Genomic DNA, 72,089 nt, shown 5'->3' with positions numbered 1-72,089 from the left:
GCAGTGTGCTGTTGATTTCATTAAGTATCCTCTCATCTTGTGAAGTTCATGTTCAATTCCTTCCATTTACAGTCGGAGTGCTGTCCAAATTATATCATTCTTATTCTTTTTTATCTTGTTTTCACCGGAGTGTTGTGTCTATCATTCTTATTTTAATTAGAGTCTCATCCAAGTGCTTTCATTTTGCCAAGTTCATATTCTATCCCTTCCATTTTCCAACCGGAGCGTAATCGTAATTGATCCTTATCGTTCCTTGTACATCTCGTTTCAACCGGAGTGCTTGCATGTACTTCTCGTCCATTGTTCTCGTCATTCATAGCTTTGCAAACTCCAAGGTTCACATGGTGTTCCTTATTTCTCTTTTCTACCGGAGTTTTCTCAGTTTTGTTCAACTCTGTCGTATTCTTCTTTCAAGTTTGCAACCTCTCAAGGGTCATTGGTTTCACTCGTTTGTCAAAGAAGCAACTTTGTTTTACCTCTTCCTCTTCCGCTTTTCTCCGGTGCCATCCTAGATCTCGGCACGAGATCCTCTTGTAGTGATGGAGTGTTGTAACGCCCCGAGACCGGCGCTCCAGAAGATTTCCACATATTTCGTGGTCACCGTGTGTTTCTTTTGTGCTTGCTCTTTTATTTTTGCATTGCATCATGTCATTAATCTTTGCATCTCAACTCAACTAAATAAATTGCATAGATTTTTGATCTATTTAAATCGAGGGAATTCATATGATGACTTCTCTTTATAACATATCCTCCCAATATTAGGGAGCTATAATAAACATTCCATTCTTTTGGAAATCACCATAACACACTTGCAGATAATTCCAATGCCTTTGTTATCTCAATTCTTGGTCTCCGACTTGTCCTCATATTCTTTTATCGTTTTATCGAGGCTCTTCCTAAATGTTCAACATTTTGGAAACTTCGGATTCACACTCCTTGTTCTAACCAATTGAATTTATATCTTTCAATCATGCCACTTCTATTTTTTTCGGGATCAAGCGCATTTTTATGATCCCGGGAAAATTACCCCCATGCGCAAAATCTTTCCCTAACCCCTCTCTTTCTTTTTTTCTCTCTAATTCTTTTCTGTTAAATAAAGTATGAGAGAGAGAGAGAGGAGAGAGACAGCCCAGGCCGGCCTGCTTCCCCGCAGCCCATTTGGCCCAAGGCCCAGCTCCAGCGCCCTTAACCCTAGCCGATCCCCTCGCGCAACCCTCCTCTTGATCTCTCCCTCCACTCTCTCCCTCGCGCCGCCACTCACAGGGACGAGCCCCTCCATCCTCATCCCGATCAGGAGAAGCTCCCGACCTCAACCTCCTCCCTCTCGCCCTCTGCAGCCTCCCTGCGCGCCTGGGCCTCCTACGCCGTCTCGCTGCTTGCCATGACCGCCGCTGCGGAGCTCCCAGCCTCCGGCAGCCGTTGCTGCAGTCCGGCGCCCCTGCTTCCTCCTCGTCACCGGCGAGCGCCGCGCCGTCTCCCTGCCTCGCCTGCGTCGTCGGCGTCAACAACAACAGCAGACCGGAGACCCTGCCTTAGCCATCGTCCACTTCGTTCGTCTGCTCCGCCCCCTCCTCAGCTCGGCCTCCTGCCCGAGTCCAGGCCGCCGCCGCGCCTTCTTCCTCCTCCGGCAGCCACGATTTTTCCTTCAACCCGCGTCGCCTCTGCCAGCCCTGTGCTGCTGCTTGCATCCGCCAAGCTCCTCTGTCCCGAGTCGCCGCCTCTGCCTACATGCACCTGCGATGCTTGTTGCTGTTCGACCCGAAGTCCGCCAAGTCCAAGACCACGCCAAGTTCGACTATGTTTTGCCGCCCCGATCGAAACCACAAGTACGACGACGAACCGTGAAGTCCCACAAAGATACCAAGTACCGCGACGACCCCGGACACTGGATTCGTCAAGTTCCTCTTCGACACTGTGTACCACTACCGCCGCCCGAACATCTACAGAACGTGTACCACAACCAGCGCTGAAGAACCGTGAACGACTACCGATGACCCTCCATGTTCGTCCACGATTGCCATGTACAACTACCGTCGACCCGCGAAGACCCCGTGGACGTCAAGTTCCTTGTCGTGACCCCGAGCATCTACGGAACATGAACGACTACTTCCTCTCCGACTTGTGAACCACTACTCCCACTACGAACCCGATCTGCTTCGGAAAGGCACGCTTCGAAGGTATATCCCCGAGTCGACGTCCATGGACCGAATGCATGTGTTGTATGAGATGCACCCTATGTTTGGACCGTGTCCGAATTGTTCCTTGCACGTTCGCCGTAAGCCATGCCACCGACATGTGGGACACCCGGTATCCGGGATCACTCCCCGTCACTCTTGCACGTTTCGCGCACCCACACTTGTTCCTTTGCACCAGCATCTCAATCGAGTTGCCGGAACCGGGATGTTGTCGTGGCACCATTTCCGTTTCACCGCCGTGGCACCCCTTTCTTTCCGCCACGGTGACAAATGCCTCGTGTCTTGCTCATTTCAACATTTTCATAAAAATTGCTTAAAACTTGCATATGTCATCTGCATCATGATAACAACATATAAATGTTTATATTTGTTGTTTCCATTAAATTGCTATTTATGCTTATGGGGATTTTCCGGAATTGTTGTTTCTTATTTCCTGCCTCATTTAAACTTGCCTAGATAGGTTGTTTAATTATGCTTCACCCCTTGCCATGTTTAATAACATTTAATATTGTTGGGTACATAAACGAGAGAGAACTAAATAATTGATGTGGTGTTTCTTAAATATGCAACTTGTTGCGTATTTAGCTACACTTAATTTGTAGTATTGTTTGTGCACTTTGCCATGCCATGCCTCATTAAGTCGGACATGCATCATATACTTGATTTTGCATCATGCCATGCTTATGTGATTGTGTGTTTACTATGTTGTTTGTTTCTTTCCGGGTTGCTTCTCTCGTTAGCTTCGGTTTTGTTCCGGAGTTGTGAGGATTCGTTCGACTACGTCCGTTTGTCTTCTTCATGGACTCATTCTTCTTCCTTGCGGGATCTCAGGCAAGATGACCATACCCTCGAAATCACTTCTATCTTTGCTTGCTAGTTGTTCGCTCTATCGCTATGCCGCGCTACCTACCACTTGTTATATCATGCCTCCCATATTGCCATGTCAAGCCTCTAATCCACTCTTCCTAGCAAACCATTGTTTGGCTATGTTACCGCTTTTGCTCAGCCCCTCTTATAGCGTTGCTAGTTGCAGGTGAAGATGAAGTTTGTTCCATGTTGGAACATGGATATGTTGGGATATCACAATACCTCTTATTTTAATTAATGCATCTATATACTTGGTAAAGGTTGGAAGGCTCGGCCTTATGCCTGGTGTTTTGTTCCACTCTTGCCGCCCTAGTTTCCGTCATACCGGTGTTATGTTCCTTGATTTTGCGTTCCTTACGCGGTTGGGTGATTTATGGGACCCCCTTGACAGTTCGCTTTGAATAAAACTCCTCCAGCAAGGCCCAACCTTGGTTTACCATTTGCTACCACATATCCCCTTTTCCCATGGGTTCTGCAGACTCAAGGGTCATCTTATTTTAACCCCCCCCGGGCCAGTGCTCCTTCGAGTGTTGGTCCGAACTGAGTAGACTGAGGGGCCCCCTCGTGGAAACTCGAGGTCTGGTTTTACTCGTAGGATGTCTCATCCGGTGTTGCCCTGAGAACGAGATATGTGCAGCTCCTATCGGGATTTGTCGGCACATCGGGCAGCTTTGCTGGTCTTGTTTTACCATTGTCGAAATGTCTTGTAAACCGGGATTCCGAGACTGATCGGGTCTTCCCGGGAGAAGGAATATCCTTCGTTGACCGTGAGAGCTTATAATGGGCTAAGTTGGGACACCCCTGCAGGGTATTATCTTTCGAAAGTCGTGCTCGCGGTTATGTGGCAGATGGGAATTTGTTAATATCCGGTTGTAGAGAACTTGACACTCGACTTAATTAGAATACATCAACCGCATGTATAGCCGTCATGGTCTCTTTTCGGCGGAGTCCGGGAAGTGAACACGACTTTTGAGTTATGTCTGACGTAAGTAGGAGTTCAGGATCACTTCTTGATCACTACTAGTTGACGACCGTTCCGTTGCTTCTCTTCTCGCTCTTATTTGCGTATGTTAGCCACCATATATGCTTAGTGTTTGCTGCAGCTCCACCTCACTACCTTCTCCTACCCATAAACTTAAATAGTCTTGATCTCGCGGGTGTGAGATTGCTGAGTCCTCGTGACTCACAGATTCTTCCAAACAGTTGCAGGTGTCGATGGTACCAGTGCATGTGACGCAGCTGAGCTCAAGTGGGAGTTCGACGAGGACCTTGGTTGTTACTATGTTTTCGTTTCTTGATGATCAGTAGTGGAGCCCAGTTGGAACGATCGGGGATCTAGCAGTTGGGTTATCTTCTTTTCTTTTGGCTTTGACCGTAGTCAGTCTATGTGTGTACTCTGATTGATGTATGATTTATTTATGTATTGTGTGAAGTGGCGATTGTAAGCCAACTCTTTATCCCATTCTTGTTCATTACATGGGATTGTGTGAAGATGACCCTTCTTGCGACAAAACCACAATGCGGTTATGCCTCTAAGTCGTGCCTCGACACGTGAGAGATATAGCCGCATCGTGGGCGTTACAAGTTGGTAATCAGAGCCATCCCCGACTTAGGAGCCCCTGCTTGATCGAATCGCTGGCGTTGTTGAGTCTAGAACAAAAATGTTTTGAGTCTTAGGATTATATATATCGGAGAGTAGGATTCTTTTTACTCCTCAGTCCCTTCGTCGCTTTGGTGAGGCCTCCTGACGTAGAAGTTTTGACTTTTCTCTCCTCAAATTTCATTAAAAAAAATTTAGAATCACGCGGGTATCTTGGAATCGTTCCGATGGTTTTATGACGAGAACATTGTTCTTGGTGCCTCCTGACATTTAGGGGTTGTGGCAGTGTCCCGGGGAGTTGAGCTCCGAGGTGTTGTCGTCACAATTTTATCGTTGCAGTTCTGGAATACCTGAGTTTCGCCGACATCGAAAATCTCTTTTATGTAGTTGTTGGTGAGATCACCTCGACGCCACCCAGTACTGGGGCGGGAGTTCGGGATTATTGCCATAACTCGTATAATGGATGCTTTTCGAAGATTGAGGTAAATGATTTCCGAAGGTTTCTTGGTTATGTGTTGAAGGATGGATACAGCTGGATCTAGGTATTGTTAGTTTGGGTGAGATATATTGTGTCCCCTGTATCCCCAACACCTTATTGCATAACCAGAAAGTTTCAGGAGTTTATAAGTGGGAATTCAAGTAGCTCCTAGGATATCTTTCCGACAGATGCATGATATGAGATTGGGTTTCGACGTCTAGTGGTCCGCCTTTCCACGGTTGGTTTTACAGTGGTCTCGTAGTGTCTTAAAGAGTCCTTGGCTATGCCGACTCGGGGACGCTTCGTATGTCATGTGCACTGCCTTGTACATGATGGTGATGTACGATTGAGCCCGTGTGGGCCCCACCATGAAAACTTCGGACGAAATATCTATCATATGTTTGTTCCGGCTTATTTTGCAAGCCAATCCTTTGTTTTGTTTTATTTGTGGTATTCGAGTTGCTTCGAAGTCAAATGTTGAATCCGTACCTTTCCTAAACGGTGTTCTCATATTGCTATGTGAATACTAATCCTTCTTGATCATCGAGGTCGTCATGTTAATTCTTTCCAACCGGCGTGTTTCTCTTCAAGTGCATCCAATCATTCCAACATTCGCAAGATCAATTCTAAGCTTTTTCTCAACGGTGTTCGTTTCATCCGACCCAAGTTGCCTTTGTTTTCCCACCCTCCCACCCTTTTATTCAAGGACTCATATATTTTAATCAAGCATCCATTTTATTGTTGTGAAGTCTCTTCATTATTTTGCTTCAATGTTCTTATTCGGTGATTCTCATGAAGATACTAAGGGAGCTTCAAGTTCATCAACTTGGGTTTTTTTTTCTTCTCCGGTGGACTAAAATTCAAGCCTTCAATGTTGGTCATATTCCTTTCCTTGTTTCAAATGCTTTCTCATGCCGGTGTACCTCTCAATCATCCACTTCTCGCCATTCATTTGTTCTGGAGTGCCGAAGATATCTCAGAAGATTTGTGTCTCCATTATCAATCCGTTCAAACTATTTCGAGGTTGTTATCACATTCAAGCCATGTAATTCAACTGGCGCGATCTCTCTTCCAAGCGAATTTTTTTAATGGTATATCTTTTGAGTGGGCCCTGACCCACAGGTCTTTTTCCAGGATCTTACCTGACTCTTCTAATTCTTTTCGGAGTTATTCTCAAATTGATTGCAAAGTTTGACGTAAGAATGAATTATCATCAGTCAAAGGTCTTTCTCCAAGATCTTTCAAATTCTTTTATCGTTGGTTCAACCTTCTATTCTTCATTCCGGAGTGCCAACAATTCATGGTGGTGTTTCTCATCTATTCTTCATTCCGGAGTGCCAACAATTCATGGTGGTGTTTCTCATTGTCATTCTCAACATTTGAAGACCGAAGAAGAGTTTCTCTCAAATCTTGCTCCATTCTCTTCAAGATTCATGGTTCTAGCTTGATGCCATCCTCTCATAATTGTTTTGATTGTGAGAACTTTTCACCCATCTGGAGCATTTCAGGAGTCTTTTCAGTTTGATTCTCCGAAGGCCATCATTTCAGAAGATTTCTTCGTTCTATGTTTTCAGCCTCGTTCTCCAATTATTCTAAATTGATGTCTCTTCGTTCATCTCCATATTCTTCCGGTGCATTGTTCAAATATCCTTTAATCAGTTCATGATCTTTTCGTTCTCATGTGTCTAAATTCTGTCAAGTATCTTTATTCGTTTTTCTAATTCTTCCCGATGAATTGCGCCTTTGCTACTTTCATTTCCAATTCTTACGGTGGTTCGTTCAAGAGTTCTCTTCCTTGGTTATCATATAAATTTATTCGTTGTTTCAATCCTACTGGTGGTTCGTTGAAGACTTTTCTCAAGTTTGAGCAATATCTATCTTAATCCTTTCTACCAGAATAAGTAGTATGCAAAAATCCGTTGCTTGTCATCAATCTAAATTGGTGAAGGCTAAGCACAATGTAATTCTTATTCTTGTTTCATCCAAGTGAGTAATTCCTTATTCCGGAGATTCATCAAAATTCTTGATCTCATGTGTTCATCTTCTTCTGGAGCTCCAAGTTTTCCGCATTATCTTGTCGCGAAGCTTCATCTTATCACTGCAAGGCTTCACCTTGTGTTTTCAACTTCTCTTTCTTTTTATCATCCTGTTATTACCGGAGTTCTCACGAAGGCTCTACATGGTGGTTCGTCAAGGATTCCTTTCATTCTTCAATTGTTCGTCAAGATTTCTCACGGAGTTAAGATCCGCCAAGCTATACTCTAAAATAAACATGGCGTTCAACACACGTTTTGTTTTGGGGAGTTCAAGTATTCTTCATCTTGCATTCCGAAGTGCAATTCTTTCTACCTTATCTTTTGAGGTGGTGCTATGTCATTCTGGATAATTTCCCTTCGGGTTCATGATTTACAAAGTTTTCAAGAGTGACATATTTAAATCCATCATTTTATCTTCGTTCAAGAGATCTTTTCAACCAATCAATCTTTTTGTTGGAGTTGTATTGGGTTATATTTCACCTATAGCCTTCCCTAAGGAATGTAGCTATTTGTGGTGGTTATCAATGATCAAATTTTCTCCTTCTCATCTTGGTGAAGAAGTTTTCTTCTCCTTGTTGATCTCAATCCAATCAACTGTTTCCGTAGTGGCAGAATTTCGCCTCTATCTTGAGAAGTTTTCTATAAGCCCACTACAAGCTTATTCGTTTCGTTGTTGGTTTTTTTCCAACAACTCTGTTCTAACCTTCTTGGAAGGGTGCTTTCCAAGATCATTGGTGGAAGAAGTTGGCATTTTCTTCTCCGTTCTTTATTCCAATGATCTATCTTCTATTTTTTTTCTTCCGGAGGCATGGTGATGTTGCTCTCTTCACTCATCATCTCGAGTTGTGAGGACCGTGTTCTTTTCGTGCTTATCCATTTCCAACCGAAGTGTCGTGCCCTCTTTTCAAGTTCTTCCCATTCTGTCAAGTTTTGCGTCCCTTCTCAACCGGAGTGCTGTCTGAAATCTTTCTGACCCATTGTGCCATTCTTTCAATAGTTCCGGAGGCAGTGTGCTGTTGATTTCATTAAGTATCCTCTCATCTTGTAAAGTTCATGTTCAATTCCTTCCATTTACAGTCGGAGTGCTGTCCAAATTATATCATTCTTATTCTTTTTTATCTTGTTTTCACCGGAGTGTTGTGTCTATCATTCCTCTTTTAATTAGAGTCTCATCCAAGTGCTTTCATTTTGCCAAGTTCATATTCTATCCCTTCCATTTTCCAACCGGAGCGTAATCGTAATTGATCCTTATCGTTCCTTGTACATCTCGTTTCAACCGGAGTGCTTGCATGTACTTCTCGTCCATTGTTCTCGTCATTCATAGCTTTGCAAACTCCAAGGTTCACATGGTGTTCCTTGTTTCTCTTTTCTACCGGAGTTTTCTCAGTTTTGTTCAACTCTGTCGTATTCTTCTTTCAAGTTTGCAACCTCTCAAGGGTCATTGGTTTCACTCGTTTGTCAAAGAAGCAACTTTGTTTTACCTCTTCCTCTTCCGCTTTTCTCCGGTGCCATCCTAGATCTTGGCACGAGATCCTCTTGTAGTGGTGGAGTGTTGTAACGCCCCGAGACCGACGCTTCAGAAGATTTCCACATATTTCGTGGTCACCGTGTGTTTCTTTTGTGCTTGCTCTTTTATTTTTGCATTGCATCATGTCATCATGCCATCATGTCATTAATCTTTGCATCTCAACTCAACTAAATAAATTGCATAGATTTTTGATCTATTTAAATCGAGGGAATTCATATGATGACTTCTCTTTATAACATATCCTCCCAATATTAGGGAGCTATAATAAACATTCCATTCTTTTGGAAATCACCATAACACACTTGCAGATAATCCCAATGCCTTTGTTATCTCAATTCTTGGTCTCCGACTTGTCCTCATATTCTTTTATCGTTTTATCGAGGCTCTTTCTAAATGTTCAACATTTTGGAAACTTCGGATTCACACTCCTTGTTCTAACCAATTGAATTTATATCTTTCAATCATGCCACTTCTATTTTTTTCGGGATCAAGCGCATTTTTATGAGCCCGGGAAAATTACCCCCATGCGCAAAATCTTTCCCTAACCCCTCTCTTTCTTTTCTTCTCTCTAATTCTTTTCTGTTAAAGAAAGTATGAGAGAGAGAGGAGAGAGACAGCCAGGCCGGCCTGCTTCCCGCAGCCCGTTTGGCCCAAGGCCCAGCTCCAGCGCCCTTAACCCTAGCCGATCCCCTCGCGCAACCCTCCTCTTGATCTCTCCCTCCACTCTCTCCCTCGCGCCGCCACTCACAGGGACGAGCCCCTCCATCCTCATCCCGATCAGGAGAAGCTCCCGACCTCAACCTCCTCCCTCTCGCCCTCTGCAGCCTCCCTGCGCGCCTGGGCCTCCTTCGCCGTCTCGCTGCTTGCCATGACCGCCGCTGCGGAGCTCCCAGCATCCGGCAGCCGTTGCTGCAGTCCGGCGCCCCTGCTTCCTCCTCGTAACCGGCGAGCGCCGCGCCGTCTCCCTGCCTCGCCTGCGCTGTCGGCGTCAACAACAACAGCAGACCGGATCCCCTGCCTTAGCCGTCATCCACTTCGTTCGTCTGCTCCGCCCCCTCCTCAGCTCGGCCTCCTGCCCGAGTCCAGGCCGCCGCCGCGCCTTCTTCCTCCTCCGGCAGCCTTGATTTTTCCTTCAACCCGCGTTGCCTCTGCCAGCCCTGTGCTGCTGCTTGCATCCGCCAAGCTCCTCTGTCCCGAGTCGCCGCCTCTGCCTACATGCACCTGCGATGCTTGTTGCTGTTCGACCCGAAGTCCGCCAAGTCCAAGACCACGCCAAGTTCGACTATGTTTTGCCGCCCCGATCGAGACCGCAAGTACGACGACGAACCATGAAGTCCCACAAAGATACCAAGTACCGCGACGACCCCGGACACTGGATTCGTCAAGTTCCTCTTCGACACTGTGTACCACTACCGCCGCCCGAACATCTACAGAACGTGTACCACAACCAGCGCTGAAGAACCGTGAACGACTACCGATGACCCTCCAAGTTCGTCCACGATTGCCATGTACAACTACCGTCGACCCGCGAAGACCCCGTGGACGTCAAGTTCCTTGTCGTGACCCGAGCATCTACGGAACATGAACGACTACTTCCTCTCTGACTTGTGAACCACTACTCCCACTACGAACCCGATCCGCTCCGAAAAGGCACGCTTCGAAGGTATAACCCCGAGTCGACGTCCGTGGACCGAATGCATGTGTTGTATGAGATGCACCCTATGTTTGGACCGTGTCCGAATTGTTCCTTGCACGTTCGCCGTAAGCCATGCCACCGACATGTGGGACACCCGGTATCCGGGATCACTCCCCGTCACTCTTGCACGTTTCGCGCACCCACACTTGTTCCTTTGCACTAGCATCTCAATCGAGTTGCCGGAACCGGGATGTTGCCGTGGCACCATTTCCGTTTCACCGCCGTGGCACCCCTTTCTTTCCGCCACGGTGACAAATGCCTCGTGTCTTGCTCATGTCAACATTTTCATAAAAATTGCTTAAAACTTGCATATGTCATCTGCATCATGATAACAACATTTAAATGTTTATATTTGTTGTTTCCATTAAATTGCTATTTATGTTTATGGGGATTTTTCGAAATTGTTGTTTGTTATTTCCGGCCTCATTTAAACTTGCCTAGATAGGTTGTTTAATTATGCTTCACCCCTTGCCATGTTTAATAACATTTAATATTGTTGGGTACATAAACGAGAGAGAACTAAATAATTGATGTGGTGTTTCTTAAATATGCAACTTGTTACGTATTGAGCTGCACTTAATTTGTAGTATTGTTTGTGCACTTTGCCATGCCATGCCTCATTAAGTCGGACATGCATCATATACTTGATTTTGCATCATGCCATGCTTATGTGATGGTGTGTTTACTATGTTGTTTGTTTCTTTCCGGGTTGCTTCTCTTGTTAGCTTCGGTTTCGTTCCGGAGTTGTGAGGATTCGTTCGACTACGTCCGTTTGTCTTCTTCATGGACTCGTTCTTCTTCCTTGCGGGATCTCAGGCAAGATGACCATACCCTCGAAATCACTTCTATCTTTGCTTGCTAGTTGTTCGCTCTATCGCTATGCCACGCTACCTACCACTTGTTATATCATGCCTCCCATATTGCCATGTCAAGCCTCTAATCCACTCTTCCTAGCAAACCGTTGTTTGGCTATGTTACCGCTTTTGCTCAGCCCCTCTTATAGCGTTGCTAGTTGCAGGTGAAGATGAAGTTTGTTCCATGTTGGAACATGGATATGTTGGGAGATCACAATACCTCTTATTTTAATTAATGCATCTATATACTTGGTAAAGGGTGGAAGGCTCGGCCTTATGCCTGGTGTTTTGTTCCACTCTTGCCGCCCTAGTTTCCGTCATACCGGTGTTATGTTCCTTGATTTTGCGTTCCTTACGCGGTTGGGTGATTTATGGGACCCCCTTGACAGTTCGCTTTGAATAAAACTCCTCCAGCAAGGCCCAACCTTGGTTTTACCATTTGCTACCACCTATCCCCTTTTCCCTTGGGTTCTGCACACTCAAGGGTCATCTTATTTTAACCCCCCCTCCCCGGCCAGTGCTCCTTCGAGTGGTGGTCCGAACTGAGTAGACCGCGGGGCCCCCTCGTGGAAACTCGAGGTCTGGTTTTACTCGTAGGATGTCTCATCCGGTGTTGCCCTGAGAACGAGATATGTGCAGCTCCTATCGGGATTTGTCGGCACATCGGGCGGCTTTGCTGGTCTTGTTTTACCATTGTCGAAATGTCTTGTAAACCGGGATTCCGAGACTGATCGGGTCTTCCCGGGAGAAGGAATATCCTTCGTTGACCGTGAGAGCTTATAATGGGCTAAGTTGGGACACCCCTGCAGGGTATTATCTTTCGAAAGTCGTGCCCGTGGTTATGTGGCAGATGGGAATTTGTTAATATCCGGTTGTAGAGAACTTGACACTCGACTTAATTAAAATACATCAACCGCGTGTGTAGCCGTGATGACCTCTTTTCAGCGGAGTCCGGGAAGTGAACACAGCTTTTGAGTTATGTCTGACGTAAGTAGGAGTTCAGGATCACTTCTTGATCACTACTAGTTGACGACCGTTCCGTTGCTTCTCTTCTCGCTCTTATTTGTGTATGTTAGCCACCATATATGCTTAGTGCTTGCTGCAGCTCCACCTCATTACCTTCTCCTACCCATAAGCTTAAATAGTCTTGATCTCACGGGTGTGAGATTGCTGAGTCCTCGTGACTCACAGATTCTTCCAAACAGTTGCAGGTGCCGATGATACCAGTGCATGTGACGCAGCTGAGCTCAAGTGGGAGTTCGACGAGGACCTTTGTTGTTACTATGTTTTCGTTTCCTGATGATCAGTAGTGGAGCCCAGTTGGAACGATTGGGGATCTAGCAGTTGGGTTATCTTCTTTTTTTTGGCTTTGACCGTAGTCGGTCTATGTGTGTACTCTGATTGATGTATGATTTATTTATGTATTGTGTGAAGTGGCGATTGAAAGCCAACTCTTTATCCCATTCTTGTTCATTACATGGGATTGTGTGAAGATGACCCTTCTTGCGACAAAACCACAATGCGGTTATGCCTCTAAGTCATGCCTCGACACGTGGGAGATATAGCCGCATCATGGGTGTTACAACTTGTTCCCACCAAATGAGGACGTAGTCTTGGAACTTAAGGGATGCCATCGGGATCTTCTTCTCTTCCTCATAGTTGTGCAAGCGGAAGATTTTGTCAACCTTCAATGCCCAGGAAAGGTACTCTTCGGGATCATTGCTTTCATTGAACTTGGGCATGGTGAACTTTAGCTTGCCGTATTGTTGCTCTTCATCGTGTTGGGGTCGAGGGAGATGAAGTCCTTGACGAGGAGGATTGTCTCCCTCAACTTGCTCTTGTCTTCGAGGATTTCCATTGTCTTCTTGCGCTTGGTGAACTTGAGGTTCTTGTCGAGCTTGTGGAGGAGCTTGTCGATGCACACGTGATTGATAAATCCTCTCTTGAACTTCATCGTGAAGCGCTTCTTGTTGCTCACGAGCTTGCCGGCTTCGTCTGGCTACAGCTCGACTTGAATCTCGGAGGGAACGTTGCGCCTCAAGTACTTGAGCTTCACGTAGTTGTTGTTCTTGACGTTGAGCCTCGGCATCTTGTGCATCTTGGGTTGTCGTGCTCGCTCTTCCTCTTGTTGTCGTAGGCGTTGCCGTTCTTGTGCTTGCGCGAATGTAGCTTGATTTTGACGATGTCGATGCTCTTGCGCTCGAAGTTGCTCTTGATGATCGGTGTTGTGTAGGGGGTTGCGGTTTGCTTGACGATCTTGACGTGTGGCACGACGAAGAGTGTTCGATAACGGAGTACTTGAGCCAGAGATGGTGTCTTCGGAGTGTCGACTTGAGCGGCTCCGTCTTGAGTAGGACGAAGAGGTAGAAGAGCGGTTGAGCAACAAGGCATGAATCTCGTCCATTCTTGCATTGCTCTCTTGCTTTTGTTCATCGAGCTTGTTGTCGAAGTAGTCTCTTATATGTTGCTCAGAGAGTCGCAAGTCGGTGGCGAGATGATCGATGCGGTCGCTCATTGCTTGTTGCTCTTGATGCAAAGCTCGTTGTGTGCCGAATAGGTGGAGCTTGGTGACATAGTTGTTCGGGTCGTCGTCTTGCTCTAGGAAGAGTGGGTTGGTAGAAGAACTTGGCCTATCCATCATTCCAAGCAAATATGTGAGTGGGAGAAAGAGAAGAACTTATACCAAATGTACCTTGACCGATGTTGAAGATGGATCAATGATCACTCAAATGTGTAACAAGGAAATAGCACAATTGGTACCAATTCTTGTCGGTTCTCACACCTACACAAATAAAAGCTTATGATGGAGCTTCGTTAGGATGGTGGCACAAAATTTGATGTGATTGTTAGTGAGCCTTGGTAATGTTGGAAAAGATCCACAAATGTGCAAATGCAACAAGTAGACCAATAGCAAGATATGGTACACGAAAACACACACGCAAATAGATAAGTGGGGTCGTGCAACCAAGGAATGAGCCCAAAATGTGGAATCCACGAAGATGCTCTTGTTGCACAACACTAGAGAGACGCTAGCACGATTGCACAATAGGCGGATACGAAACTTGTGCACAACCTACGAAGCAAAAATGCAACGACTTCTATCCCAAGTATGCTATATGTATGGTATTCCGATGATATGATCCAAGATGATCGAATATTACAATCTTAATGTAGTATGATGCTATGATTCTTTCTTATAAGCTCTTTGCTTATTTTCCTTTTTGCTTAAAAGCTTGTTTGGCTCTTTCTCTTTTGAGCTCTTTTCTCATGCAAAACTTCACGAACCAAGATAGCAATTGTGTATGCGATGACAATTTTGTGACACAAAAGATGGTACCAAGATATGCACCACGATGATATGGTATGTATGCTATGGGTATGATCACTAATGTGCACAAGTAACGTTGCCGGCAATACTCAAAGGCTAGTCTCGATGGGTAAGTTATGCAAAATGGGCTATGGGCTATCAATGCAATGGCAAGGAGTAGACAAAGATGTCGTCGAAGTTACCGTCCGTGGTATGTCGGGTGTAAGCAAGAACGTATGAAGATGAGGTTGTCGGTGTCGAGTCCTTGACGAAGATGAGCGGCGGTGATGTCGAACTGTTCCTAGTTAGCCGAAACACCCTAGGAAACGATGAACCACAACTCAAATTCTCCAAACCAAAGTCAAATGGGCGTAATGAAGGTGGCAATGCGGAAGTGGTGGAAGTAAAGTGGATGATATGGTGGAGGACCTATGCAAAAACGTCAATCAGTTATGGCTGAAACTGGGCGGGGCTGTAGTACCGCTAGGATGGGCGGTAGTACCGCTTGGGGCCGGTAGTACCGCTGGGGTCGAGAAAATTCGCATATCGGAAACGAGGATGGATTTTGGGGCGGAAAAGGATGATTTCGGGGTCAAAATTGGATGGATTTCGTGGATGAAAAGTGGGGAAACTTGGGGAGATGCTAGATCCACTCAAAATAAAGCAAATTCACGGATCAAATCCAACAAAACTTCATCACACGAACAAATCACAAAAAAAAATTGGGGGCTATTTTTGTGGGGAATTTCGAATTTGGGACAAAGTCAACAAAACAAGGCTATAAAACGAAGAGGGGAGGCTCCGAAATCGTGATCAACGTGGCTCATGATACCAAGATGATGTAGGGTAGAACCCTAGATGGCCGATATTTCACAAAAGGAGTGAATCCCGCGATGAACACGAAGAACACGAGGAGAAATCACGAGGGGAAACACAGGAGAATCACTCAAACCAACAAGATTAGGTCACACATATGCTAGATCCTCGAAACACAAAGAGAGATACATGATCCAAAGTCAACAAAGGACGATACAAGAGGTAACGAGTTCTTCTCCGTGGGGAGGCCCTGAGGTCTTCACGTTAGGGGTCTTGAATCCAAGTGGATCTTCTCCGAAGAGGTGACGGTCTCTCTCGGTGGAGTAGATCCGGATAGATGAGCGAAGCTCTATCTCACATATGAGCTAACACAGGGCTGCCCTAGAAAGGAGGTGGAGGTGGTCTATTTATAGTCTAAGTCACGAAGGGATAAGTGGGAGAGGGATACAAGGCCAAAGGCCCGGCTGTGCACAGGCAGGGCGGTAGTAACGGCCCCTCGGGGGGTAGTACCGCTTGTGGAGCTTTAGCGGTAGTACCGCTTGGGCTGGGCGGTAGTACCGGACTTGTACCGCTCGATCACAGGAGTATGTCGGGTTGAGCGGCAGTAGAGCGTATGTTCGGCGGTAGTACCGCTTGGATGGGCTCAGCGGTAGTACCGCTTGGGGTGGGCGGTAGTACCGCCCGTTCCGGACTGGGCAGATCCTCTCCATGTTCTTATGTCCATCTTGCACCATAGCTTCTCCTAGGCTAGTTCCTTGGTACCTAAGCACACAAAGCATCTCCGTTTGAGGTAGTAGCATGTTTCAAGTGGGTCAAGGGGAAGTTCAACAAGGAGAGAGTTAACCTCGTTTTCGATAGCTCTCGCACGGGCTTTTGTCATTGGTCCAAGTGGTGTCGTGGGAGATGTAGGTAGGTCCATGGGATGACCTTGGGATGATCCGCATTAATAATGCTTCATTTTTTGTGTACATGATATCTGAAGGATCATCAAACCTCACTACCAGCTGAATAAGCTAGAGTTGGCTTTGAATCTTTACACCACCAATTAAAATTCAGATGAGAAGTAAGTTCATGGAACTTGACTATTTTTTTTGTTTTTAAATGAAAACAATCACCAAGTTCTTGTCCAAGTATCTACATCCAGACCACATTGTGGAAAGTAGGAATTGAAGTGGCCAACTGAAATGGAAATGCGTTGGGCCGGGCTAGAGACTGTAAGAGTCCGAAGGTGCCAGGGTAACGAGAACAACAAAACTAAGAAAAATGAAATAATAAACGTAGGTATGAAGTACACTGTTAGCAGCCAAACATCCTCTGTAGTTATAGATAAAGGTTCAGTCTTTGTACAAGGAACAAAAAGGAGATGCAATAGTGAGTGTACTTAGCGGTCTCATTAATTTTTTGGAGAACATCCTGCCGACTGGATCAATCAGATAATTATTATCTGAAATCACTTCCACAATATTTGTTACAACAAACAAATGGTGTTTAAAATAATTATTGTGTAGATGTATGTCTGATTTTGATGTGAATCAAATGTAACATAGACATATTCAACGAATCATATATGCATTGCCGCATCAAAGGAATGTGCAACTGAAAACAGATCCATGGCCAATAGATAGAAAGAACAGGGAGAGAAATAACATATCAAAAATTACCTCAAGTCCTGGAGGAAAAGCAAAGACAGGGAACAGCTAGGCCCTGCAGCCGCAAGATTATCCGAGTGGCTCGGCACCAAAGACAACTGTTGTTGGAAGAACACGATAAAACATGATCATATATGGTACTCTGTACACCTGTCTATTTTTTCAACTGTGCTAATAATGCAATTAAGCTACTTTGACTCCTAGTATTAATGGCAAAGAAATACACATTACTACTATTGCAAGGCGCAAAGCCACAAACCTAGCTGCAATTGCTCGACCCTGACAAGGAAGAGGCTAGGATGATGGTCAGACACAGCAAACCATGTGCCACATCACGCATGCCGAGAGGCTTTACGATTCAGAAGCACTTCCGTCGCTTCCGGGCATGGGGCTCCCGCACGTTGCGCCAACTCAAGAGGCTAGAGATGCTCCGCTACATGGCTACATCTCTCCGGGCGTCCCTGTCGGGCTTCAGGCTAGAGGTGGCTGCTGCTGCCTTGTGCCCTCCACGCATGGTTCCTGGTGGTTCCCATGCGCCACCAGCTCAAAGTGCGAAGAGGAGATGGGGTGGAGGGGGCCGTGAGGAGATGGCGGTGGGCTGGGGAAGCATATGCCGACGGCGACGTGAGTGTGGGCGCCGCCAAAATTTGGGAGACAGAAGCATCGACGCAACGATGGTGGCCTGGGCAAAGAAATTGTGCCCTTTGTATAGGCACAACCGCGTTGTAGCGGTGGGTGGCAGTGAAGAAATCGAGCCCTCGAGAGAGAACTGGACACGCGGTAGGCAGCAGGCGGCAGAGAAGATGGTACGCGTGGCATGTATGAACTAAACAGAACAGCCCAGAAGGCCCGGTCAAAGCAGCAACAGTCAAAGCGGTGGTGGAGGAGAGAAACGCCAAATGCTATTCGGCGCCTTAAGCGACCCTTTCTTCGATTCTCGCAAAGGGGCGCACCCCCGCCGCCGCGCTGGGTCGGCCCGCATTACTTTTGACTCATTTTTCAAAACGCAAAAAACTGTGCGATTACTATGATTCGAACAACTATTCTCCTGATTCATTCAAGGTACTATGCACTAACCACTCGAACAACCAACACTGATGCGATTAGTTACAACTTTTTCGATCTTTTATTCTTTCTTTTGTTCTTTTTCCTTGTTTGGAATGGTTTTTCACTTTTTAAAAAATCATTTTCTTTTTTGTTTTCTGTTTCCTTTTTGATAAATATGTGAAAAAAATTCAAAATCGATGAACTTTTTTTTCAAAATAGGTGAACTTTTTTTAAAATTGATGAACTATTTTTTTCAAATGTGATGAACTTATTCAAAATCGATGAACTTTTTCTTTAAATTTGTGAACCGTTTTCAAAATCGATGAACTGTTTCTCTAACCCGGTGAAATTTTTTCAAAATGGATGATTTATTTCTTCAAAATTGTGAACTTTTTTTAAAATTAATGAACTATTTTTCAAACTTGATGAACTTTTTGTCAAATCGATAAACTTTTTTCAATATTGATTAGCTTTTTAAATCGATGAACTTTTTTTAATATTGATTAGCTTTTTAAAAAATTCAATGAACTTTTTCAATATTGATAAACTTTTAAAAAAACGATGAACTTTTTTAATGTTTGTGAACTTTTTTGAAGTTTCTCTACTTTTCTTAAAAAATGGTGAATCTTTTCTAATTCACGAATCTTTTCTAATTCACGAATCTTTTAAAATACTCCCTCCATTCCTAAATATTTGTCTTTCTAGAGATTTCAACAAGTGACTACATATGAAGCAAAATAAGTGAATCTACACTTCAAAATATGTCTATGTACATCCGTATGTGGTAGTCCATTTGAAATCTCTAAAAAGACAAATATTTAGGAACGGAGGGAGTAGATCACAAATCTAAATATTGCGGCCACACTTGTTCTTATACTTTTAGTGCTATTACCCGTCACAAGTGTGCAATGGTTCTAGTGGTCAGCGTAGCGTGAACAAGCACGTGGCGCTGTGAGTTCAAATCATTAAGACGCCGAACAGCTCTTGAAACAAACATGTGTCAGGAACCTGACAGAGAATCGGTCGAACTAGACACTCAACGAAGCGAATTTGGAGGTGAATTTGAGAGAATTTGCGCTAGGGTTTGTATTGCAGCAAAAGGGGAAAGTAGCAAGCACGCCACCGGCGGCTAGGGTTTATACCCAGTTACAATCATCATGTCCAGAATGGAGAAGGAGCGGTGGCTTTATAGCCATTACAGGTGAAAAGCAAAGCAAAGAGCAAAAGCAGAGCACATGCATTGTCGGATGATCAACAGCGACCCTCGGAGCGATGACAGCTGTTGGATGGGAGATCCACGGTGGAGATGACATTCCAGTAGCGAACCGTTATCTTCGTTCGGGAGCCACTGGATGGCAGATTGACGGTCCATGCTGCTTCCGACATGCTAGAACAGAGCAATTCTTCAGAGATGTCTTTAGTTGGCCTGACAATTCCTCCCCGTCGAGACCAAGCTTGCCCTCAAGCTTGAAAGGGAGGGAAAACTTTCTGTATGAAGGCCGAATCCTCCCAGGTGGCTGCTTCTTCGGGCATGTTGACCCACTTGATCAGCCAGCGAACGACTGGAATACTGATGTTTCCCTGGGGTCTGGGGATTAACTTCATGTCTAAGATTGCTTCTGGCTCCATTTGAATAATTCCATCAGCACCAATGAGTGGCAAATTCTTTGAAGGGACCGCTCGGGGGCCAATGTGTTTCTTTAGTTGACTCACATGGAAGGTGTTATGCAGCTTGCAGCCTTCAGGGAGAAGGAGCTGATAAGCAGCTCGGCCAACTCGTTGTACAACCCTGAATGGGCCATAGAACTTGGAATGCAACTTGAGGTGCCGATGCAGACTGAGGAAGTGTGCCTGTAGGGCTGCAGTTTCAAGTAAACCATGTCTCCTTCCTCAAACGATCGTTCTTGCCTGTGTCTGTCAGCAAAGTGCTTCATACGTTGTTGTGCCTTAGAGAGATTCTGTTTGATCACTTCCAGGGCCAGTTCCCTGTCCTGCAACAAGGTGTCACTGTCCTCCGAAATAGAGTCAGGCAATGCAGACTCAGCTATCATAGGAGGGGGGAAAACCATATAGGGCCTGGAAGGGAGTCATTTGCAAGGAAGTGTGGAAACTTGTGTTGTACCACCACTCAGCTAGTGCTAACCATGCATGCCACTTCCTAGGTTGCTGAAAACACATGCACCTTAAGTAGTTCTCCAAACACTGGTTCACCCTTTCTGTCTGTCCATCAGTTTGAGGATGATAGCTTGTGCTCATGTGTAACTTGATCTTGAGTGACTTGAACAGCTGCTGCCACAAGTTGCTTGTAAAGATTTTGTCCCTGTCAGTTACTATAACCAATGGCATTCCATGGAGTTTAAACACTATGTCAGAAAATGCCCTTGCTACAGACTGAACCGTTATGGGGTGTTTCATGGCAATGAAATGGGAATATTTTGTAAATCTGTCTACCACCACCAGAATCAGATCCTTGTTTTCAGAAGTGGGTAGCCCCTCCACAAAGTCCATGCTGATGTGTGCCCATGCAAAGTCTGGGACTGGCAGGGGCTCTAACAAGCCAGGGTAGGGTGTATGTTCGGCCTTGTTGACCTGGCAGACAGGGCATTGCTTGATAAAATCAATGACATCCTGCTTGAGGCCATGCCAATGGAAAACCAAGTGAACTCTGTGGTATGTTGCTCTCTGTCCAGAATGTCCTCCCAGTTCTGAAGCATGGAATGTCTGCAAGATATCTTGTCTCAAGGAGGTGGCAGTTCCAATGACAATTTTGTTTTTATATCTCAAGATACCATTTTTGAATGTATATCCAGTGTCATTGTTTTTGTTAGTTGCACATTGAGCTATAAGATCTTGGACTTTCTGATCTGAATTATAGCTTTTAACCACTTCAGAAACCCATTTAGGTGTGGAGAAACTGGTAGACAGGAAGGATATCATGTGCTTGACCCTGGATAAAGCATCAGCAGCCTTGTTTTCTTTACCCTTTTTATACTCAACTGTAAAGTTGTAGCCTAACAGTTTGAGTAATAACTTGTGCTATATTCCTTCAGTCAGTTTTTGTTCCTGAATGTACTTCAAGCTCTCCTGATCAGTTCTGATAATCAGGGAAGTGGCTAGGAAGTAGTGTTTCCACTTTTTGACAGCTTCTATTATTGCTAGAGTTTCCTTGTCATAGGTAGACCATGCTGCTGCTTTGGGCCCAATAGACTTGCTGAAATAGGACAATGATTTCCCATCCTGCATCAGAACAGCCCCTAGGCCATAACCACTGGCATCAGCTTCTAACACAAATGGTTTAGAGAAGTCTGGCAGGGCCAGGACAGGTGCTTGTGTTAGTTTTTCTTTAATAGTTGTAAATGCTGCTTGCTGTTCTGGTTGCCAAGAGAAGGAGTTCTTTTTCAGACAGTCAAAGAGGGGCCTGCAGATAACTCCATATCCCTGTATAAACCTTCTGTGGTAACCACTCAGGCCCAGAAAACTTCTAAGTTCAGTTACTGTAGTGGGGGCTGGCCACTCCCTTATAGCAACAATTTTAGTGGGATCAGTTGCCACACCTTCCTTGTTAATCACATGGCCCAAGTATTCTATTTCAGACTGACCAAAAGAGCACTTGTCCAACTTGGCATACAGTTTATTGTCTTGTAGGACTTGGAATACTTTCCTGAGATGTACCTTGTGCTCTTCCATGGTCAAACTAAAAACCAGAATATCGTCAAAGAACACTACCACAAACTCAAAATGGCCAAACAGGAAATTCATGAGAGATTGAAATGAGGGAGGGCCATTGGTCAGTCCAAATGACATAACTAGGAACTCAAAGTGGCCCTGGAGTGTGGAAAATGTTGTTTTGTGTATGTCCTCCTCAGCCATCCTTATCTGGTGATATCCACTTCTGAGATCTATTTTGGAGAAGACTGTTGCTCCTTTCAACTGGTCTAAGAGATCTTCTATCACAGGAATGGGGTACTTGTTTTTTATTGTGATAGCATTAAGTTTCCTGTAGTCAATGCAGAGTCTCCAAGTTCCATCCTCCTTCTTCACTAGAAGCACAGGAGAAGAGAAAGGACTAGTGCTAGGTCTAATGAGACCAGCTTTCAGGAGTTCAGAGATGATCTTTTCTAGTGCTTCTTTCTGGTGATGTGGTACTCTGTATGGTCTCTGGTTTACTACTTTTGCTCCTTCCAAAAGTGGAATTCTGTGATCACAGGGTCTACTTGGAGGTAGTTCAGTAGGGGTGTTGAACAACTTGTCATACTGTTGAATTATCTCTTGGAGTTCCTCTGGAATTGCTTGAGTAGTAGCAGAAGTCATAGTATGACAGGTAGATAAGAGAAAAAATCCACAAACAGCCTGGTCCATTAACTTTTCTGCATTATCAGTGGCTTCCATTGGTGAGGACAGGGGTACAGTTTCATCCACAAATGTCACTTGAGTCTGAGGTGTAACATTAATCCTCATTTCCATTTTAATGAAGTCCATCAGAACAGGGCTATATTTCTTTATCCAATCAACTCCCAAGATCATATCATACCCCTTCAGTTTCAGAACTCTGAAGGTGTCATGCAGTTTGGTGCCCTGTATTTCATAGGGGCAGTTCCTGGAAGTGAACTCACTCCACAGCTCTCCTCCACTTGCTACTAGCACTTTAATCTTGGAATTTGGGGTTGGGGCAACAGGTAGTTTTGTAGCCATATCAGGGGATACAAATGTGGAAGTGCTCCCACTGTCCACAAGGGCTGTAGCTACTGTTTTGCCCACATTAACAGTTAAGATAAAAGTGTTCTTCATTGCCCCAATGCCCATGGCAGCATGCAGAGAAACTTGCAGCACAGCATTGTCAGAAGGAGGTACCATTTGTTCTAAGTCAGGATCCTCAAAGTCTGTGACATAAATAATTTCTGCATTTTCCTCTTATGTTGCCTGCAGTGCCTGTATTTGAGCTTTCTGGCTCATTTTGCACACCTGCCTATGGCCAGGAACCCATGGCTCTCTGCATTTATAGCAGACTTGGTTTTGTTTGGCCTGCTGTATAATTGTGTTTCTGTTTTGTGTGGTGGCAGCTAGGGGGGGTTTTGCTGGTTCAAACACCACTTGTCTTTTGGGCTGAGGGTAGTAGGGCTTGGATTGAGCAGTAGCAGTAGCCTTTTCCATTCTTCTAGCATACCACACAGCTGTCTGCATATCAGGAGGTTTAAAACACTCCACATGACTTCTGATGTAAGGATTCAGTCCAGACAGAAAACTGGTGACATAATAGTCATTTGGTATAGCAGGATTTTCTCTTCTCATGCAGTTCACGAGTTGTTCAAATTGCTCAACATACACAGCCACTGTTGACGTTTGGGATATTGCATGGAAAGAGTTAACAATATCACAAGCAGAATCGATTGAGAACCTATCTGCAATATAAGTGCAAAATCTGTGCCATGGCACATTTTGTGGGGAAAATCCAGTTCCTCTCCACCATTGTATGGCCGGGCCTTGCAGATAAGATACTGCCAGCTCGGTCCTGTGCTCCAAAGGAGTCCTTGCAGCCGCAAAGTATTGCTCCAAGTTCTGAATCCATGACTCGGGATCTGTTCCACTGAATTCAGAGATGTTCAGTTTGGCTGGTTTAACTGTGAGAACATTTCTTCGGTTGTTAAATGGAGAGTCAGGCCTTCTGCCTCTATCTCCTCCCTCTGGCCACTCTTCCAGCGAGTGATCTTCTAACTGTATGGGATGTTGATGTGGGGGTGGAACTTGCTGTGGTGCCACTGCTCTGTTTACTGCAAAATTCGGATGGCGATAGGGAATTTTGGGCGTGCCATCCAAGTTGAGCTCTTTACCAGCAGGATCTCGCAAAACTGTTGTTCCAATTACGGCCTGAGCCTCTTTTTCTTGCATAGCTACTGAAGGAGGAGTGTTCGCCAGTAGTTGCTTGGGCCTGCCCGGTGCATTGGGTGGTGACTGCAACAGAGGCTGTTTATGCTGTACACTCCCTTGTGCCGACTGTTCATCAGGAACGTCGCCCTGCTCTGGCAACAACAGCAAATGCTTGAAATTATCCTGGATTTTGTCAAAATTTTGCTGCATGGTGACGAAGTTCTTGTTGACCATGAATTGGAAGTCCTGGAATTCCTTCTTGTCTTCCTCACGATAGCGTTGCAGGGTTTTGATATCTAGTTCCAACGACTGGAGCTGCAAGACGCCCGTGTCAATGGAGCCTTCCGGGTGGGACATGGCTTCGAGAAGGGAGGGAAGGGAGGGACTTGCCGCGAGCTCTTGTATCTACCGCCGCCAACACCAAGAAGCACCGTCCGAGTTCAGATTCTGGGATTTTACCGCAGGAGAAAGACTCCCCAGCAACCAGAAGTGAAATTCAGACTGCCTCCAAACTGTGCCACTCCGGCCTCCACCAGATCAACAACAAGAAGAGGGATTTTCCGGCCTGTTCGCCAACCTCTACTTGCCAGATCCAACGCCTCCGAGAACCGATTGGGCCTCTGATACCAATTGTCAGGAACCTGACAGAGAATCGGTCGAACTAGACACTCAACGAAGTGAATTCAGAGGTGAATTTGAGAGAATTTGCGCTAGGGTTTGTATTGCGGCAAAAGGGGAAAGTAGCAAGCACGCCACCGGCGGCTAGGGTTTATACCCAGTTACAATCATCATGTCCAGAATGGAGAAGGAGCGGTGGCTTTATAGCCATTACAGGTGAAAAGCAAAGCAAAGAGCAAAAGCAGAGCACATGCATTGTCGGATGATCAACAGCGACCCTCGGAGCGATGACAGCCGTTGGATGGGAGATCCACGGTGGAGATGACATTCCAGTAGCGAACCGTTATCTTCGTTCGGGAGCCACTGGATGGCAGATCGACGGTCCATGCTGCTTCCGACATGCTAGAACAGAGCAATTCTTCAGAGATGTCTTTAGTTGGCCTGACAAACATGGCCAAATATGCAAAACATTATAACGAGTTTTAAAAAAAAACTATGCACAGAATTAACCCAGTCACATGCGTCAAATTGACGAGCCGTAAAAAGAAGTCAAAATAATCAGAAATTTCAAACCCTTACGGGCCTAGTATTCTGGTTATAAGTTTCATATAGTTCCATATGATATATGCCTAGCACGCAATCGCGTCATTAGCTTACAATGTGAGATTAGGATTGTCAACATTGTCGTGATGATTTACTTATGAATTAAATTAATCAGAAAATCAATAATATCTCCAACACAAAATCACCCGCAGCCGAAGCCAGACTCCTAAGAGGCAAATGACATCCCTTCTTCTCATCCCTAGTGACTGAACATAGGTCGGTCACAACTGAAAGGGCAACGAAACATGATGAATGTATCTGACTTAGAGCTCCAATTTGCAGCCGTTTGCTTAGCATCCCGTTTCCAGCAATGCGTCGACTAGTCCGAAGTCCATGGCCTATGTGAACGAAACATAAGGTCACCACAGGTTACTGCTCTGCTTCTCTTCTGCTAAAGGAGAGGAGAGGACATGAAGCGAGAGGTTACCTCGGACGACGACATGAAACGATCCCTCTCTGTCCACTGTTGCACTATATCGATGGGTTGCCCCGTGAAAGCAGCAAACATTTTGTCAACTTTCTGCGTGCACAAGGTTTCAGGACCTTTAATCACAGCTTAAAAGGAAAAAAATAACAGTAGCCCCTCAAGCATCTGAGAAAGCATGCTTAAGGAGACTTATGTTGGTAAAAAAAACACTTACATCTCGAGCATAAATGGTTTCCCCAACCTGTCTCCTCACCTCCTCCGTATTACCCTGCAGGTGATCTGATCGTTAGCATCACAGCAAGCTTCAACGATGGCAATTACTACGGCCTTTCCATATTAATTGAAGCTCAAACAGATACATTTAGATACATCGTTTGAGAGTCAATTAATATGGGACAGAGGGAATATCAAATTAGTCACACAACATTTAAGAAAAACATCCTGCTACACGATTCATATACCAAACAGCATTGTAATGCGATCATTTTCGACAACGCCTGGCTCAGTTTAGCCGGCCTCCTTGACACTATCCAGTCGGAAGCTAGGCAATGGGCAAGGACAAGGGCACAAGAGGGTCTTGCAGCATTGCTACCAGCTGAGATGGGCACCGTTTAGTGCCATCCTGCTGTAATTCTGGGCCCCGCCAATCTTTGGGCTTGTACAAACTCTTTCTTCTTATCAATGCATCAGAGACGCAAGGCTTTTGCCAGAAAAAATCATATACAAAACCAACAATCATACCTCCGATCCACCTTGAGGCTGATGAATCATTACTCTGGCATTAGGCATCGCATAGCGCATTCCCTTCTCACCACCAGCAAGAATGATTGCTGCTTGACTAGCAACAACACCAAAGCACACTGTCCCAACTTTCGGTGTGATCTGCTTGTGTTAACTCAAAGATATATTTCAGGCATTGGCACAGAGCATCAAAAGACAACAAGTCTCTGGGTCTACTTGTAAGGATATGTTATTACAGATGTAAGTTGTGAATGGCAAATCCAAAAGATGACATTACAGGCAAGAACCGCAGCTAATTTACATGACTCGCTACAATTCATTCAGAAAAACTAAAACATGAATCTTCGTAATAAAGTCAATTTCATGTCAACGAAAAATATGTTGTTTATATCAGCACTTAGGTTTGGGATGCAGTATAAGAGTGTTAAGCAATACTATTGAGCATGTAAGACCAGCCATAGGATGCTGTACTGGCAAGATAATATATAATTTTACATTTAGACAGTGGAAAGCTAATTTTAGCATGTAGTATTTGGTCATCTTTGTATTATCAAAGCAATAGAAAACTGAGCGGTGGAGATTTATCAATCCAAAAATATAGATGTGAGATCAAAGCCATGTGAGATGCTATATTTTTGTTGCAGTGTATAGATGTGAGATCTAAGTCATCTTTGCTTCCATGACTGAAATCTCGAGAGACTGCTGTGGAGCACCCTAGGGTCATCACCATGGCTTTGGCTCCATTGCCAAGGGACACGCGCATCACATATACTAAGATAAATTTCATCCTCTATGCGTGTCTACTTTCTTGGATGGTATACTACTTGCCCCTCGTGCATGTATAGGTTTGAGCTGAGCTTCACGATATCGAGGAGGAGTGCAAGCACAAGGAACCAACGAGCTTCACGCATATCGAGGAGGAGTGCAAGCACAAGGAAGCAACACCACCATCCAAAGAAGGACTGACCGGCCACCATGCCAGACTGTCTGGCCCGTCTGGCCCCTGCCTGCGAGCAGATCTGGCCCATGTTGACTTGTATCTCTCGCACCCACCTAACCCTCATCCTTTCTAGGGTTTGCAAAGCATTTAGATTAAACTTGAGAAAGTTATGCTCATCTACCCCTCCATTGGAGATGAAGACCGAAGGGAGAAGAACCTTGCATGGTTGTGAAGACCTCGTAAGGGAGAAGAATCCCTTTGGATTAGCAAGACCTCCACATCCTTTGGACTAGGGAAGATCTATCTATCTCTCAAGACCCATCTCTCCTAGAGATTTGGATGAACTACCTAGTTACTTTCTACCTTTGTTGTTGTTTGGATCTATGTGCAGTGGCGAAGCTACACACGCTTCATTGGGCGGGCCAAAACCAGCTAGCTTAAGAAATATGTCTGAAATTTTGCTCCCAAAGCCCCAATTCAGCACCACTCTACACTGTAATCTTATTTGGCTGGGCGGGCCATGGCATGGTTTTGCCCAGCCGTAGCTCCGCCACTATCTATGTGTATCTTGAATGTCCCTCTTGTGTGTTTCCCAAGTGTTCTTCGTGTTCTTCCTCAAATCCACCTCCAACTCGTGAAGATTGGGCCAAACCCTAGGCTTTGACCTACATCATTTGGTATCATGAGCAAGGTTGCCACAATTTGGAGCCCCTCCCCCTCATCTTTCTAGCCTGATTTTGTTTTGTTCTTGCCTAATTCAAAAATCCCCACACAAAAAATAGCCTCAGCCGATTTTGAGTGATTTGTTGTTTCTAGTGAGTTTTTGTTCAAGTTGATCCACTGCCCAGGGTTTTGCAAGTGTTTCTAGCCCCCTTTGCATTCCCTGGCCCGATTTTTCCTTTTCCCCATCCAATTTCGACTTAGGAATCTCGCTTTTCCACCCCCAAAATCAAGTTCCACAGCCCCAAATTCGCGATCTCAAATTTTCTGGGTCTCCCGGACTGTCCGGCCCGTGCCGGACAAAGGGGCCGGACGGAAGGTCAGAGAATGGTTTCGTCCGAGCCTTAAACCGGACTGGCCGGGATCCAAGCCGGACTGTTCAACCTCCCCAAAGACTGTTGCAGGTTCTTCACCGTTTTGGCCGTAACTTTTGATTCCGGACTCCAATTTTGGTGTTCTTGGGCTCGTTTTGAAGCAAACGACGTGGTCTTGATAATCATATAGGTTTCCACATCATTTGCTTTGGACCAATTCTTGGCAAATTGGCATCTTCGCCTAGGCCATCCACCACCATGACTCAAAGCCATGCATCTTCACCGGTTTCGCCCTTGGGGGTCCTTGCCAAGCACAACTTGTACCTCTCCATTGACTACATCAACCACCAAGCTCGCCAACGACAACGATTCATCGATCCTTTTGACCCCGACACCGGAAGCAAGGCCGGTCACTCCGATTTTTTCAAGGTAAAGGTGTCGATGAGGTATACCATTCCGTCACACAAATTTTGCCTTCCTTGCCATTACCCTTGTGAGCCATTCTATTCTTTGCAATTACCTTTGACCTATTGAGACTAGCTATCCGAGTGTTGCTAGGCCTCGTGAAATTTAGCATCTTAGTGATTATTTACGCATCATATCGTCGTGTATATAGTTACTCCGTGCATCATCTTGTGATACTTGTCTTGTATATTTGGTCAAGGCTCAAAAGGGAAGTGGTGAAACGAAGAAAAGGTTCAAAAAAAAGAGGGATACAAAAAGGACTCATAAAAGAGTTTATAAGAAAAAGAGTTGAGCAATAAAGATACTTGTGCCAAGGATACACTTGTCCTATAGGATTGGTGCCAAGTTCTCGAATCTTGCCGTATCGCACTCCTTGAGTTTGTGTTACACGAGCTTAGTCTTTGTTAGGACAATTCTGTATGCTCATTTTCTTGGTTGCACAAGCCCCGAAATTCCAATTTGAAGTTCAAGAGATGTAAAAGTTGGAAGCAAACCACAATGAACTCAAAATGCTTGCTTCCAACTTTTACATCCCTTGAACTTCAAATTGCAAGAATCATGCCACTAATCCCTACCAAGCTCCACTATAAGCCATTTGTGTAGGTGTGAGGTTGGACAAGGTTCATTACCAAGTGCACTCATTTCATATTGTCAATTGCGAGGTCGCTTGATCCTTCACCAACATCAGAAAGAGGTAATGCATTGTTCATTCCCTTCTCTTCTCACGCCTAGCTCGAGTGTTAATATGGATAGGGAAGGCACATCACCTTCGGTCTACGCCAACAAGGACCACTTCGATGCCAAGTGGGACTACATCGAGGCCAAGATGGGCGCACAAATTGAGCTTATCAAAAATATGCCCAACAAACGCAAGTCGCCCTCATCTTCAAGATCATCTTCTCGACGACGCTCAAGTGCAGACGCTTCGAGCTACCATCTTCTTAAAGATCACGCCGGCATTGGCAGTATCACTGACAAGAGGAAGCTATGACGCCAACATCAAGGTGACCAATTACAAGCAAGGGTGACCACTCCATCTTCGGATGCACCTCAAGTGAGAATGCCGAGCATGGGATATTCCCTTCGGTCATGGAGGCGGATGATGAGCCAAGTCATATGGCCTTCCTCCTTGGCGAAGGTGACGAGATGGTTGAGCATGGGATTTTCCCTTCAACCATGGCGGCATATGGTGATGAGCTGAGAGACATTTGCACCCATACTGAGAGTGAGTAGCCCCATATTTGATGAGATGCACCAATTCTCGTGTGAGGAAAGCCACAACCACCACTTGAGTGACTCTACCATATGTGACTTCGAGTGTGTCCACCTTAAGGGAGTGAGTGAACCACCACACATGAGTGGGGTAGTTGATAGGTCTTGTGAGGCCATTTCCAACTCTAACAACTTAACCTCTACTTCGCTTGTGTCTTCTTATTTGGTGCAAGATCCCATATATGATGAAGCACCGACCATCGACAACTTCGTCCCTCCTATGTATACGACGATGGCCATGGTGGAAGAAGATGCACCCCCCTCCCCCACGTGGTTCCATCAAGATGATGTAGATGGCCAGAAGATGGCCCTTTCCACCACACCTACACCACATGAGTGGACCTACAGAGGTAATAATAGAGGTGATGGTGATGCTCTTGTTCCACTAGTGGACATTGATTACATCTCCCTATTGTCATGCCTCATGCTAGTTCGACTCCCTTGTGTGATGACTTATTACCCATTTATGATCAGTACGATGATGTTCATGTGGAGTCTATTAGTTGTGATGCTATGTTGCATAGGATATCTTGTGAGAATTCTTTAGATCACATCATGTTTGATAATACTCTTGCTTTGTCATATGCTATGGGTGAGATGTCCAAATTCACACATTTCCAATCTCATCAGAGTAACTATGCATATCCCATAAAATCCAATCCTTTGGCAAGTATGGCATAGATGACAAATTCATGGTTCTTGGCATTTGCATAAGTTGTAATAATATTGCAATGCATCCTTTACATAATTTGAGCAATTCTTTGCATATGCCTTGCCATGACATTTTAGCATGGAATTCGTGGATAACCACATATGTCTTGCATTCAATATATTGCATACTTGCCATCCTCATGATTTTGTTGGCGAGCATGGTAGTACTATAAACCTTTCATGTGAAACCAAATTTTCCATGCAAACCAATAATAATGCTATGGACATGCATTGCTTTACATGTTCAATTTCTCCGTGTTTTGCTTCAAGTACTTGTATTGCAAGCAACTATGCCTATACTATTGCTAGCAACCCATAGTTTTCTCACACATGATGGAGAACTTGATACATCTTTTGTGTTGCATGATTCTAATAATTGTGTGCACCATATGCATCCCGTGACAAAAAATGCTATACATATACATCATACTTTTGCTCCACTTCAGGTCTCCATTATGTTGTACCACACAACCATCCTTTCATGATGGATGATAGTTTCTTGTATCATGCATCAAATTTCTTTACGGATTGCATATCTTTTGCTATCTCCCACACGCACATACAAATCATGATGGATGATGTGTACATATAGCACGCGCGCACATTGTTTCCTTTTCAATATTGTGTAGGTGCCCACACTCGTCAACCTCGCAAGCGCACGAGTTGACGAAAAGAGCTCCTGAGAGCAAGCAAGGTGTGCGCTACCATGGAGCTTCTCCACCTTTCCTCTTCGCGACAAGACTTCGCGACCTTATTCTACATGGCACTCACATGGTTATGGGTTACTGTTCATTTTCACAATTTGTGCCCATCTTGCCATGATCATTCCTATTACAATGACATGCATTTGTGACCCATGCTTTGCATTATACATGACCCATCCTTCTATTCATTGTATTTGTATTTGCAAGCTTGGTGGAGATATCCATTGCTATTGTCATGTTCCATTTTTGATACATGCCTATAATGATACTTGTGTTGGGAGAGACATGATTATGCATCGTTCCTTCCATAGGACTTCTACCCAACACATTGATGTTTGCCCCATGATTGTGTCGCATATGCTTTGTATGTTGCATCACACATGGTTGATACTTTATCTTTCCATGGGTTTTCATATCTAAGGGTTGTGATAGGCTTGGCGAGCCAACGTAAAAACTAGTGATGCGGAGCATCCCTCGCTCATCCCCATGGACTCTACTACAACTCGTCAAGCACCTCGAGGACCAATGACAAGAGCACGTGCACGCACCGTCGAACCCGAGGTTAATTCTTTCCTCTCCGAGTTTCGTCTGGATTCTCTTGAGAATGGGATTCTACCTCAAAGAGACGCATTGTGCATTCTTAGGTACTTCGGAGATCGTCACGAGGAAGCACGGAGGAATCACCAAGTTCACCGGAGACCCAAGAAGGAGAGGGAGAAGAACGCGAAGGACCGGAGTCCCACTGGACACCCCGGGTGCCCGGGCCTGCAGCCGCCGGGTGGGCGAAGCCCCTAGGCACCCCGGGTGCCCGGCCCCCCCTCCTCCCAGGCGATGCCCGGGTGCCCGACCAACTGGCCCCGGGTGCCCGGCCCCTCCTGCTGGAGCCGCTGCCATCACCTCCGGGTGCCCGGGCCACCACACCCCGGGTGCCCGGCCCCGCCCAGCCGGCCGCCTGCCTGGCCCGGGTGCCCGGCCTCCCGCCTCCAGCCTCCTGGCGCCACCCCGGGTGCCCGGGCTTGGAACCCCCGGGTGCCGGGCCAGAGCCCCCCGGGTGCCCGGGCCACCTACAGCCAGCCCCTGACCTATCCGGGTGCCCGGACCCCTTTGCACCGGGTGCCCGGACCACTCCGCGAGTGCCTGCGTGCAAGTTGGGGCTTTTGCCCTTGTAACCCTCTCCCCCTCTATTTCGAACCTAGACTATTTATACTCCTTACCTAGCTCATTTAGAGGACATCAAAGTATATGTGAGATATTGAGAGAGCTTTGCTCATCTTCCTCCCCTTGGAGATCATGTCCTCCTAAGGGAGAAGATCCTCTTGTGGATATCAAGACCCCATCTAGGGAAGGATCCCCATCATAGGATCATCAAGACCTCTCTCCTCATAGGATTGGGATGAACTAGTTACCTCTTGTATCTTCTTGTGTTGGATTTGGACCCTTGTATCTCTCTTTGTGTGATTGGATCTAGCATATGTGATTGGATCTAGTCAATTCGAGTGTTTCCCCTCTCTTGTGTTCTTCGTGTTCTTGGGGATTTCCCCTCCAATTCGTGAAAGATCTCCATCTAGGGTTCCACCCTACAACAACTAGCCAGTCTTTTGGGTATGAAACCCTTTTGGGCGAGAGTAGTACTAGGATGGGTGACCTCCTGGGAAGTCCTCGTGAAAAGGTTTCATATCTAGCCTACCCCAACTTGTTTGGGATAACAGGCTTCATAAGTAAGGGTTGATGACAACTATTTTGATGCTTTGCACATGATTGGTATTGCATATTGTCATAAGTCTCCCTTTGTTGCACCTCCCATGTGAACATTTGCTAATTGTTTTTGTTGAATGCAACGATGTTCTTATGCTTGAACATGAGACTGCCCCCATAGCTTTCTCGCATATGGTTTGAGATCTTCACGTATTCCATGTGACGCATGTTTTCTTTCCTTCTTTGCACAATATGCATGATGATCATTGTTGCTATGTCAAATGCAACGCATACGCCATTCATGCATTGACTATATTTTGTGTTAATGGTTATGTGCAAGAGAAGAGACACATCATGATAGATGATGTGTTTATCTAGCATGCGCATACGTTCTTTGTTTTGTTTTGTTCATGTGTAGGTAATATCGACTACTCGTCTACTCCTACACACCATGAGTTGACCATCCGAGCTCTTGAGAGCGAGCCAAGTACACTTTCCACTGACGCACTACTATCACACATTTGCTTGTCCCTTGACATTGTGAAATACGCACAAGGACAAGCTTTCAAGGTGATCTCTTTCTCTTTTGAGAATCCCGAACCTTGACCATGGAAATTTTGGATCATACCACGTGTGTTGCATGCATCATGTCGCCTAGTTGTTCTTTTCGGCTAATTACTTGCACACATGATTGTGATATTGATTTGACGCATGACTGCCAGTTTTTCATGACTCTTAATGAACATACCTTGTGTGTTGTATCAAACTTGAGCATGGAAATTTTGGATCACCCCCCCCCCCCCCGCGCGCCTCCCCCCACAGACCTACATCGCTGCCAACTCTGCACTCCTCGTCGTCGAAGGAGGCCCAAGGGCAAAGCCCCGCGACGGATGACGGCGGTAACGACGCACGCCGTCCACGCTCGCAACCCTCCGTACTCTCTCAGCTTCGTTCTTCGCCTCCGACATCGAGATCCAGATCCACACCGGCTCCCCCAGGCACACACGCCTATCCATCCCCGGCCCCCGACGCGTTCCCGTGCGTGCACGCTCCTCTCTCTGCCTCGCTCTCGGCTATTCCACCCGCAAACGGGACGCTCATCCCTCTCCTAGCTCTGCATCTCCCATTCACTGCTCCGCCTCTTTAGGAAAGTCTACGGCAACGCTGCTTCTCCCCACCACCCCTCCCACATCGACGCCCCCCTGTTGTGCTCGGTCGCCACCGAATAAACAGGCCCCGCCTCCGCGCTCCACCCATGACCGCCAACCATGGTGGTCACTGTCGTGGCATGTTGGGCTGCCTCCTGCTCGTCCTTGGTGGCCGAGGCACCGGCCCAGCCCCAACGCGAGCCTCGGCGTCGACCTTCACCACCACTCCACCCCCATGACATCTGCAGCTACTAGGTGCCCCGATGTCACCCCCTGCTCTGTGCGCCCCCGCGTGGCGCATGGCTTGCCGGACCTCGACCTCCCGCCCCCGTGTGGCACGAGACCAACCCCCGCCTACATCTTCTCCGCTTTCAACATGCCCCTATTAAGCCGGCTCCCCTCGGCAAGGGTGGCTAGGTTCTATGCTCGCAACGACATGCCGCTCGTCTGCCTAGTTCTCGCCGGATCCACAAAAGGTTCCCTGCAGCCCATGTGCAACATGCTTTGGTTCGCCCCGCCCGGCCTCCACAACTCAACCTTCAGTTGTGTGATGTCGGATACGGGGTCTTCCGGTCGCTTATGGAGTGTGTTCCGTTGCCTCAGCTAGTTGTGGCTCTGTCCGGCTCTGGGAGAAATCCTTGCGTTGCTTCAACGCTTGCAACAATGATGCCTTTGGGCGCTCCGTTTCTTCTTGGAGGTGTTGTGAAAGGGGTTCATGATTATCCCACTGCTTATCTAAGGCGCGGCTCCATAGCTAGGATTCCCTTCGCTCCACTCTTTGGGTTCCTCTACTTTGGATTGCCTATTGCACGTCATACTCTCATGCACTTGAGGACACATGTGTTTAGGCATCTCCTTAGGAACTTTGTCGTTCTTTACTTTGACGACACATTCCTATATCACAAACCTTTTGCTGATTTCACGTACATGCATACATTTGATGGGATGACCACTACCTCACATTTGCATGTTTGTGATCATAAAGTTTTATTGCTTCTAGTCCATGAATATGATGTCTTTGGCCGTGCTCACTTCCTACACTTATATGCCAAACTAGCAGCCGGTCTATCCGGCCACCATGTCCGACTGTCCGCCCAATAGCCGGATAAAACAACTACTTGACTTAATTGTCTAGCTGTTTGTCGGGGATTAGCGTCGAAAGCACCCGAGAGCAAAATGGCAAAGCCGGACTGTCCGGCCACCACCCCAAATTGTCCGGCCTCTGGAGGTCAACAGCAGCCTGACCCCACACCAGCCACGAAGACACGCATCTATCAAGCGTCGGACTGTCCAGCCGCTATCCCGGAAGCAGCTCCGCTCCTGACGCAACTTCTACACCATGGACTTGCAGACGCGATCAATGTCGGATCGCCTCCCAAGCTTCCTTGGTTATCCTCTTGACAGCCAGGGCGTGGATCATCTCTTGCGGCACGGCTCTCAGGACGGCCTCGAGCGCCATGCGATCTTCCTGGTGGTCTACGTCGCCGAATTCGATGGTGTCCCATAGACCACGACCTCCATTTCACTCAAGAGGCTCCAATCCTCATAGTTGCTCTGACCCGGCCTGATTTGGCCAGTGTTGCCTTGTATCTCTCAAACCCACCTACCCGTTCGTCCCTAGACTATATATATCCGTTCCCCTCATCCTTTCTAGGGTTAGCAAAGTGAGCAGCTCCCACTCCAGGCACAACTTCTACACCATGGACTTGCAGACGCGATCAATGCCGGATCGCCTCCCAAGCTTCCTTGGCTGTCCTCTTGACAGCCAGGGCGTGGATCATCTCCTACAGCACGGCTCTCAGGACGGCCTCGAGCGCCATGCGATCTTCCTGGTGGTCTACGTCGCCGAATTCAACGGTGTCCTGTAGACCACGACCTCCATCTTCACTCAAGAGGCTCCAATCCTCATAGTTGCTCAGAGTCAATTGCGGGAACAGCGCACCGCCGACTTCCATCACCACGCGCTGGACGACCACCACTAGACCATCATGGCGAGCCGCTGTGGGCTGTGACCGGTGTGTCCATCCACTGAAGCTGACATGGTCTTGGATCAACACCTTACTCTGATGCCAAATATTAGAAACAGGTTAAAGTAGAGAAGCAGAGGGGAGCTAGGGCTGAACACAGGATAATTTGATTTCTTGAAGCTATTTTTTGTATTTTTGCCTTGAGGCATATATATAGTACAGGGCAAGTCGGTTGCTAAGTCTGAACCGACCATGCAGCTCTAGCAGCTGCTAGTACAAAGCAAAAAGCAAATTGACTACTAGCTGTCTAGGTGCATACACTATCTTACAAGGAAATGCAGCTACAGCTAAGTAACACAAGGATTACAGCTAAAATGTTGAAAGCAACCTACAGTAAGTGACTAGGTGGAGTACCACATCGACGGTTAAATGCCAACCAACCCCAGTGAATGGTCAAAAATCCTATGATTAGCAACATTCTTATTTTCGGGTTCTTAATCAGGTACATTTGTGTCAAAATTAATTCTTAAGCTAGGTATTGGTTTTAACGTGCACATAGTGTCAAAAGTGGAATGTATTCTTTAGCAACAAATTTATGATTACCTAAGAACCCAATTACACTAAAGCTTCATTTTTGTTACATCTTACTTATAGTTTTACATGTCTAACGTGAGCATTCAAATCAGCACAAGCAACAAAAAATGTTAGTATCAGATATGTGAACTGAAGATTATTTCACAAATCTAGCCACATAAACATGCGTCGCTCTGTTAGTTTTGTGGGAAATAGGAGAGTCTAACAGTAGACATTTACCACACATAATGCGAGTCCCTCTCTGGAGTACACGGGTTTTCCTGTTTTACAGATAAGTTCACACTTCATCATTTTACAACATTATTTTTCCAACTATCCCATGAAACATCCTATGACACCACCAAAATTACAAATCTCAGGGCCTGAGACGCAGCAAAAGAAAAACCTCATTATATGCCGTAAAAAGATGCTAAGAGAAGTGAAAGAAGGCAAAAGAAGCAATGGTGAAGCTCCATGTGTGATGTATGTACAAGACATAAGTACTTGGCCTAGCCAGCCCAAAAAACAGTTTCTAAGGCTAAACCAGATTTGGGAAATGAGGCATGTGGCAAGCAGAACCGTACCAAAGCCCACTTGGAGCCGCCCAGCACAGGAATTGCTCAGGTTTATGTACCAATTTAAGATTACAACTCCTGTAAACAATACCATGGACACAAGAGCAGCTTTTGCATAACATTATTATTTCCTTTTAATACTACGAGTAAGCTCACTGGCTCGTTTTATATGTAAGCTCACTGGCCAAGGAGGTCTATACACGACGGGCTCAAAATTGTTTGGTGCTGTGTGTGCAATGATTCTAGTGCCAACAACATAAATCTTAATCAAATGGAAGAATTCTTGTGACAGGTGAACAAGAAACAAAATATATATAATGGAACTAGAAATATTGAGAATGTAGCATGAATTATAGTGGTGAATTACAATGATTATAGGTAATATACCCATGACATGCAATCATAAATTGCTAAGCTGGAGAGATTATAGATTACGTACCCAGGACATGCAATCATAAATTGCTAAGATAGAATAGAGACTTCCGCCAGGGCAGTTAAGATAGATCTGATATAGAAGAAGAACACATTGTGTAATTCAACAAATCGGGGGGGCAGATACACACACGCGTGCGACACACACACACACAATAAGGCAAATGTTACGTTATAAAATTAATTTTGAACCTCCAATAAAAAAATGTACACTAACCAGAATATCACCCTCTTCATCTATAGCAGAAAGTGTGACAAGCTGTGATATCACACGTTGTGCCACTTGCGAGTTAACATATTGACCAATGAAGATTATACGGTTTCCTAGCAGTACGGTTGCCAGATCCAGAGGGCCACCAGGAGTCATGATAGCAGGCATTAAAGGTGGATTTTCATTCTCTGATGCCACGATTGTATTTTTCCTATAGAATAGATAATCATTTACAGTTATGGGTGCATTTCAGCCCACAAAGTATTGACTGGAAAAGGAAATAATCAAGCTTCTTATACACAACCTATATTAAAAATAGACAAGGATAAGAAGATAGCAACCATGGTAGCTTCAAATGTATCACCTCATATAAGATTGACTATGTATCCTCTCATCCAACCGTGCAGAAACACCTGATGTTAAAACTTGCAGTCCTATATGTACAATTTGAGTGAGACAGAAACTCTATATGTTGGCAATAATACCATGAAGAGGAAAAACATGGACTGCAGAAAAATTGTGTGAAAGAATGTGCAGCACAATATATTCTCCGTTCTTACGGTTTGGGTTACAGAATGGCGAGAGGGATGGCAGGAGACGATATCAGGAGCTAAGGTTATAACACAATGGATAACTAGGGAGACAGTCACCACCATGCTCTGGCATGGCTTGTCCCCTAGCATCATGCCAGCTTGCGCAAGGCTATGAGTACAGCATGTTTTGGCTCCTCAAATAAGAAATGAACAAATCTGAGGCCTAGGATCCAACCACTTTCGACCGGTCTTTCTCCAAGTTACCCAAACACTGGTCAGCATCAGCCAACTAAAGTCAATTTCAGCAACCTAGCCCACTCAAGTTGGTTGCTTGCCAGCTTATACCGTTTTAGTGCAGAGGTTGCAAACCCAGCACCAAAACAAACGACAACTTCAATATTCCCACGTTAGTCATCAGTTGTCACGTTAAAGACAGACTTCCTCTTCAAACCATCTTGATTTGTGCTAATACAATCAGATTGATGAAACATTCACTGCTGCTACGGAAGATATAGCTTTTGCTACATATGCTTTCATCCACGCTTGATGCATTCTGAAATGTTAGGCACAGACAATAATGTGCATAACTGTTCAACAGAAAATACAAATGATTGCACAGTGTATACAGCTGGATTACACAAGTTTATCATCAATTTATGGTATGCAATGTGTGGCTTATAAGAAGTAAACATCCTGGAATCACATAAGCGTGTCACCAGTGTACTCTCTCACACTCGACAACAATCAGAAGACGTTCTAACTATTAGACCAAAATCTCTGACAGCTTACTAAACCCGCATCAAATCAGATTATCCAATTCCAAATAGTGGTCGCCTACACAACTCAATATTTCGTTGCTCCACCCAATTCATAGAAGAGAAAAGTAATTCTACATAACGAAAAAACAAAAACAAAACGTACAGAAAGAAGCTCACCTCGGAGGAGCCGAGATGCAGTGCTTCCATTCCGCCTAAACAAGGGAGAGCAGGCAAAGGACGAACTGAAAACGAGCAGTTGGTGATTACACGAGCGGGAGAGACATGGGGCGGTAGAGTGAGGATATTCACCTGTGCGAGAATTGGCAGGAGGGAGAGGCGCGGACGGCGAGGGCCGTGGGGATGGCCATGGGCGCCACTCGAGGCTGAGGCCGGAGGTGCCTGAGCGTGGTAGCGAACAGACGACTGACGAGGGTGAGATGAGGTTAGGGCATCACCAGTTCATTTTTCTAGGGCGATGCTCTGCGCCGGTTCCCAACCGGTCGCATCGCCACCGTCCGATGCGTGTTTCCAGCCATCAGATCAGCCCCCGCTTCGTCCTTACTGTTTCACTTTCGGAATCTATCTAGCGGGCAGCCCTACGTGTACAATACCCCACCTACGTCATGCACGCCTTCAATCAATGCCAGCTCTCACCCAACCCCGTTCTCCCCTTTACTGCTGCACCGGACGCCCACTTTCCTCCTCATCCTCTTCTCCTCCGCCTCCCCCTCCCCCTCCCCCTCCATTTCACTCTTTCCCTACCTTTCCCCCTCTCACCATCTGGATCTCCATTGCTTCGATCTCCGATCTCTCCCTGTACCTTGCAGTTCCAACCATGGTGTCTTCTTCATCCTCCATGCCAGCGGTGTCGCTCACCGCACCAGAAGACATCGCGCCTCTCCCCCTTATCCGGTGCCCCAGATGCAACCTTGGTGTGATCCAGTGGTTCATCTCTGAGACCTCACTCAATCCCGGTTGCCATTTCTACAAGTGCGAGTTCCGCGATGTAAGAATCTGTGCACAAATGTTCTAACTTTTTTTTCCAATCCCATCTCTTATTGTGTTTTTATGTTTTCAGACTGGGCGTTGCAGCTTCTGGAAATGGGAGAACAAGTACATCGACTACCTTCGCGCTCGTTGGTCCCATGTGTTTCTTCCCGCAGCTCCTCCTCCACATGAAGCGCCCACCTTGATCCTGCGTGAGATTCAGTATGACATCAAGATCGCACTCGCCGTCGCCCTGGGTACTCTTGCTGCCGTAATGACGCTCCTAGTCTCAAAAATGTAGTTCTCCATGAATGATGTAATAGGTTAGGTTTATCTAATTAGCCTAATCAGCACGCCAAGTTGTTGTCGATCCATGTAATAGTTAGTTCTGAACCTGGCAGTCCCCACTAAGCTAGCTCTGACAGCCCTCTGTTAATTTTAAATGAAGTCATACAGAGGTGCTTATGTAAAATATGGAATCCAATATAGCATGATTCTCTATTTTCCTGATGTTTATCGTTCAACAAGTATCACATTCACATTACACCGTTATAATCAATCATAAAGCATATCTGCAAACAGCCACAAAAGTTAATGTTATACCTTTACCTGTTTACAGTCATAGAAAACCAGAATAAGAATCGATTGCCTCTGATCCAGCTCAACTGTAACCATGCATTAAATCCCTCGCGTAAATTCTTACGCATTTATTTTTCCTCCATTCATTTTTTGCTGCCTTATCTGCTCTGTGTGCACTTCTGACCTCTCTCCCCATTCTCTTCTTCCTCTGCTTTCCCCCCCTGCTCTAAGCTGCAACTCATAGTCCCATGCAGTTGCTTCGTATCCGGGTAAATTTTCTAACACTCACTATACTTCATTCGCCTTATCAGTCTTATCACATTTTTCTGATTTTCATTTGCAGATTCACATAACATGTCTGCACCACAGCCCTTCGTCAATGCAGATCGAGACCCTCTTGAAGATCCAGATTTCTTCAACTCACACTCCACCGCCCCAACCTCAACATCTCGAACGTCTCTTCAGAAGGTACTTTCAGTCACATCTAATTTTGACAAGTACAAAGCTTTTCTTGTTCAAGAGATGGATTGGGGTGGTATCCTCAAAATCAGACCACTCCCAAGGATTAATCTGAAATTCAGCAAATGGTGATGAATAGAGTGGACACGATCACCAGGTCTATAAATCTTGATAATCTCCGAACTCTGAGGTTTACTGATGTTGATGTTCACAAGGTATTTGGTATACCATGTGGGCAACTAGACATTGCATTACACGAGCAACCGAATGAAACAACCGTAAACATTATACGTGGAGCCCTTGGCATGCCTGAGAAGGGAAATCAGATTTTGAAAGCAGCAGAGAAAGTTCTATGTCATCCACTTTCTGAAAAACTATCATCAACTATCAAGAAAGACAGTTTTAAGATGGCACTAGTTATCTTTGTTATGGGTCACTTACTCACCCCCAGCAACAAGCATGACGCTGCTCCGATTGATTACTGGGCAGGAATTGTTAACCCATAGAGAATATTTGATTTTAATTGGTGCGAATATGTTTTACGAGATCTGATGAAAGTTGTATCTAAGTTAAAACTTGACATCCTTAACAACCGACCCGTCACACACTTAGAAGGTTGTCATATTTTCCTTCAGGTCAGTTTTCTAAACTATAAGTACACATATAATTAGTCCCATAGCATTCATATATATTTAATCTATTTTACAATTTTATGCAGATTTTCAACCTTGACAATGTTGATTTAAGAATTTTCAACATGTCCCGCAACACACTCCCAAGGATATCTGTATTCAAACTATCATCTTTCCGTAGGATGATCCTACAGTGCAGCAACCCTTCAAAGCAGATCGAAGATTACTCAAATGTCCGAGTATGTTTTTCGACATAAACTTCGAAGCACATGTGTCATGTTTAATGTACTCACTATTTCAGTGTCTCCCAGATTCGCCCAGCTGCTGATATTTGCTACAAACGAGCTCTTTGGGATTCTACACCAGACATTCAGACTCCTAGAGTAATTACAAAACCTACACTAAGCAACCACCCAAGTCTGCAGCAGACTCCTCCTCAACAGAATCTACGCCAGTCCGGTCCTTCCCTTAGCACTGGATCATCGGGACAGAGCAGGACCAACACAAATGCACCCGCACAACTTTTTCGCAGTCCGCGTCCATCAAGTGCGAATGACTTCGCTATTCACATGAAGGATAACTATCCTAATTTGGTGAGTTACATTGTATGCTCTTATTACTAATCACCATCTCCTGTTCTGCACTCATGTAAGGTTATTTATCTTTGTGCTCTCTCTAGGTATACACCGAGGTTGGTATAGTGTTAAAAAAGCACAACGCCATAACATTCAAGATGATATATGATGCTAGAGAAAATGTATTCACTACAACAAAAAAAAGACACATCCGTGACATTTTGGGCCGAACGGAATTTTCTTCTGTCATACATATGACACTTCTATGACGATAATTGTGACAAAACCCGGTATCATCATAGATGTGGTGGGCTCCTACTTCTATGACAAAAAATCATGACAGAAAATGGGCTTTTCGTCCTGGGCGGGCCGGAGACGCAGCTGCATGACATTCTTTGGGCCGTCCATGACGGAAAAAACCGTGGTAGAAGCGAGGGCAAGGAAAATTTCGGGGAGTTCCCGATTACGGTGGGAGGTCGGGGGCCGAGCGATGCGCGTTTCTCTCGTACACGTACGCGCGTGTGTGTGAGGCGTTGGCTCTAACTGAACCCGAGCGAGGAGTTGGGCTCTAACTGAACCCGAGCGATTGCACTGCAGGCTACGCGTTACTGAACCCGAGCGATCGATCGATGGCGGTTAACTGAACCCGATCGAGCGATTCCTTCGCTACTGCTGCTAACTGAAGCCGATTGATGCTGCCTCTGGGATGAACAGTGAGCGTTGCGGGGGGGTGGATGAACAGTGAGCGGTGGCGTTGCCTCTGGATGAACAGGACCCCGTGGTGTGGAGGGCTGGATGAACAGTAGACGGTGGAGGGGTGCCCGTGGAGGGGTGGTTGAACAGTAGCCGGTGGAGTAGCGCGCGGTGGAGGCTGGATGAACATGAGCCCGTGGAGGCTGGAGGAGGTCGACGGTAGCCCGTGGAGGCTGGAGGAGGTCGACGGTGGAGATGAACAGTATCCCGTGGAGTCCCGTTTTGCGGTACGCCACACCCCTCCCGATGAAACAGGACCCCGTTTCGACCGTAGGAGGTCCGTTTCGTCCGTTTTGCGGTACGCCACACCCCTCCCGATCAACAGGACCCCTGTTTCAACCGTAGGAGGTTCGTTTCGTCCGTTTTGCGGTACGCCACACCCCTCCCGGTCAACAGGACCCCCGGTTCGACCGTAGGAGGTCCGTTTCGTCCGTTTTGCGATACGCCAGACCCCTCCCGATGAACAGGATCCCGTTTCGAACGTGGCTGGTCGAACACAAGGCCGTTTCCTCCGTTCTGCGATACGCCAGGCCTCGTTTCCATCGCCTGTTCTGTCCAAGCCCTCCCGATGAACACGACCACGCATTCTGTTCCGACCCAGCTGGTTGGCTCCCACGCGTTTCGTTGCCTCCCAATAAACATGACGCATTCCGTTGCCTCCCCATGAACACGACGACGACGTTGTTTCTCCGTATCGACCCAGCCATGTCAACGAGCCCTCGCCGTACGTATGCGCGAGTAGGCGTTCGAGACCCCGTCCGTATGTACACATACGTGGCCGTATTTTCTTTCTTGCACCCTGGCCGCTGTACGTACGTGTACATGCTACGTGCACGCCTCTACTACGACACGTGCGCGCCTCTACATCCACTAGTATATATGTACGTACACGTACGCGACCAGAATGACAACGCTACGTACGCTTCGACCAGGTGGGTCCCGACTGTCAGGCACTTCTTTGCGTGCGAAGATGTAGCTGGTGGGTCCCAGCAGTCAGGGGGGCGAATCATTTTGTTTTTTTACCCGGACGCACTTCCTTGTGTGCGAAGGTGTAGCTGGTGAGTCCCAGCAGTCAGGGAGGAAACGTTTTTTTGCGAAATACGATGGCCCGTCCGGTGGGTCCCCGCTGTCAGGTGGAGGAATAATTATTTTGCGCGTAATAAGGAGGCACTTCCTTGCTGCGGCCGTGGACCCAGCTGTCAGCGTCTCCACGTACAGTACTCTTCCGATGGAAGTCGGTCGTTGACCACATTAACCACGCCGCGCCGAGAGCACCACGGCGGTGGACGGCGGCGAGGCCTAGGAAGGGGACGACAAGGAGGCAGGGAAGACTCGGCAGTTGTTTCCCACGCGGAGGGGAGTACGACTGTACGAGGGTTTACTGGTTCGTCTGTCGTCGCCGGAGAATAACAGCAGGTGTGGGTGAGTAGAGGGATGGCTAGGCCAGCGATGGGAGTACGGTGGGGCGGTGAGGCCTGCGCGGCAGCACAGCCGGCCGTGGGGAGGAGGGAGCAGGCAGTCCCGCCGGCGCTTGTTTGAGCGGCTGGAGCAGGAAGAGCAGAGATTGAAGAAGCACGACGGCCGTTGGATGGACATCCAACAGTCAGTGCTTGTGCGTCAACCTTTTTTTTAAGAAAAGCCTCAAATTTGTGGAAAACAACATACAACCCATCTGCCATTATTTCTAATAATTTACAGCCCATTTGCTAATTCTTAAGGTTTTTTTTGGAGCCCATATTCTTTTTGTTAGCATTACAACCCATATTGTGCCCACGTAAAAAATTATACGAAATTTTGCATATTTCGGTGCGGTCCGAACTATTTTTAATCCTGAAATTTCGACTCACATTCAAACTAATTTTAAAAATAAATGTATATCAATATAAAATCCAACAAATTCTCCACGCATAAAAATTAATGTAATTTAAAATCTTGAAATGAAAAAAAGATATTTAAAACTAATTGCTGGTTTGATGTGTTTTAAAAATATACAGCCCATTTCTCATTACTGATGGGCCATTTTCTCGGCCAGCCGAATGAAAGCTCTCCTCGTCTTGAAAGATTTGCAGCCCAACAGGCCCGACAAAGCGACTTACTTGGCAAATCAATAAAAAACTGGGTTGTGGCCGTGGACCCAGCTGTCAGCCTCTCCACGTACAGTACTCTTCCGATGGAAGTCGTTCCTTGACCACGTTGACCACGCCGCGCGGAGAGCACCACGGCGGTGGACGACGGCGAGGCCTAGGAAGGGGACGACGCGGAGCCGGGGAAGACGCGGCAGTGGAAGCCCGCGCGGAGAGGAGTACGAGGGTTCACTGGTTCGGCTGCGGTGTGAGGCTGCCGTCGCCGCAGGGCCTGGCCAGCGGTGGGAATAGTAGGGGCGGTGAGGCCTCTGCGGCAGCACAGCCGGTCACGGGAGGCAGGAGCATGCGGCACGACCGGCACTGCTTTGGGCGGCTGGAGCAAGAAGACCAGAGGTTGAAGAAGCACTACGGCCGTTGGATGGACATCGTACGGTCACTGGAGCTAGAATCGTTCATATTGACTAAGTTGACAAAGCCCTTCGTCCCCGTCAACTTAGTAGGCCCACAAGTCAGTCTCCCACCAAGGTGGGTCTCAGCTAGCCGGGGGAGTATTCATTTTTTTGTGCGTAATACGGAGGCACTTCCGGTGGGTCCGAGCTGACAGCGGGGGGAACGTTTTTTCGCGAAATACGGTGGCCCGTCCGGTGGGTCCCAGCAGTCAGGGGGAAACGATTTTTTTGCAAAATGCTGGTGGCCCGTCCGGTGGGTCCCCGCTGTCAGGTGGAGGAATAATTATTTTCCGCGTAATAAGGAGGCACTTCCTTGCGGCTGCCGTGGACCCAGCTGTCAGCCTCTCCACGTACAGTACTCTTCCGATGGAAGTCGGTCGTTGACCACATTGACCACGCCGCGCCGAGAGCACCACGGTGGTGGACGACGGCGAGGCCTAGGAAGGGGACGACGCGGAGCCGGGCAAGACGCGGCAATGGATGCCCACGCGGAGAGGAGTACGAGCTTTCACTGGTTCGGCTACCGTCGCCGCAGAATAACAGGGGGTGTGGGTGAGTGGAGGGATGGCCTGGCCAGTGGTGGGAGTAGTATGGGGGCGGTGAGGCCTCCGCGGTAGCACAGCCGGCCACGGGAGGCAGGAGCAGGCGGCACGACCGGCGCTGCTTTGGGCGGCTGGAGCAAGAAGACCAGAGGTTGAAGAAGCACTATGGCCGTTGGATGGACATCATACGGTCACTGGAGTATTGACTAAGTTGACAAAGCCCTCTGTCCCCGTCAACTTAGTAGGCCCACAAGTCAGCCCAACAATATGGTAGGGTCCCAGCTAGTAGGGGGTATTCATTTTTTGGGCGTAATAAGGAGGCACTTCCTTGCGTGCGAAGATATAGCTGGTGGGTCCGACCTGTCAGCGGGGGGAACTTTTTTTTCGCGAAATACAGAGGCCCTTCCTGTGGGTCCTAGCTGTCAGGTGAAGGAATCATTATTTTGCGCGTAATAAGGAGGCATTTCCTTGCGTGCGGCCGTGGACCCAGCTGTCAGCCTCTCCACGTACAGTCCACTTCCGATGGATGTCGTTCATTGACCACGTTGACCAGGCCGCGCCGAGAGCACCAGGGCGTGGACGACGGCGAGGCCTAGGAAGGGAACGACACGGAGCCAGGGAATACTCGGTAATTGTTTCCCACGCGGAGGAGTACGAGGGTTTACTGGTTCGTCTGCCGTCGCCGGAGAATAACAACATATGTGGGTGAGTAGAGGGATGGCTAGGCCAGCGATGGGAGTACGGTGGGGCCGTGAGGCCTGCGCGGCAGCATAGCCGGCCGCGGGAGGAGGGAGCAGGCAGTCCCGCCGGCGCTTGTTTGAGCGGCTGGAGCATGAAGAGCAGAGATTGAAGAAGCACGACAGCCGTTGGATGGACATCCAACAGTCACTGCTCTCGTGTGTTGACTAAGTTGACAGGGCGTTGCGTGTGCGTCAACCTTTTTTTTATGAAAGCATACGCGTCAACCTGTAGTAGGCGCACAAGTCAGCCTCAAATCTGTGGAAAACAGCATACAGCCCATCTGCCATTATTTCTAATAATGTATAACCCATTTGCTAATTCTTAAGAATTTTTTTGGAGCCCATCTTCTTTTTGTTAGCATTACACCCCATATTGTGGCCACGGTTAAAAAGTATACGAAATTTTGCATATTTCGATGCAGTCAACTGTTTTTAATCCAGAAATATCGATTCACATTCATACTATTTTGAGAAATAATTTATATAAATATAAAATCCAAATAATTGTCCACGCATAAAAATCAATGGAATTTAAGATCTTGTAATGAAAAAAATTGAAACTAATTCCCGGTTTGATGTGTTTTAAAAATGTACAACCCATTTCTGGGCAAACCGAACGAAACTCTCCTCGTCTTGAAAGATTTGCAGCCCAGCAGGGCCGATAAAGCAAGTAGGCCTTGTTTGGGTATTTCTTAAAAAAAATAGAACTGGGCTAGCCATTTTCAGCAAGAAAAAAACACAACTGGGCTCATGATGTGGTAAACATAAATAAAACCCTGGCTAGACGGGCCACAGCCCCCGCACAACCCCGTTGTTACCCTGATCCGTCGCTTCTTCTATTCCTAAATAGATAGTACAACCCACTAGTAGCTTTTTTCCAAAACATGGAACTATGGCACAAGAACTATATAGTGTGCCAATAACTTTGAAAGATGGTCGCTGGATGAAGCTAACCCGACAGTGCAGAGATAGGCAAATCCGAGCACTACTGGCCGTTGGATATCATCAACATTCCACCAGATCTGCCACATGTACAATTTAGAAGACTCCATGGTTGAACTTAAGCATAATGCACAAACCTCAAAACACAAGCACTTCTCCTTTGTTCTAGAATCTTCTGTATCATAATTGATTATTTTTTCTAAATGAATTGCCATTATTTGTTTTTTACTTTATGATTTACAATGCACAACCCCATGAATCTTAACATTTTTATAAAACTAATTGATTTTGAATGAGATGAACTATAAGAACTAAACGAACATCTACATCATGCATATATGACTCAAAGCTTTACATGCTATAGTGTGTATTTATTCATAATTTGGTTTCGAAATCTCATGCGTTCAATACATGTGTACCTTACTAGTTTTGAGTAGAGTAGCAAATTTCACGCGGCCCCGGGTATATCAAAATGCAGGGCCCATGCATCATTGCCTTTCGGTCGAACCTACGTCCACAATTTTTTGTACGTACTATATCTCCACTGGTCCCCGAACCCAAAATGCTGCCTCATTCCCGTAAAACCAAGCGGCCCACACATATTTAAGGCGTCGACTCGAACCCATTTACTACGACGTGGCCCCGCACGCCGTAGTACTCCTACAAACCCTACTGCCGCACTCATCATCGGTTTTCTTCAAGAGGACGAGGGAGAAGCCGATTTGTAGTGGAGGCGCTTAAAAAAAAGGATATGTAGTGGAGACCCCTACCCTAGGGTGCCCTAGGTAGCTGCCGCACGCATCATTGTTTTCTCTTTTCTTTATGCTCTTGCGCCCTAGAGTGAAATGATGGTTGCTTCGTCCGTCCAGCTTAATGCGGGAAAGGTGGGGCTTTGTGATTTGACCCCTCATCACTCATTTTCTACTACTGCGGCGCTACGACCGGGGTGCCTCCAATTCCAACCGCTGCTCTGAACTATAATTTGGTGCATCGCACGTGGAACAAGACGGTGGATGAGCCACATGTCGGCCAAAGGGGTCCTGTTAAGTGTGTCGCCATTTCGTGTGCGGACCGACCCTGCTTGAGTTGCTATGCCAACACGACAGGAGCAGCCTACCACTTGGTTTTGCTCCTTGGTGAATCCCGACTATATTGATCCAAAAAGATATGTGCTGAACTACCCTCTCCGTCTTGGTTTTTTTATTTTAGGAGTCTCGGTTTATAGGGCCTGCACGTAGTTCTAGGTCATCCATTTTACTAACTAAATATGAGTTACTATGTCACAAAAAGTATATCATTGGATTCTTAAGCGGATGTAGTTGTATTTAAAAGTCGAGGGCGGGGCTTTTCCTGCGCGGTAGGCGGGGCAGTTCCGCCTAGTCGGTTCGACAGAGACGCGAGAAGACGAGGGAGTAGGCTGCTGCAAACGTAGGGCTATGTGATTTGACAGCGAGTTACTGCTGGACAAGTGGGGCCCCGTGATTTGACTTGCCATTATCATTTTAACTGCGGCGCTACGACCGGCGTGAGTCTCCCGATTCCTGACCACCCCCATACAGGTGCCTCTCCCAATGCTCCACCATGTAGTAGAGGTTGGCTCTTGCATGAGAGCCCACTTCTCCACTTTTTCCTTGCCTCTCTTTCCTCCACATATGCAAAAAATGCCATGTAAAGCGCACTATTGTACTTACTTTTACTTGCTCCTACAGGTGCTTAAGCTTGCCACATAGGCATAAAGTCTGATGTGGCAAGTTAATCAAGAAGAGAGAGACTAGTTTGATGACCCAAGGAAGAAACGGTGCTAAGCACGTGTACCTAGGTGAAAAGACAATTTTGAGTCTATAGCTAATTAAATGAAGCAAACTTAGCAACACCATTTCATTGGAAGAGGTCACTCCTTGGCAAATGCAATAAATACTAGTACTCCCTATGTCCCATAATATAAGAACGTTTTTGGCACTACACTAGTGTCAAAAACGTTCTTATATTATGGGACGGAGGGAGTACGAAGAAAGAGATAGAGAGGAGTAAAAAAATACACTTATAGCCAACCTTGTTGTAGTATGAGTGACTAAGTGATGACTATGTATGACATGCCAACATCAGATAGCCTAACGCACCGTGTTAAATCTCCAAGGGCGCGACCGCGCAAGCGACGCGACGGTCGTGGTAGGCGCGACCATGATACGGGCTGCTGGCAGCCCTTGGATCTGAGATCAAACGGTCGCATGCTAAGTTGCTGAAAATTTGCAGAATAACCCTCTAGGATAGGATATTCACCCATAGGTCTAGAATCACGCCATGCAACCGTTCGATCTCAGATCCAAGGGCTCTCAGAAGCCCGTATCATGGGAGAATGGAAAGCCACTACCCTGCCGTTCGCACGCTGGCAGTTCGCTCCTACTCGTCCCCGCACGTCCTTCAATACTACGGCGGTTCGCTCCTAGTCGTCCCGTCCATTCACATTACGGCAGTTCCACTAATCCTAACCCTCCTCCCAAATCCATGGCGTCCCAAATCTCCACGATCGGCGGTGAGTACAAGGTTAGAACCATCACCGGCGATGAGTTCAACGTCATCTACACCCGTTCTTCCGCGACGGTGAAAGGATGCCTTTCTCGCTTCAGACGCATGTTCGAAAACTCAAATGGTGAGTGGGTCGCTGGGCTAGATGTTGAGTACACCACAGTCCTGGGACGAGAGAAGGATCTAAAGGACGAAGAAAGGAAGAAGCCCGCCGTGATCCAGGTTTGCGTACATAACGTTTGCTTGGTCTACCACATATGCCATGCCGACGTTGAGTGCCAGGATTTTAAGAACTTCCTCAAGGACAAAACAGTGAAATTCGTTACTGTAGACTTTAAGAACGACAAAGAAGTCCTGGGTCGGATAGGCCTCGTTGTAGGCAACCCCTTCGACCTCCAGAATAATCGGCTGGTGCCCTCTCGTCAGCCTTCAATGCTGACCCTGGCAGGAGCCATGGTTCATCCTTCGTACCGTAAACTGGAGAAACCTCATTACACGTTTCATCGTCATGCATGGCAGCGGAATGTACTAGATATAGACCACATCCACTACGCTGCAATGGATGGCTACCTTTGTTTCAATATCTACAAGGGTTGGATGAAGAGCAACAGCCAAGTGTGCGGTTCAAGCAAAGAAGTATCGGCCAAGAGGAAGAGGGACAAGAACGAAGTCGAGGACGTGGACGAGGACTCCGAGTAAGGTGGCAGTGTCGTTGCTCATGGTGGTTCTAAACTTCTAATGCAGTGTCTACCGGATTAGTTGCATAGTTTAATTTCAGGTGTGCTTAGTTTAATTTGAGGGGTGTGTTGTGCTGAGCCCCCAGCAGAACTATGTTATGTTTCTTCTCGTTACTTTAACTCTTCAGTATGTACATACTACTAGTATTTCTTTTTAATAGAATTTAGCACCCCAATTAAGCACGTACTAGCTTTTTTAATAGTACTATATGCATAATTTGGCGACGAGCGCTCTCTATATGTACCACCTTTTTTTTAATTTTAATTTTTGCTCCATGGCGCAATCCATCGATAGCACTACTGTACAAAAGTATACATTTTTTAAAAGGCTAGAGTACTGTTCATCACATATATAGCTGTGACGTCCGGATAATTAGGCTACAGTAAAACTCTGCTAATGATGCCACGTCACCTTGATTACTATTGCTAATCTCGCGTTAGTTCAAAACGATTTAAATTCAAATTGAATTGAAAGCAAACGGTAAAAGTTTTCAAACATTAAAACTAAAATGTTTGGGTTGTGCCAAATAATGCATAGGTATTTATGGTGGAGGAGCCACACTTTTATATAATGTTTAAAGGCCCTAAAATAATTAAAACAGTAGCAAAAACAATTAATTAAATGCCTTTTACAATTAATAAATTACTAAACTATTTTATTTACTCACCAAACTTTTTGTGGCATTGGGGTATTTTGGAACAATAATTTAGGTAATATTTGTATATTTTATAAAACAAAATTATATAGAAAATATAATAGTAAACTAATAAAACAAAAAAAGAAAGAAGGAAAAGTGCCCCCTGGCCCAACTGGGCCAACCGGCCCAGCTGGCCACTTCCGCCGGCCCGGTCGAACCAGCCCAGCCAGCGCCTACAGCCCCCTGGGGCGACCGAACCCTAGCCATCTCCTCCCCACTTCCCCCACGACTCCCCACTCTTCTCTCTGCCTCCCCCGACTCCCTCTGGATCGAGGCAACGACCCCCCCGACCCCATCGTCGATCCCGCCGCCCGTCGCTCCCGGACCACCACCGCATTCCCCCGTCCCCCTCTAGACGCCGCCGCGCCGTCGTCCACCGCCCCCGACGCGCCACCTCGCCGCATTCGACCTCGCCTCCGCCCACGGCCACCGCACGACCCCACGGTCGATCTACTTCACCGGAGCCTCCCCACCGGTCTGCCTCCTCGCCGCATGTCGTCCCCGACGACCTCCTCGACCCTGCTGCCCGAATCCCTACCGCCCCTGTGAGCTTCCCCTCTCCTCTTCCCCCCTGTGCGCCCTGCCTCCCCCCCCCCCCCGCGCACGGCTCCGCCGCCCGCCGGCGCTCGCGGACAGCCGCACCCGACCAACCCCGCGGTGCCCCGCCCGCGCGCGCTCGTCCTGTTGCGGCCCGCCGCTGCCTGTGCCCCGCCTCTGGCCCCGCGGGCCATCACCGCGCCGGCGGCCAACTCCGGCGCCCACCCCGGGCTCTCTCCTTTCCGCTGCCGCCCTGTTCAGCCACCACCTCCGCCGCGGCACCCCCGCTCCGTCCGGCCACGCCGGCTTGCATCGCCGCGCCCAGCGCTCCTCGTTCTGCACGGGCGCTGGCACCCGTTGCCCGTTCGCCCACGCCCGCTATGGCCCCAAGGGCCTATGACAGCTGGGCCCCGCCCCCTAAACGTTTTAATAAAAAAAGAAAATGATTAAAAAAAATAAATTAATAAAAATAAATAAATAAATAAATAATAAAGATAATTAATTAACATAATTAATCCTGTTAATATTAACTATTAAGATTAATTAACCTAATAACTAATTAACCTAATTAACTACTGTTAATTAGCTAACAGCCCCTGACAGGTGGGACCCACCTGTCAGGTTGACCAGGTCAACGGTCAACGTTGACTACTGACGTCATGCTGACGTCATGCTGATGCATTAATTAAATTTCAAATTAAATTAATTAATTAAATTCTAAAAATGATTTAAATCTTTAAAAATTAATATAAAATAAACCGTAGCTCGGATGGAAAAACTTTGTACATGAAAGTTGCTCAGAACGACGAGACGAATTCGGATACGCAGCCCGTTCGTCCGCCACACATCCCTAACATATCGGACTCACAACTTTCCCCCTCCGTTTCATCTGTCCGAAAATGCGAAACATCGGGGATACTTTCCCGGATGTTTCCCCCCTTCGTCGGTATCACCTACTACCGCGTTAGGGCACACCTAGCACCCCGTATTGCCATGTTACGCTTTGTGATGCCTTGATTGCTTTGTTATTTATTGTGTTCCCCCTCCGTTACTTCTTTCCGGTAGACCCCGAGACTGCCGGCGACCCCAGTTCGACTACGGAGTTGACGACCCCTCCTTGCCAGAGCAACCAGGCAAGCCCCCCCCTTGATCACCAGATATCGCCTATTCTTCTCTATACTGCTTGCATTAGAGTAGTGTAGCATGTTACTGTTTTCCGATATCCTATCCTGATGCATAGCCTATCCTTGCTACTACTGTTGTTACCTTTACCTGCAATCCTACATGCTTAGTATAGGATGCTAGTTTTCCATCAGTGGCCCTACATTCTTGTCCGTCTGCTGTGCTATACTATCAGGCCGTGATCACTTGGGCGGTGATCACGGGTATATACTTATATACTATATACATGACACATGTGGTGACTAAAGTCGGGTCGGCTCGTTGAGTACCCGCAAGTGATTCTGATGAGGGGGCTGAAAGGACAGGTGGCTCCATCCCGGTAGAGGTGGGCCTGGGTTCCTGACGGCCCCCGACTGTTACTTTGTGGCGGAGCGACAGGGCAGGTTGAGACCACCCAGGAGAGAGGTGGGCCTGGCCCTGGTCGGAGTTCGCGGATAAATAACACGCTTAACGAGTTCTGGGTATTTGATCTGAGTCTGGCCATTTGGTCTATACGCACTAACCATCTACGCGGGAGTAGTTATGGGTATCCCGGCGTCGTGGTATCAGCCGAAGCCTTCGTGACGTCAGCGATTGAGTGGCGCGCGCCGTGTTGGACCGCTTTGACGTAACCGCCATGATCGTGTGGGTTGCTAGGTCTGCTCGCGGCCGCGTTCGCAACGTGTAGGTGTGCTATGGGCGATGGGCCCAGACCCCTGTGCGCTTAGGATTAGACCGGCGTGCTGACCGCTCTGTTGTGCTTAGGTAGGGCTGCGACGTGTTGATCTTCCGAGGCCGGGCATGACCCAGGAAAGTGTGTCCGGCCAAATGGGATCGAGCGTGTTGGGTTATGTGGTGCACCCCTGAAGGAAGTTTATCTATTCGAATAGCCGTGTCCCTCGGTAAAAGGACGACCCGGAGTTGTACCTTGACCTGATGACAATTAGAACTGGATACTTAATAAAACACACCCTTCCAAGTGCCAGATACAACCCGGTGATCGCTCTCTAACAGGGCGACGAGGAGGGGATCGCCGGGTAGGATTATGCTATAAGATGCTACTTGGAGGACTTCAATCTACTCTCTTCTACATGCTGCAAGATGGAGGCTACCAGAAGCGTAGTCTTCGACAGGATTAGCTATCCCCCTCTTATTCTGGCATTCTGCAGTTCAGTCCACCGATATGACCCTTTACACATATACCCATGCATATGTAGTGTAGCTCCTTGCTTGCGAGTACTTTGGATGAGTACTCACGGTTGCTTTTCTCCCTCTTTTCCCCTTTCTGTACCTGGTTGTCGCAACCAGATGCTGGAGTCCAGGAGCTAGAGATCCCGAGGATGATTCTACATGGAGTTCGGCTTCGAGGAGTAGTTAGGAGGTCCCAGGCAGGAGGCCTTGCCTTTTCGATCGTTGCTACTTTTGTGCTAGCCTTCTTAAGGCAAACTTGTTTAACTTATGTCTGTACTCAGATATTGTTGCTTCCGCTGACTCGTCTGTGATCGAGCACTTGTATTCGAGCCCTCGAGGCCCCTGGCTTGTATTATGATGCTTGTATGACTTATTTATGTTTTAGAGTTGTGCTGTGATATCTTCCCGTGAGTCCCTGATCTTGATCGTACACATTTGCGTGCATGATTAGTGTACGGTCAAATCGGGGGCGTCACAAGTTGGTATCAGAGCCGACTGCCTGTAGGAATCCCCCTTTCCAACTCCTTGGCCGAAGTCGAGTCTAGTCATTGGAAAAGTTTTTACTAACATGACTGTGTGTCTTACGGGCCCATGTCGCCATTGGGTGGTACTAGGATCTTTTACTCCTCGACCTTTACTCTGGGACTCTGATCTCTCTTCTATTCGGGTTAAGTGAATTTTGCTAAATCTAACATTAGGATCTCGTTATCACTTTCACCCGAAGAGCCCCTTATTACTGATGATCGTCTGCTGCACGTGAAGACCCTGAAGATACTCTCCGCTGATAACCCGAGAACTTGTGTTCATCGCTTTTGCAATTCCCTTTCATCGATAAACTCCTATGGATAACCGCGTATACTCACCATTCATACAATGTTTCCCAGTTGATCTTGTTATTACAAGATACCCTGAAATTATCTCTGTTGTTTCGAGAATCCTTGAGCTTACTGCCTTGCTGTTCTTTGTCACCTGAATACCCCTACGGATAATTCTCGCACTTACCGAGTATCCGCTCATCCCCAGTTGAGTCAAGTATTTCACAAAAGTGTTCAAAATACCATTCGATCTTCCGAAAATCCTCAGGAGCCTATTGCTCTTGAAATCCTTGCTTACTAGCATTATGATTAATCCCATAAGTCTCGAAATCTTATTGGCACCCTTTGTCATTACCTTTTTGAGTCCATTGATTCAATATGTTGCGAATGCTCGCAATCCTCAATCAGATCCTAGAATTCATCCTTCCGGCTCAGACATCATTTTTTTAACATGAGCTGGATCTCGACCAATCAAATCGTCGTCGTTTGTACCCCTAAGGCTATTCAGCTTATCCATCCCTAATCAGAGCATTGCTTCTCATCCCTTGAATTTGAAATTATAATTCCTTTGCATTGAGCTTTGAGTTAGTCAGTTGTTTCTATAATCTGATCTCCTTGCATTCTTTCTTCCTCTGGTTGAGTACTGATGCTCACATCAGATCCCTTGTGGATCACCAGACCCTTTTGTCGGATTTTATCCGACAATGTCCTTCATATTAAATAAGCTTGTGAGCTTTTCCTCGGATACATGATGCCTTTGGTAAATTGTATCCTCTGCTTTGTGAACCATGCTCTACTTTCGAGCTTGTATTATTTACTCCGAAGTTTGTGGTATATGTTCCTAAGATGCCCTGATGGGTTGAACCTACGCCTTCCCTAATCCGTGTGAACCCGAAAGATTTCACGGGTCATACTTATCTGGTATTGCATCAGGTAAAAACTTTCAACAATTAATGTCATTTTCGAAATACAAGAGGTAAATGAAAGGTTATGCCTTGAACAAGTGGGAGTCGACCTTGAACCCTGTGTTCATGCCCATGGACACGATGTATACCTTATCATGGAAGCTTCTCTTATAATAATTACCCCCTTGTAATAAGTTCATCTGGTATCCGTGGACGTGGTTCCGACCATGTTTCTCCTTGATTCCGTTTCTCGTGCAAGTTTGAGCACTTGTCTTCTGCAGGGCAATACCCTAGTCCAACCTTTACCTTGATCTGTCGTCGAGTATTACCCCCTGGTATCTCGAGATTATCATGGAACTGCATAACTTCTTATGAGTTTTTCATCAAGTGCTACATTCTCACTGATTCCAATTTTCCACGGGCTCTGAGTTATTAGTCAGTCAAGAACGCCGATAAGTGAATCGATTCCGCACTCTGATTCAATAACTCTAAGTAATTCTTGTTGCTTACGAGTTTAATAATCCTTCAAGTCATTCCTAGCCTTATCGGCTATATCATAATCGTGCAAACTTTTTAACTGTGCTACCTGGTCCTTAACCCCGGAGCACAACTTTCGACGATGAGCTAAGCTTACGTCGATTTTCCTCGCCATATCATTTCGCCTTGAACAGCAAGCTTGATTTCGAGTTTGTGTCGTACCCATGGTTCCAATAACCTTTCACTTCATCATTCCTTTGACTTGATGTCGTCGCTAATTGATTACATCTTCTTGAAATCTCTCGACAAATGTGTCGTGGTCATAATCAACCTTATGAGCTCGTCCTGGATTTCAATCGGATTCATGAAGAGAGATACCATCCTTGCCCTCGAAGAGTTGTGTTATCATCGGCCACTTTATTGCCTTCCCTCCAACACAAACTTGTTCATATTTTGTGTTGTATCTTGACTTCCCTGCTATCCAACCTATGTTATGTTCTACCATGGAGTATTACCATCTTCGATGTCAAGAATGTCGTGAGCATTACTCCGCCTCTTAAGAATTCTTGGTACAGTGATACTTCTCCCCATCACTATTCTTTCTTGGTCCCCGTGTTGTTTCTGAAAGGAATACTGACAAATGGTCCGTGATGTGTAAATTCTAAACTTCTAGCAACCCTATTGCTTTGAAGTTATTGGTCTATAGTTTCATTCTACGTCTATGGCTTAATGAATCATCATTCGAACATTGATTGTGCTACCTAGCCCATATTTCGGGTGCACATTTCAACCAATGTTTAACTGTGTATGTTTTCCTCGAGCATACATCATTAAGTCATTCGATCTAGCTAATGTTATCTCCTTGTTCACATAGTGGTGGAAATCCATCTTTCGGAAATCTCAATGGATTGTCGCTGAGTCAATAAGTCACCTCCTCACCTCTCCTTGATGCAATGATGAACCCTTGTTCGGAACTCGCTTCCATAGTTCATCTCCCGAGAATCTTCGATGTCGTTTCGACAATTTGTGTTGCAGCTTTCTTCTCAGGCATCCTGAGTCTGAGTTATCCTGACACCAATCAGATCTGAATCTCGGTCAGATATGATGGTTGGAACATATTTCCAAGAGTTATAACATTGGCCTATTTATGACCCGGTAAGGTGATGACATGCCAAACACACCTGGCCGGAGGACCTATTGTTATAAGCTTTCCTTTTAGCAAGGTTAGCTATTCTTTCATGAGGAAATTGTAAGACTTATTCTACAAGTTGTTCCTGATGGATCCTTCCTGTATCCAAAGTCTGACCTTTGCTTGAATACATAGTCAATGCTATCTCAAAGCATGTCACTGGTACTCCAATTTTCAATAAGAACATTTGAAGCACAATGCTAAAATTTCTTTATCAATTATCCATACACCGTTGTGAAGGAAATATGCCCTAGAGGCAATAATAAAGTATTATATATTTCCTTATATCATGAAAAATGTTTATTATTCATGCTAGAATTGTATTAACCGGAAACATAATACATGTGTGAATACATAGACAAACAGAGTGTCACTAGTATGCCTCTGCTTGACTAGCTCGTTAATCAAAGATGGTTATGTTTCCTAGCCATAGACATGAGTTGTCATTTGATTAACGGGATCACCTCATTAGGAGAATGACGTGATTGACATGACCCATTACGTTAGCTTAGCACCCGATCGTTTAGTATGTTGCTATTGCTTTCTTCATGACTTATACATGTTCCTATGACTATGAGATTATGCAACTCCCGTTTACCGGAGGAACACTTTGTGTGCTACCAAACGTCACAACGTAACTGGGTGATTATAAAGGTGCTCTACAGGTGTCTCCAAAGGTACTTGTTGGGTTGGCGTATTTCGAGATTAGGATTTGTCACTCCGATTGTCGGAGAGGTATCTCTGGGCCCACTCGGTAATGCACATCACTATAAGCCTTGCAAGCATTGTGACTAATGAGTTAGTTGCGGGATGATGTATTACGGAACGAGTAAAGAGACTTGCCGGTAACGAGATTGAACTAGGTATCGAGATACCGACGATCGAATCTCGGGCAAGTAACATACCGATGACAAAGGGAACAACGTATGTTGTTATGCGGTCTGACCGATAAAGATCTTCGTAGAATATGTGGGAGCCAATATGGGCATCCAGGTCCCGCTATTGGTTATTGACCGGAGAGGTGTCTCGGTCATGTCTACATAGTTCTCGAACCCAAAGGGTCCGCACGCTTAAAGTTACGATGACAGTTTTATTATGAGTTTATATGTTTTGATGTACCGAAGGTTGTTCGGAGTCCCGGATGTGATCACGGACATGACGAGGAGTCTCGAAATGGTCGAGACGTAAAGATTGATATATTGGACGACTATATTCGGACACCGGAAGTGTTCCGGAGAAGTTTCGGATTAAACCGGAGTGCCGGAGGGTTACCGGAACCCCCGGGGAAGTATTGGGCCTTAGTGGGCCTTGAGGGGAGAGAGAGGGCAGCAGCCAGGAGGTGGTGCGCCCCCTCCCAGGAGGAGTCCTAGTTGGACTAGGAGAGGGGGGCGCAGCCCCCTTTCCCTCTCCCTCTCCCTCTCTTTCCTTCCCCCTTCTTTTCCTAGTAGGACTAGGAAAGGGGAGTCCTACTCCTACTAGGAGGAGGACTCCCCCCCTCTCCTTGGCGCGCCCATAGGCAGCCGGCCTCCCCCTTGCTCCTTTATATACGGGGGCAGGGGGGCACCTCTAGACACACTTGATATACGATATTTTAGCCGTGTGCGGTGCCCCCCTCCACCAGATTACACCTCGATAATACCGTCGCGGAGCTTAGGCGAAGCCCTGCGTCGGTGGAACATCATCATCGTCACCACGCCGTCGTGCTGACGAAACTCTCCCTCAACACTCGGCTGGATCGGAGTTCGAGGGACGTCATCGAGCTGAACGTGTGTAGAACTTGGAGGTGCCGTACGTTCGGTACTTGATCGGTCGGATCGTGAAGACGTACGACTACATCAACCGCGTTGTGATAACGCTTCCGCTGTCGGTCTACGAGGGTACGTGGACAACACTCTCCCCTCTCGTTGCTATGCATCACCATGATCTTGCGTGTGCGTAGGAAATTTTTTGAAATTACTACGTTCCCCAACAGTGGCATCCGAGCCAGGTTTTATGCGTTGATGCTATGCACGAGTAGAACACAAGTGAGTTGTGGGCGATATAAGTCATACTGCTTACCAGCATGTCATACTTTGGTTCAGCGGTATTGTGAGATGAAGCGGCCCGGACCGACATTACGCGTACGCTTACGCGAGACTGGTTTCACCGTTCGGAGCACTCGTTGCTTAAAGGTGACTGGCGGGTGTCTGTCTCTCTCACTTTAGTTGAACCGAGTGTGGCTACGCCCGGTCCTTGCGAAGGTTAAAACAGCACCAACTTGACAAACTATCGTTGTGGTTTTGATGCGTAGGTAAGAACGGTTCTTGCTAAGCCCGTAGCAGCCACGTAAAATATGCAACAACAAAGTAGAGGTCGTCTAACTTGTTTTTGCAGGGCATGTTGTGATGTGATATGGTCAAGACATGATGTGATATAATGTGTTGTATGAGATGATCATGTTTTGTAACCGAGTTATCGGCAACTGGCAGGAGCCATATGGTTGTCGCTTTATTGTATGAGATGCAATCGCCATGTAATAGTTTTACTTTATCACTAAGCGGTAGCGATAGTCGTAAAAGCAATAAGTTGGCGAGACGACAACGATACTACGATGGAGATCAAGGTGTCGAGCCGGTGACGATGGTGATCATGACGGTGCTTCGGAGATGGAGATCACAAGCACGGTGCTTCGGAGATGGAGATCACAAGCACAAGATGATGATGGCCATATCATATCACTTATATTGATTGCATGTGATGTTAATCCTTTATGCATCTTATCTTGCTTTGATTGACGGTAGCATTATAAGATGATCTCTCACTAAAATTTCAAGATAAAAGTGTTCTCCCTGAGTATGCACCGTTGCAAAAGTTCTTCGTGCTGAGACACCACGTGTTAATCGGGTGTGATAGGCTCTACGTTCAAATACAACGGGTGCAAAACAGTTGCACACGCGGAATACTCAGGTTAAACTTGACGAGCCTAGCATATGTACAGATATGGCCTCGGAACACAGAGACCGAAAGGTCGAGCGTGAATCATATAGTAGATATGATCAACATAGTGATGTTCACCATTGAAACTACTCCATCTCACGTGTTAATCGGACATGGTTTAGTTGCTTTGGATCACGTAATCACTTAGATGATTAGAGAGATGTCTATCTAAGTGGGAGTTCTTAAGTAATATGATTAATTGAACTTAAATTTATCATGAACTTAGTACCTGATAGTATCTTGCTTGTCTATGTTAATTGTAGATATATGGCCCGTGCTGTTGTTCCGTTGAATTTTAATGCGTTCCTTGAGAAAGCTAAGTTGAAAGATGATGGTAGCAATTACACGGACTGGGTCCGTAACTTGAGGATTATCCTCATTGCTGCACAGAAGAATTACGTCCTGGAAGCACCGCTAGGTGCCAGGCCTCCTGCAAGAGCTACGCCAGAAGTTATGAACGTCTGGCAAAGCAAAGCTGATGACTACTCAATAGTTCAGTGTGCCATGCTTTACGGCTTAGAACCGGGACTTCAACGACGTTTTGAACGTCATGGAGCATATGAGATGTTCCAGGAGTTGAAGTTAATATTTCAAGCAAATGCCCGGATTGAGAGATATGAAGTCTCCAATAAGTTCTATAGCTGCAAGATGGAAGAGAATAGTTCTGTCAGTGAGCATATACTCAGAATGTCTGGGTATAATAATCACTTGATTCAACTGGGAGTTCAACTTCCGGATGATTGCGTCATTGACAGAATTCTTCAATCACTGCCACCAAGCTACAAGAGCTTCGTGATGAACTATAACATGCAAGGGATGGATAAGACGATTCCCGAGCTCTTCGCAATGCTAAAGGCAGCGGAGGTAGAAATCAAAAAGGAGCATCAAGTGTTGATGGTCAGTAAAACCACTAGTTTCAAGAAAAAGGGCAAAGGGAAGAAGAAAGGGAACTTCAAGAAGAACAGCAAGCAAGTTGCTGTTCAGGAGAAGAAATCCAAGTCTGGACCTAAGCCTGAAACTGAGTGCTTCTACTGTAAGCAGACTGGCCACTGGAAGCGGAACTGCCCCAAGTATTTGGCGGATAAGAAGGATGGCAAGGTTAACAAAGGTATATGTGATATACATGTTATTGATGTGTACCTTACTAATACTCGCAGTAGCACCTGGGTATTTGATACTGGTTCTGTTGCTAATATTTGCAACTCGAAACAGGGGCTACGGATTAAGCGAAGTTTGGCTAAGGACGAGGTGACGATGCGCGTGGGAAATGGTTCCAAAGTCGATGTGATCGCCGTCGGCACGCTACCTCTACATCTACCTTCGGGATTAGTTTTAGACCTAAATAATTGTTATTTGGTGCCAGCGTTGAGCATGAACATTATATCTGGATCTTGTTTAATGCGAGACGGTTATTCATTTAAATCAGAGAATAATGGTTGTTCTATTTATATGAATAATATCTTTTATGGTCATGCACCCTTGAAGAGTGGTCTATTTTTAATGAATCTCGATAGTAGTGATACACATATTCATAATGTTGAAGCCAAAAGATGCAGAGTTAATAATGACAGTGCAACTTATTTGTGGCACTGCCGTTTGGGTCATATCGGTGTAAAGCGCATGAAGAAACTCCATACTGATGGAATTTTGGAATCACTTGATTTTGAATCACTTGGTACTTGCGAACCGTGCCTTATGGGCAAGATGACCAAAACACCGTTCTCCGGAACTATGGAGAGAGCAACAGATTTGTTGGAAATCATACATACAGATGTATGTGGTCCGATGAATATTGAAGCTCGTGGCGGATATCGTTATTTTCTCACCTTCACAGATGATTTGAGCAGATATGGGTATATCTACTTAATGAAACATAAGTCTGAAACATTTGAAAAGTTCAAAGAATTTCAGAGTGAAGTTGAAAATCATCGTAACAAGAAAATAAAATTCCTACGATCTGATCGTGGAGGAGAATATTTGAGTTACGAGTTTGGTCTACATTTGAAACAATGCGGAATAGTTTCGCAACTCACGCCACCCGGAACACCACAGCGTAATGGTGTGTCTGAACGTCGTAATCGTACTTTATTAGATATGGTGCGAACTATGATGTCTCTTACTGATTTACCGCTATCGTTTTGGGGTTATGCTTTAGAGACGGCTGCATTCACTCTAAATAGGACACCATCGAAATCCGTTGAGACGACGCCTTTTGAACTATGGTTTGGCAAGAAACCAAAGTTGTCGTATCTTAAAGTTTGGGGTTGCGATGCTTATGTGAAGAAACTTCAACCTGATAAGCTCGAGCCTAAATCGGAGAAATGTGTCTTCATAGGATACCCAAAGGAGACTGTTGGGTACACCTTCTATCACAGATCCGAAGGCAAGATATTTGTTGCTAGAAATGGATCCTTTCTAGAGAAGGAGTTTCTCTCGAAAGATGTGAGTGGGAGGAAAGTAGAACTTGATGAGGTAACTGTACCTGCTCCCTTATTGGAAAGTAGATCATCGCAGAAATCAGTTTCTGCGACACCTACACCAAGTAGTGAGGAAGTTAATGATAATGATCATGAAACTTCAGATCAAGTTATTACTGAACCTCGTAGGTCAACTAGATCAAGATCCGCACCAGAGTGGTACGGTAATCCTGTTCTGGAGGTCATGTTACTAGACCATGGCGAACCTACGAACTATGAAGAAGCGATGGTGAGCCCAGATTCCGCAAAATGGCTTGAAGCCATGAAATCCGAGATGGGATCCATGTATGAGAACAAAGTATGGACTTTGGTTGACTTGCCCGATGGTCGGCAAGCCATTGAAAATAAATGGATCTTCAAGAAGAAGACTGACGCTGATGGTAATGTTACTGTCTATAAAGCTCGACTTGTTGCGAAAGGTTTTCGACAAGTTCAAGGAATTGACTACGATGAGACCTTCTCACCCGTAGCGATGCTTAAGTCTGTCCGAATCATGTTAGCAATTGCCGCATTTTATGATTATGAAATTTGGCAAATGGATGTCAAAACTGCGTTCCTGAATGGATTTCTGGAAGAAGAGTTGTATATGATGCAACCGGAAGGTTTTGTCGATCCAAAGGGAGCTAACAAAGTGTGCAAGCTCCAGCGATCCATTTATGGACTGGTGCAAGCCTCTCGGAGTTGGAATAAACGCTTTGATAGTGTGATCAAAGCATTTGGTTTTATACAGACTTTTGGAGAAGCCTGTATTTACAAGAAAGTGAGTGGGAGCTCGATAGCATTTCTGATATTATATGTGGATGACATATTACTGATTGGAAATGATATAGAATTTCTGGATAGCATAAAGGGATACTTGAATAAGAGTTTTTCAATGAAAGACCTCGGTGAAGCTGCATATATATTAGGCATTAAGATCTATAGAGATAGATCAAGACGCTTAATTGGACTTTCACAAAGCACATACCTTGACAAAGTTTTGAAGAAGTTCAAAATGGATCAAGCAAAGAAAGGGTTCTTGCCTGTACTACAAGGTGTGAGATTGAGTAAGACTCAATGCCCGACCACTGCAGAAGATAGAGAGAAAATGAAAGATGTTCCCTATGCTTCAGCCATAGGCTCTATCATGTATGCAATGCTGTGTACCAGACCTGATGTGTCCCTAGCTATAAGTTTAGCAGGGAGGTACCAAAGTAATCCAGGAGTGGATCACTGGACAGCGGTCAAGAACATCCTGAAATACCTGAAAAGGACTAAGGATATGTTTCTCGTATATGGAGGTGACAAAGAGCTCATCGTAAGGGGTTACGTTGATGCAAGCTTTGACACTGATCCGGACGATTCGAAATCGCAAACCGGATACGTATTTACATTGAACGGTGGAGCTGTCAGTTGGTGCAGTTCCAAGCAAAGTGTCGTGGCGGGATCTACGTGTGAAGCGGAATACATAGCTGCTTCGGAAGCAGCGAATGAAGGAGTCTGGATGAAGGAGTTCATATCCGATCTAGGTGTCATACCTAGTACATCGGGACCAATGAAAATCTTTTGTGATAATACTGGTGCAATTGCCTTAGCAAAGGAATCCAGATTTCACAAGAGAACCAAGCACATCAGAAGACGCTTCAATTCCATCCGGGATTTAGTCCAGGTGGGAGACATAGAAATTTGCAAGATACATACGGATCTGAATGTAGCAGATCCGTTGACTAAGCCTCTTCCACGAGCAAAACATGATCAGCACCAAGACTCCATGGGTGTAAGAATCATTACTATGTAATCTAGATTATTGACTCTAGTGCAAGTGGGAGACTGAAGGAAATATGCCCTAGAGGCAATAATAAAGTATTATATATTTCCTTATATCATGATAAATGTTTATTATTCATGCTAGAATTGTATTAACCGGAAACATAATACATGTGTGAATACATAGACAAACAGAGTGTCACTAGTATGCCTCTGCTTGACTAGCTCGTTAATCAAAGATGGTTATGTTTCCTAGCCATAGACATGAGTTGTCATTTGATTAACGGGATCACCTCATTAGGAGAATGACGTGATTGACATGACCCATTACGTTAGCTTAGCACCCGATCGTTTAGTATGTTGCTATTGCTTTCTTCATGACTTATACATGTTCCTATGACTATGAGATTATGCAACTCCCGTTTACCGGAGGAACACTTTGTGTGCTACCAAACGTCACAACGTAACTGGGTGATTATAAAGGTGCTCTACAGGTGTCTCCAAAGGTACTTGTTGGGTTGGCGTATTTCGAGATTAGGATTTGTCACTCCGATTGTCGGAGAGGTATCTCTGGGCCCACTCGGTAATGCACATCACTATAAGCCTTGCAAGCATTGTGACTAATGAGTTAGTTGCGGGATGATGTATTACGGAACGAGTAAAGAGACTTGCCGGTAACGAGATTGAACTAGGTATCGAGATACCGACGATCGAATCTCGGGCAAGTAACATACCGATGACAAAGGGAACAACGTATGTTGTTATGCGGTCTGACCGATAAAGATCTTCGTAGAATATGTGGGAGCCAATATGGGCATCCAGGTCCCGCTATTGGTTATTGACCGAAGAGGTGTCTCGGTCATGTCTACATAGTTCTCGAACCCAAAGGGTCCGCACGCTTAAAGTTACGATGACAGTTTTATTACGAGTTTATATGTTTTGATGTACCGAAGGTTGTTCGGAGTCCCGGATGTGATCACGGACATGACGAGGAGTCTCGAAATGGTCGAGACGTAAAGATTGATATATTGGACGACTATATTCGGACACCGGAAGTGTTTCGGAGAAGTTTCGGATTAAACCGGAGTGCCGGAGGGTTACCGGAACCCCCCGGGGAAGTATTGGGCCTTAGTGGGCCTTGAGGGGAGAGAGAGGGCAGCAGCCAGGAGGTGGTGCGCCCCCTCCCAGGAGGAGTCCTAGTTGGACTAGGAGAGGGGGGCGCAGCCCCCTTTCCCGCTCCCTCTCCCTCTCTTTCCTTCCCCCCTTCTTTTCCTAGTAGGACTAGGAAAGGGGAGTCCTACTCCTACTAGGAGGAGGACTCCCCCCCTCTCCTTGGCGTGCCTATAGGCAGCCGGCCTCCCCCTTGCCCCTTTGTATACGGGGGCAGGGGGGCACCTCTAGACACACTTGATATACGATATTTTAGCCGTGTGCGGTGCCCCCCTCCACCAGATTACACCTCGATAATACCGTCGCGGAGCTTAGGCGAAGCCCTGCGTCGGTGGAACATCATCATCGTCACCACGCCGTCGTGCTGACGAAACTCTCCCTCAACACTCGGCTGGATCGGAGTTCGAGGGACGTCATCGAGCTGAACGTGTGTAGAACTTGGAGGTGCCGTACGTTCGGTACTTGATCGGTCAGATCGTGAAGACGTACGACTACATCAACCGCGTTGTGATAACGCTTCCGCTGTCGGTCTACGAGGGTACGTGGACAACACTCTCCCCTCTCGTTTGCTATGCATCACCATGATCTTGCGTGTGCGTAGGGAAATTTTTGAAATTACTACGTTCCCTAACACGTTGTATGGGTCATGTCATGAAATTCCTCTCCCATTACCTAAATGGTTTTCTACTTTCTATCCTGTCATGGATATCATGCTCTGTTTGTTCTTGGGAAGGATATACCCCCTGAAATAGTGTTTAAACACATTTTCCTTTCCATTGTTCTGTTTCATCTGATGATCACATTTTCCTTTCCATTGTTTGGTTGACCTTTCTTGTGATCTATATGATCTAAGTAGTAATATTCTTTCGCTTATGTAAACACGTTGATGTACAACCGTGTCAGTAAGACCCTGTTACTTTTGTCGATGACATTCCGGTAGCCACCGATGGACGAGAACTTTGCCTATTGGTCCGCCTCATTTCAACGAGCAGGGAAATGGTTCTCTTCGTCCCTCGCCCTTGGTACCAACGTGTTGCCGACATGACTGACAGGGTACTCTCTGACATGCCTTGCTATCATGACCGTGCAAGATGTCACTGCTCCTATAAAAAAACCACATGGTGGGCCCATAACCCACAGTTCCACAGGATCGAAACCTGACTCTCTTGTACACCCCTGTTCCCAAAGCTATTCCTCGCGCTTGATTTCGTATGTAATTCGCGGGCCACCTTCCTAGTGATCAGTTCTGGTATCATGCACAATACTTATTTTCGTTGCCTTGAGCCCCTTTCACGCCCTATTTCAGGCATCGAACGATTGCCTGCCCGCTTGAAACTTCCCATGGTACCTCCTTACTTTGCTCTCGATATTTTCTTAAGTTTCAATTCGACAGTTACTTTCCGCCGCCTTCCCCGATGTTAACAACCAGATAGTCAACCGTTCAGAGGTCTGTTATTCCGAAGTTACCCCTTGTCCTTCGTAAGTACGATGGAGTTCCCGAAGAAAGGATGCCAGCTTCATCATGATGACCTTGAGCAGGAAAAATGAAGACATCAACGTAACGGATCAACTTCTTCGAGAAGTGCAACCAGGACCGAGAAGATTGGTTAGAATTCCGTAACCAGAACTTTCCCTGTACTCCCCTCTTAAATCTCGGGACGAGATTTCTTGTAGTGGAGGAGAATTGTGATGCCCGGATAATTAGGCTACAGTAAAACTCTGCTAATGATGCCACGTCACCTTGATTACTGTTACTAATCTCGCGTTAGTTCAAAATGATTTAAATTCAAATTGAATTGAAAGCAAACGGTAAAAGTTTTCAAACATTAAAACTAAAATGTTTGGGTTGTGCCAAATAATGCATAGGTATTTATGGTGGAGGAGCCACACTTTTATATAATGTTTAAAGGCCCTAAAATAATTAAAACGGTAGCAAAAACAGTTAATTAAATGCCTTTTACAATTAATAAATTACTAAACTATTTTATTCACTCAGCAAACTTTTTGTGGCATTGGGGTATTTTGGAACAATAATTTAGGTAATATTTGTATATTCTATAAAACAAAATTATATAGAAAATATAATAGTAAACTAATAAAAAAAAGGAAAAGTGCCCCCTGGCCCAACTGGGCCAACCGGCCCAGCTGGCCACTTCCGCCGGCCCGGTCGAACCAGCCCAGCCAGCGCCTACAGCCCCCCGGGGCGACCGAACCCTAGCCATCTCCTCCCCACTTCCCCCACGACTCCCCACTCTTCTCTCTGCCTCCCCCGACTCCCTCTGGATCGAGGCAACGACCCCCCCGACCCCATCGTCGATCCCGCCGCCCGTCGCTCCTGGACCGCCACCGCGTTCCCCCGTCCCCCTCTGGACGCCGCCGCGCCGTCGTCCACCGCCCCCGATGCGCCACCTCGCCGCATTCGACCTCGCCTCCGCCCACGGCCACCGCACGACCCCACAGTCGATCTACTTCACCGGAGCCTCCCCACCGGTCTGCCTCCTCGCCGCATGTCGTCCCCGACGACCTCCTCGACCCCGCTGCCCGAATCCCTACCGCCCCTGTGAGCTTCCCCTCTCCTCTTCCCCCCTGTGCGCCCTGCCTCTCCCCCCGCGCACGGCTCCGCCGCCCGCCGGCGCCCGCGGACAACCGCACCCGACCAACCCCGCGGTGCCCCGCCCGCGCGCGCTCGTCCTGTTGCGGCCCGCCGCTGCCTGTGCCCCGCCTCCGCCTCTGGCCCCGCGGGCCATCACCGCGTCGGCGGCCAACTCCGGCGCCCACCCCGGGCTCTCTCCTTTCCGCTGCCGCCCTGTTCAGCCACCACCTCCGCCGCGGCACCCCCGCTCCGTCCGGCCACGCCGGCTTGCATCGCCGCGCCCAGCGCTCCTGGTTTTGCACGGGCGCTGGCGCCCGTCGCCCGTTCGCCCACGCCCGCTATGGCCCCAAGGGCCTATGACAGCTGGGCCCCGCCCCCTAAACGTTTTAATAAAAAAAGAAAATGATTTAAAAAATAAATTAATAAAAATAAATAAATAAATAATAAAGATAATTAATTAACATAATTAATCCTGTTAATATTAACTAATTAAGATTAATTAACCTAATTAACTACTGTTAATTAGCTAACAGCCCCTGACAGGTGGGACCCACCTGTCAGGTTGACCAGGTCAACGGTCAACGTTGACTGCTGACGTCATGCTGACGTCATGCTGATGCATTAATTAAATTAATTAATTAAATTCTAAAAATGATTTAAATCTTTAAAAATTAATATAAAATAAACCGTAGCTCGGATGGAAAAACTTTGTACATGAAAGTTGCTCAGAACGACGAGACGAATCCGGATACGCAGCCCGTTCGTCCGCCACACATCCCTAACATATCGGACTCGCAACTTTCCCCCTCCGTTTCATCTGTCCGAAAATGCGAAACATCGGGGATACTTTCCCGGATGTTTCCCCCCTTCGTCGGTATCACCTACTACCGCGTTAGGGCACACCTAGCACCCCGTATTGCCATGTTACGCTTTGTGATGCCTTGATTGCTTTGTTATTTATTGTGTTCCCCTCCGTTACTTCTTTCCGGTAGACCCTGAGACTGCCGGCGACCCCAGTTCGACTACGGAGTTGACGACCCCTCCTTGCCAGAGCAACTAGGCAAGCCCCCTCCCCTTTGATCACCAGATATCGCCTATTCTTCTCTATACTGCTTGCATTAGAGTAGTGTAGCATGTTACTGTTTTCCGATATCCTATCCTGATGCATAGCCTATCCTTGCTACTACTGTTGTTACCTTTACCTGCAATCCTACATGCTTAGTATAGGATGCTAATTTTCCATCAGTGGCCCTACATTCTTGTCCGTCTGCTGTGCTATACTATCGGGCCGTGATCACTTGGGCGGTGACCACGGGTATATACTTATATACTATATACATGACACATGTGGTGACTAAAGTCGGGTCGGCTCGTTGAGTATCCGCAAGTGATTCTGATGAGGGGGCTGAAAGGACAGGTGGCTCCATCCCGGTAGAGGTGGGCCTGGGTTCCTGACGGCCCCCGACTGTTACTTTGTGGCGGAGCGACAGGGCAGGTTGAGACCACCCAGGAGAGAGGTGGGCCTGGCCCTGGTCGGAGTTCGCGGATAAATAACACGCTTAACGAGTTCTGGGTATTTGATCTGAGTCTGGCCATTTGGTCTATACGCACTAACCATCTACGCGGGAGTAGTTATGGGTATCCCGGCGTCGTGGTATCAGCCGAAGCCTTCGTGACGTCAGCGATTGAGTGGCGCGCGCCGTGTTGGACCGCTTTGACGTAACCGCCATGATCGTGTGGGTTGCTAGGTCTGCTCGCGGCCGCGTTCGCAACGTGTAGGTGTGCTATGGGCGATGGGCCCAGACCCCTGTGCGCTTAGGATTAGACCGGCGTGCTGACTGCTCTGTTGTGCTTAGGTAGGGCTGCGACGTGTTGATCTTCCGAGGCCGGGCATGACCCAGGAAAGTGTGTCCGGCCAAATGGGATCGAGCGTGTTGGGTTATGTGGTGCACCCCTGAAGGAAGTTTATCTATTCGAATAGCCGTGTCCCTCGGTAAAAGGACGACCCGGAGTTGTACCTTGACCTGATGACAATTAGAACTGGATACTTAATAAAACACACCCTTCCAAGTGCCAGATACAACCCGGTGATCGCTCTCTAACAGGGCGACGAGGAGGGGATCGCCGGGTAGGATTATGCTATAAGATGCTACTTGGAGGACTTCAATCTACTCTCTTCTACATGCTGCAAGATGGAGGCTACCAGAAGCGTAGTCTTCGACAGGATTAGCTATCCCCCTCTTATTCTGGCATTCTGCAGTTCAGTCCACCGATATGACCCTTTACACATATACCCATGCATATGTAGTGTAGCTCCTTGCTTGCGAGTACTTTGGATGAGTACTCACGGTTGCTTTTCTCCCTCTTTTCCCCTTTCTGTACCTGGTTGTCGCAACCAGATGCTGGAGTCCAGGAGCTAGAGATCCCGAGGATGATTCTACATGGAGTTCGGCTTCGAGGAGTAGTTAGGAGGTCCCAGGCAGGAGGCCTTGCCTTTTCGATCGTTGCTACTTTTGTGCTAGCCTTCTTAAGGAAAACTTGTTTAACTTATGTCTGTACTCAGATATTGTTGCTTCCGCTGACTCGTCTATGATCGAGCACTTGTATTCGAGCCCTCGAGGCCCCTGGCTTGTATTATGATGCTTGTATGACTTATTTATGTTTTAGAGTTGTGCTGTGATATCTTCCCGTGAGTCCCTGATCTTGATCGTACACATTTGCGTGCATGATTAGTGTACGGTCAAATCGGGGGCGTCACAATAGCCAGTTAAATTCTCAACCTAGAACGACGTGCATGCCATGTA

The 72,089-nt window shown here is 46.5% G+C and overlaps 2 protein-coding genes across 4 annotated transcripts; one reads left to right on the top strand and one right to left on the bottom strand.

Annotated features, from left to right (window-relative positions):
* Positions 1–25,095: 25,095 nt before the first annotated feature.
* Positions 25,096–39,860, bottom strand: LOC123097306 (ATP-dependent Clp protease proteolytic subunit 6, chloroplastic). Of its 2 annotated transcripts, none has more exons than XM_044519009.1 (9): positions 39,655–39,860; positions 39,523–39,587; positions 38,419–38,488; positions 38,061–38,265; positions 37,851–37,916; positions 26,328–26,468; positions 25,801–25,854; positions 25,587–25,679; positions 25,096–25,497 (listed from the first exon to the last, which is right to left on the bottom strand). In XM_044519009.1, exons 1-9 carry the CDS (start codon positions 39,711–39,713, stop codon positions 25,450–25,452), a joined length of 801 nt encoding a protein of 266 aa, XP_044374944.1. In that variant the 5' UTR covers positions 39,714–39,860; the 3' UTR covers positions 25,096–25,449. The 2 variants fall into 2 exon arrangements, with proteins under 2 accessions (XP_044374944.1, XP_044374946.1); XM_044519011.1 differs by having other exon boundaries at positions 39,523–39,557; positions 39,655–39,782.
* Positions 39,861–40,006: 146 nt separating this feature from the next.
* Positions 40,007–42,895, top strand: LOC123097307 (uncharacterized). 2 transcript variants are annotated; one of them, XM_044519012.1, is made up of 6 exons: positions 40,010–40,351; positions 40,424–41,180; positions 41,255–41,379; positions 42,089–42,241; positions 42,314–42,595; positions 42,682–42,895. In XM_044519012.1, exons 3-6 carry the CDS (start codon positions 41,266–41,268, stop codon positions 42,844–42,846), a joined length of 714 nt encoding a protein of 237 aa, XP_044374947.1. In that variant the 5' UTR covers positions 40,010–40,351; positions 40,424–41,180; positions 41,255–41,265; the 3' UTR covers positions 42,847–42,895. The 2 variants fall into 2 exon arrangements, with proteins under 2 accessions (XP_044374948.1, XP_044374947.1); XM_044519013.1 differs by having other exon boundaries at positions 40,007–40,351; positions 40,424–42,005.
* Positions 42,896–72,089: the final 29,194 nt, after the last annotated feature.

The sequence above is a fragment of the Triticum aestivum genome, chromosome 4D (genome assembly GCF_018294505.1).
Source record: "Triticum aestivum cultivar Chinese Spring chromosome 4D, IWGSC CS RefSeq v2.1, whole genome shotgun sequence".
Taxonomy (NCBI): Eukaryota; Viridiplantae; Streptophyta; class Magnoliopsida; order Poales; family Poaceae; genus Triticum; species Triticum aestivum.
The sequence above is the reverse complement of the archived record's forward strand: the minus strand, read 5'-3'. Positions and strand labels throughout refer to the sequence as shown.

Bases quoted from the DNA above. Each gene is read 5' to 3' on its own strand.
- LOC123097306 (XM_044519009.1), bottom strand. From the start codon at position 39,713: ATGGCCATCCCCACGGCCCTCGCCGTCCGCGCCTCTCCCTCCTGCCAA. The intron at 39,588-39,654 runs GTGAATATCCTC...GCTCGTTTTCAG, and splicing joins TCCTGCCAATTCTCGCACAG to TTCGTCCTTTGCCTGCTCTC. The intron at 38,266-38,418 runs GTGATACATTTG...TCTATTCTATAG, and splicing joins CATAGTCAATCTTATATGAG to GAAAAATACAATCGTGGCAT.
- LOC123097307 (XM_044519012.1), top strand. From the start codon at position 41,266: ATGTCTGCACCACAGCCCTTCGTCAATGCAGATCGAGACCCTCTTGAA. The intron at 42,242-42,313 runs GTATGTTTTTCG...AGTGTCTCCCAG, and splicing joins AAGATTACTCAAATGTCCGA to ATTCGCCCAGCTGCTGATAT. The intron at 42,596-42,681 runs GTGAGTTACATT...TGCTCTCTCTAG, and splicing joins AGGATAACTATCCTAATTTG to GTATACACCGAGGTTGGTAT.